Genomic DNA, 60,948 nt, shown 5'->3' on the forward strand with positions numbered 1-60,948 from the left:
AATGTACTGACCTCACAGGGCAACCCGATAGTTGAGCGGTTCGGGTGTGTAATGGCACGGATGTTAATGTTCTGAGCAGCGAGGCTCTGGAATGAAACCGAGCAGCGTGTCATTTTCCTGTTATTTTCATCCATTTTTTCTGTGTCTCTCCACTATCTCTTTCAATAAAGGCACAAAACAAATATATACGTGTGAAAATATATATTTACACCGCTCTCTCTGCTGTGCTTTTATTACAGCAAGTTACAAATGGAAACAAATACGTTCACTGAATAAAAAGATGCGCTGGGGAGCGACTGGATGTTTGCACTGTGGGAGATCCAGCGGCAGAATTATTCAGTTTAATTCAGTTTTGTTTCATTTAAAGAAATGCCCTGGTTTTCATCTAGTGTTACATGAGAAGCAAAAGTACGAGTTAAAAAAAAGCACTAACAAATGGAGAAAATGATGAGCCAGGTTCTTTATCTGGCAGATATTTCATCCATGGGTGAGTCTCAATAAGGTGATTATCATTATTACTCTGTGCAATTCTGCTCAGTGATACCAGAGTAAAAACTGTTTTATAGAGAAAGGAAATCTCTTAAGGAGCAGCGAGTTGTTTAACTCTCTGAAACTTAAAACCCACCAGCAGATTTGTAAGGAATGCGTCTTTAAAAAATATATTCAAGAATTACACAATTTATCAGAGCTAGAAACTGTAAAAACAAAAAGAACTTTTAACTTCCAATTTGGTCCTTGAATTAATCATGTGTGACATGCAGGTCTGCCAAGAAAATTAACCAAATCTGCACCCTAAAATTGTGTTATCTAAATAAAATTATTTTAGTTGACATGTTTCATTTCAAAATCAAAATGAACGGTTTCCACCAATTCTGAAAAGACCAAAACCAAATAAAAACAGCTCAGCTGTCACCAAAAGCAATGTGACTGAAATGCAGAGATTCTTCAGCTGAACTGCAGGCTGTGCCTCCTCAGAGAAGAGAGGAAACAACAAGAGGAAAATAAAACATACTGGATTTATAAAATAAATAGAGCACGGGTCAAAAACGGCATACGCATGAGCAAGTTGTTGGAAGAGACATTCAGCATGATGAAATATCCGATGAAAAATGCACAGTAGAGGTTGTAAAAATGTAAGTAGTCAAGTATCTGCAGTATGTAGAGTCATCACTTTATCCCACAGTATTGGTAACACCTGTGGGCACTTGGAAATATTTTGCACATGCTGATTCCAGGTTTTTTCAATTTTTGTCCAGCAATATCTACAGAAATTCAACCTTCGTTTTTTTTTTTTTTGGCATTACAACTTCTACATAGCTCAAAATAAATTCTTGAGTTCTCTTTGCTTCTCGTCACGGTCGTGCTGCTCCCACAGAGGTGCCGGACGTTAGATTGCAGCGAAAAATGAGCCCACAGTGTAAAAACAGAGTACAAATGTGACAGGAGCAAAAAGACGCCCACATTTTCAAACACAAATCAGCTAAGTGGCAAATTTGTGGCTGTATTCAAGCAAACGGTTCCTGCAAACCTTCTGCTTTCTGCTCATTTCTCCATGTCCGCCTGCATTCTGCTGCTCCCTGTAATTACTGTACAGTAGGAAAAGGATGGCATTTCTAAAACGTTTTAACTAAATTCTAAGTGGGAGGCCTCAGCTTCTGCTTCAGTTATTTTCAGATACAGTTTTAGTCGAAGAATTTTTGCCCAAGCTGTCATTTTTTTTATAGTTCGAAACCCTGTTGGCCAACATGCAGCGCTGGCCAAGCAGCGCAGGAGGAGCTTTCAGTCATTAATATTGAAATTATAGCTGTACTAACACTAATGTGCTCAATCACAGACTGAGCAGTTAATCAAGACAATAAACAGCAATGATTGACAATTTGTTGAGGCTCTTCTACACGAATGATAAGATTTAAATGTATATTTTATTTTCTTCTTCAGAAGTGGTGGCATTGAAGCAGATATTTAAGTCCTGCTTCAATTTGGATGTTTCATGAGCAAGTTTCCTGTAAATTCTCACTGAATTCATGAGAAAATAGACAATCTAAAGTCAGAAATGAGCTTTATGTGGCCCTCTGGACACCATCTACCACCAATGCATTTACTCACTGAATGAAATGAATTTGTAGCTTAGACTGAGACATCAAGGAACATGATGCTGCACCTGAGTGATTGTGGATAAGCTGTTTGCTTTTTAATGCAACTGTTCATAAAGCAGCATATTGGATAATTACACTACTACCAAAAAAAACTTAAGAATCTACTGGCTGCACACCACAGCAGTAAAACCACCAAGTGCTTCATCTGCAGGGAAGGAGAAATGAAGAGGCTTTCTGTAGGCGCTCTGACCTCACTTAAAAAACAAACAAGATGAGAAGATTGCACGGTTCTGTAGATCTGCCGAGTCTACCGATGACAGATCTTGTCCTTGTCATCATTAAATGTCAAGATGTGAAAGGAAAATCATCCAGACGAAAGGTTTCAAGCACTTTACCAATGAGAGACACAGGTTGATAAATTAATAACCAACATTTGACTTTTATGCAAATCCATGACATTTTAAAATATTAGAAATAGTGGCGATTCAAGCAGCAAGGCTTTTACAAACTAATCTGTGTATCAGTTTTAGTCCCCAGTCAAAAGTCTTAATAAAACGCAGATACATTTAAAAAAAACTTTTGCTTATTTCATTATTAACATTTAATCATGTACACAAGAACTTAAAATCTCTTAGTGGCTTTATGCAGCATTTTATCACTGAAAACGAGGCTGTCAGGATGACAACAGGTTAACTTATAATATTTCTATTCTGCTTTAGGAGTCGCGATTACTTGTCATAATTAATGACGTCCATGCTCAGAATAAGTCAATGTTTCAAACTAAAACATGGTTTTTCAGCGTTGTCTCGAAAACATTTAATTTTTTAAAAAATCAATTTCATTCGCAATTTTACACAAAAATACAACAAAAATAAACATTTAAATTTATTATTGTTTTTCTTTATTATCATGATGTAATTGTTGGATCATGACATCATTTAAGGCTCAAGTCATTGGTCGACTGCATTCAGTGAAACCTTTTAACTGCTACAGTCTGATGGAGGCAATTTGTGTCCAAATTCACATCCTTTCTTTTCAACTGAACTGCTCTTTTTTTTTTTTTTTTGCATCAAGGTGTAACGAATCAAATAAAACCACATGAGGTGGTCGTTTTAGCAATGGCAGTTGAAGAATCAGGGGAAACAACAGTTTTGAATTTACATCAGATGGACTTTATAATGATAAGAGCTTAAAAGTAATACAATCCCAGAATTTGAAAGCAGGGGATTACTTTGAATTCTTACAAAACAAGACATTATGCAAAGTCTTATGGCATACTACAGCAGCACAGCTGCAACACAAGAGCACCTGAAGAGAAAGAGAAACCACACAGGTGCTATTCTAGAAGATACATCGCCAGAAAAGACAAAGCAGCTGCAGCATTTATTATATTTTGTCCTTGGAGCTGCTAAATGAGCTCATAATGCTCAAAAGTAAAAAAATATTAATTGAAATGGTTGATTTGGGATTTTTTAGGAAAATGAATTGTTTAGATTCATCAATAGAAAAATTGTCTTTGGTGGCAACCTTACAGCCTTATAATTTTTTAAAGATTTGGTTTTAAAAGAGGGAAAGAGACTAATCATGGTAAGAAAAACAACAACAACAAAGGAGCAGTGAAAGATTGATAAACAGTTATTAATTGTTTGTTGCATCATTTTGACAGCATATATTTATTCTATCACAGACTGAAAACTGTGTACAACAGCAGGCTGTCATTACTTTACACACAGGTGCAGCATAGATTGTAGGTTATCGATGTTTTGTACCTGTAGTCATATCATTATTTGTCACATGTGCCGTATTTTTAGATCAACATTGTTTATCTCAGCCTCGTCTAATCCATAAAGTACGTGTACAAGCACAGGAGCACATAATGTCTAATGGAGGTGTAGCACCGGTAGTTGCAACCCATCACTTTATCACCAAGCCGCTCTTTGACACCACAAACACGACACAAATGCGTCCGGGATCATCCCCGACCTCCATATACAAGAGTGTGAAAATGACAGACTGGATCAATACTTTGTTTAGCCTGACAGCAGCTGCTGACGGGGAGCCGAGATCACAAGAGCTCGGTTTCAACGACCACACTAGCAGCTGCACCGAGATGCTCAATGCAGGGAAGGGACCTGAGTTGGGCGGATGCCTCGTGTGGCGAAAAAGCTCCATCTGCTCCCTCGAGTCTTGGACCGTTCTTCAGCATCAGACTAATTTTTGAAAAGTTGCCCGGGTGTTTGTTATTTAAGCGCGCGGCCACAGATCACCTCAGAGCTCAAACTGTCCGGACTGCTCGAGGTGCCAGTCATATGTGAATAAACACGGTCGCGTGGCGGAAATCAAATGACTTGTGTGACCGTTACTTAAACGCATCAAATCACATGAAACAGCAACAGGCGAGAGGAAAAGATGGAGGCAAACTGCAGAGCTCACTGTGAGGGTGGGGGAAAGAGTTTGCTGCGGAGTCTTTATGCTTCCAAAAAAAAAAAAAAATCACATGCAGAGCCCCGGTCTCATTTCTATGGCAACCTGAATGCTATTATCGTACCTTGCCATTCATTATGAAAGGAGCTGGGAAACAGGGAGGAAAAGTAATGAATGGGCAAAAAGGAAGAAAAAAAACCCTCAAATATGCAGCATAGCACAGGAAAGTTCACTGACACTTCCAGCATTAAGAGTTTATTGATGCAAAGGATTTTCTGTGGCCTGACCATGACTAAGTGTCAAGAAAACATGACACCAGAAACTAAAAAAACAAGTCAAGTGAAGATGAAAGAGGTCAGACATGTCAACAACATGATGCTAAACATGTACATCAAGGCTGTAGAGGTGGCAATAGGTGCTGATAACGTGTGGTTGGTGTTGCTTCTAGCTGCATCATGTGTGTTCAACAGTTATTGGATTTAGAGGGTGTAGGGTTTGGAAAAGGTGTTTTTTTTTGTCTGTTTGGTCAAAAAAGGCAAATGTCTTCTGAATTAGTGACCACAAAAGCAAAAACAACCTGATTTTACACAACATATTTACAAGAGAGTCTGCAAGACATTTTAAAAGAAGCTTGATGCCATTTAACATAGCAAAACAATTATCTCTACTTAATATGAGACACATTATGGGTGGAACCAGAAATCTATCTTTAGAAACTGTATTTGTTACATTCTACAATCCTGCTGTCGTCTTCATTCATGCTCATTCGTTAGAGAGACCAGCACCGTCCGGCACTGAATTAAGTCTGACACGCATGCACCATACAGACAGAAGTAGTCAAAACCCAAAGAGCAATTGTTGCTTTTTTCCTGAAGCGCTGATGCATGTTGATGCAGGCTGACACGAAAAATTAAGACAATGGTGGATCCAGCTGAAGAAGACTGTGTGATGGAGTTCCACAGCAAAAGTGAACTAATAGGACCTGGGTCTGAGCTGAGTTCTTTTTTTTTTGTTCTCAATCTAAGAGCATTATCCCTGAATAGAAAAAAAAAATATGCAAAGGATCATTTAAATGCAAAACAGTCAGTGGGGAAAGTACTGTTACATTACTGAAATATTCCCCAACTACAAGTGAAACTACTGGTGTTAAAAATACTTGAGTAAAAGTGCAAAGTATTAGTTACTTCCTGGCTGTTCATGATTAATGCTTTATCAGTAGCATTTATTAAATCAAAAAGCTAGATGCACTTACAAAATGTCTGCTTTCAATAAATCACATTTCTCTGGTAATAAAAGGTATGACATTTGCTTTCTAAACAATTACAGAGACAAAGAAGGGATTTAGTCTGTTAAAATAAAAATGAAAGTTATTTTTTAAACATGCATACAAGAGTACAAACTTCTCCCAGTGCACGGAAACTAACAGAACTCTTGGACATCCTTGCATGTCTCGCACAGTTGACTTTCTTAACCTTTTGTTCAGTTTCAGCAGGAGCTGATGAGTCTCTCTGGCTTCGTTTGGATGTGCAACAGTCAGTCTTCAATCACCTTTACAAAATCTGAGCCAGCTGTAGCTGTTCTTTGGCCTTTTTTCATCCATAGGTGATGGTTTCCATTGGCTCATTTGCAATCAGATAAGCTGACTGGTAACAAAAATGCAGAAATGTAGGTTTGGATATTGGTCCAAAATGTAGGCCTGAACAGGAATAAAGCTGCAACAACTAATCAATTAATGGATTAGTTGTCAACTATTACATTAATCAGCAGCTATTTGGTAATCAGTTTATGCGTTACAATTTTTATTGTAAGAAAAACTGTATTTAATTTGAATATTTTGTGGTTTCTTTACTCCTCTATGACACTAAACTGAAAATCTTTGGGTTGTGGACAAATCAACGCCTTTGAGGATGTCATCTTGGGTACACTGATCAACATTTTATTGACCAAGAAATGCATCAAATAATCAAGAAAACAATCAAGAGATTAATAGACAGTTAAAATAATTGAGCCCTACTGAGTAGCAAATCGAGATTTTAAAATCAACAGAGCAGATCACACAGTGTAATGTACAATAAAGAGCGACTCGTTGGGAAAATACCACAAAAATAGAAGTTTCCCCCCAAAAAAACGACTACATAATTGCAACAGAAGCAGCTGCAATTCGTTTTTTCCACCTTGAATATCCCATGTTAAACAGTTGTTACTGAATGACTGGTTCTAGTGTAAGAAAGCTGAACGGCCAGCTCTGAGTATCTTCAAAGTGCTCAGCTTCAACTTATGTTCAAAAGGTACACAGAGAAGACAGCAAAACCTGTATGAAATAAAATTTAAAAAGTCCTATTTTATTTCCCAATTTTTGATACTCTCAAAAGGAAAAGAAATAAAGGAAATCTTTGACTCTTTTTTCATTTGGTGCTCTGAAAGAAATAACTGAATAAACGGATAATACACAAACCACTTTGGCTTTCTAAGTACATTTTCCTTCCACTCTGCTGACCACAGTTAAAGTAGGATAATTTCACTGAACCACAAGCAAAATATCTCCTATGTCCAAATTGAAAAGAGTTGCTTAAATCGCACTGAGACTAAACTGCACAAAGATATTTGGACTTGGCTAAACCTTATATGTATGTTTGTTGTGACGCTGTAAAAATAATCCATTAGCTTTATATCACAGCGGAGGAACAAACGGCTTGTAATGAGTCCTCGTAAATAAAGTGGTACAGAAAATGAAACATACACACAACCTGATATAACATTTTACAGACATAGAAGTATGTGGTCCTGGTAGCCGCTTTACATAGATGATTAAAATCAGCTCTTAAATACTCAGTAAGTTGTGAGTGTAGTTAAATACATTTCAGTGCTGCTGCTGCTAACATGTGTGAGAGGAGGTAGTGGGGTTAGTGTGACAGTGCATTAGCAGCCACAGTCCATTCTCTGCGTCCCCAGAGAGACCAGAGCAGGCATATTAACATTCTCCTCAGAAGGGCCACAGGATCTGCCTTCAATGCCGTCTGACTCCAAACAAAAGACGGTGTGTTTTTGTACGTGTGCGCGCATGTGTGTGTGCGACGCCAACAGGCTGAGAGTGTGTGTTACTGTGTACAGGACGAGGAGGAAAAGGGAACAAGGGAAACGCTCCACAGCAGAAGGAGGAGGAGGAGGAGGAGGAGAGGAGTTTCAGAATATGTGCACCGTTCCTGTATAGGTTTACATCCCTCCTCGGGCATACAGCAACCACCAGAATCCAAAACTGCTCAAGAATTCAGTCGTCGGTTGATTTTCTTTTCAGTGTTGTGGGGTAAAATCTTCAAAACATCTTCAGCGGATGAGCCTCTGTTTGTGAGGCAGGAAAGGAGCTTTAAAAACACAACAGCCGCTGACCGATTTCATTTCATGGACAAACATTTACTCCAAAAATCCAAACCTGAAATGTGACATATTACAGCAGCTTACTTTTACTTCAGTCATTAGAATCAACATGCTCGTCTACCTCTCTGTCTCTGTCAAGGTTTATTGCTTCATGAGAAAATGGATTAGTTGCTATGCAAACTGTAACCAGGTGATTCATGAGAAACTCGTCTTACTTACTCACTCATATGCTGCTTCTGTTTATGCTCTTCGGTTTATTTGATGTTCTTTGATGACTGTTCTTCAAGCCTGGTACATGTATTGGTTATACACAAGCAGTAATAAGTGAGAGGGCTTTCTTAAATTTGATTATACAGTAGGTACCAGTGCTGGTGCTGGGCTGCATCACTGTCATACAGTACCCAGTAGCAACTGTAGACAACTGACTTCCTATGCATAACTGACACATCTGGCCTTCATCACCGAGTGGCTGAAATCTTTCTACATTCCATGTGCAAACTGCACCATGTCATGCAATCTATGTCTACTCTGCTGCTGTGAAGATAATTCACCACAGTCTACCAGGAAAGGCAAGGCTCTTCTCCGATTCGTGACTACAATATGAAAGTAATGCAGCAAGTCACCAGCTCTGCAGATATTTAAGCTAAAGCACTGCACGAACTGAACCCAGTGTTGTTCTTATATGGAATGGTGGGATATAAATTTCTGCATCAAATGTAATGACAATCTAGGCAGTAGTTGTTTAGATGTTACCTAGGGGACAAATTAAAGGCTCACTTAAGTCATAAGGATACAATAAATGTCTAATGTTAATGTGCCATTCTATTTTTGTGATATTTCACTGGGTAAGTAGAACATTTCATGTCCTGGTGATGGAAAGTTGGTTCATTTTTGAGGCCTGAATTGCTGTATTAGCCTGCTGTACTGTATGTTGTCCAACACTCCTGTTGTTTTGGTATATCTTTGTCAAAGCAAAGTATGCTTTATTGTCACATGCACTGCTTTAAAAGTTTGTCCTGTTAAGAAAAACGTCATTACTCATTCAAGGACTGACTGCTTCAAAAACCTGTCTCACATGAAATATTTATTATCCGGCCACTTAATTAGATACGCCTGTGAAATCTGATGCAATCCAATACAACAGTTCTGCCATAAATTCCATGTTTGCGAAGCTTTTGTTTTGTCGCATTTTGCTGATGCTGTCAGAAAGGGAATAATTCCACTTTGTGTTGTGCGACTGGATTGCATTTAAAGGTGTTCCTACATTTTTGTCCATCATGTTAACATGCATGATGGGGAAACAATATTAAGAACACCATCCCCTGTGACATGACAAAACTGCCTTTTTGACAACTTCTGCAGCAACTGAACATGCAGAAGCTTTGTGAAAGTACAATTTATGGCAGAGATGTCGTATTCGACTACAGCAGTACTGTGAGTGTATATTCTAGCCACAGGACTGAAATTCTGACTATTTTTTCTGCTTTGCCTTGAACCATCACACATGCGTACTAAATATTGTTGTTAGCTGCATACTTCTATACATCTGTCACACTGTTGGGAGAGAAGGTTGTCTGCGCTGATCTGAAAAGGTGAACATCAGACAACATTTTAACCCTGACGCAAAGCAGCCTTTGAACCTTGAAAACGCAATCACTGCAAACCTACAGCGCATGTATATCCAGAGACACCAGCGAAAAAGTAAAAGTGGCAACCTCCGATGCACGGATGTATTCTCGAGGGACAGCTTGTTTTCTTCGTGGTGTTTAAGATTTCATTAGTATGTTGTCTTCTTGGCAGAGTGTCTGAGAGGATCGAAGCCCTTCTGAACTCACTGCTGTATCACTCTGGCCTCCACCTACTCACATCCACTTGTTTTTCACGGTTCAATGCAGCAATAACATTTCCATAAAGCTGAAATATAATTTCTGAGTTTGTCTTCTTCCCTTCAACACCCTATGTGCCCACTGCATGAAACCTATATCATCACAATATCTTAATCTGTGCGTTGGCCGTGCCACAAAAGCACTTAAAAGGGAGAATTACAGATATTTTTAAATAATTTATGACACTGGAACATTATTTATCCATGCAAGCTAATTGTGTTCAGACATCTTCTGTGAAAACAGTGCGTTTGGAGTCAATGTGAGCATGTGCGAAGCAGTCATTTTATGATGGAAGCCTGCTCTGCGCACATATGGTCAAACAACGCAGTTTCTGCCAAACAGAATTAGGAGGACTTTCTTACCACTGCTCAGTTTCTCTACCCCGCCCTCCCTCTTTCTCTCTCTCACCCTCTCTTTAAGGCACACACATTCGCAAAGATAGCTCATATATGGGCTCATATATACGGGCTCAACGGACTCAACGCCTGCACAGTCAGGGACAGATTGTGCTTCATATTCTTCTGTGAGAGGTGGAAATGTTTTTTCATATCCTGCAAAGAAGAGATATCACTTTTTCGTAACATAATTCAAAATAGTAAAAAAGCTGAGTTTACTAGGTTTTACTTCTTTTAATGGTTTGGTATGATGTGTTATGTTATAGTAAGCTATTCAGGTTAAGTAAAACTAAGTTATTCTGGTGACATACGTGGAAATTATTTGCTAATTCAGTCTGGTTGTAACTTAGAGTGCATTTGAATTGTATGAACTATACCCGACTGTATTAGTGATGTCCTTCTTGAACAAACAAACGTGTTGTGAGACGTTGAAAGAGTCTGCAGCGTCCACTCTGTGACAGCCAATAACACCTCTCTAAAAGTTCCAGGTGTGTCTGCCTCAGTGCAGTGATAAAATATGTGCATTAGCAGGGGTGCAGCAGAGTGTTGCGATAAAGCTACGCAAAGGCAGGACTGGCATGGAACAAAACAACAGGGGCAGGAGTGAGACGATAGCAAACAGTTGAGAACGGGTTAGACAATTTGGTTTGAGTGCAGCAGAGGCGGGCAGACTGGCAGCACAGGCAGAAACAAGATGGCGGCGGTCTGCAGCAGAGAGTGTAGAAAGCTCTGTCCAGGGAGAGAAGAGACAGAAAGCCATACGTGTAACCTGCTCAGGGCACCTAAGTGCCAAGGATCACAGTGATTTGGAGCCAGTCCCTTCCACCGGGTGGGGCGGGCAGAGCGGCGCCAGCGCCCACAGGAGCACCGATAGGTGAAGGGGGTGCGAGAACAATGGAATGGCTGCCTCCCAGGCAGAGCTGCCGTACTGCAGTGATAAGGGAACAGGAAGGAGGGGGGGCAGCACAGGAGGTAGACACACCTGCTCCTGCCGCTGGAGCAACAGCAGCTACTGTAACAAGCAGCAGGCAGACACAGAGTGAGCTGGATTCAAACGTGAGTCCAGCCTCTCATCCAGCGACCAGAGGGCATCTCAGGACTCTGTGAGAGCGTAGACAAGGTCACAGCACAGAGGAAGAGCTGGAAATGACAGGCGGAGGAAAGCTGACAGAACCACACTCACTGACATATCCTATGCAATCACATAACATACGTGTTTATTCATGCACTAAGACATAAATAATTAAACAGAAGCTGCATCTAAAATGTTCTCCCAGGGGACGTGATACAGTAGGTGTTTTTAGGGGACTTACACTACATCCTCTTCACTTAGTGTGTTCAAATGTATTTTTATTTCAAGATGTGTTATCTGATCAAAAACGGAAATATAACCTTTTATTAAGCCTGTTTTAACTAAATGACAATTATATATACAAGCCTGGTTAAACCATGCAGCATGCTGTCCTCACATTACCTCTTCACTTGGTGAGTGACTGACAGCAATCAAGCTGTGTACGTAAGCTGCTCGGTTGTGAGTTAAATTTATCTACACAACATAAACCGCTGCCAAAAAATAATAACAATTATGTAACGCAGTCTATTTTTTCCTTCATCCCTAAAAATGGAAGCATAAGATCTTCTTACTTTCTGCCAGTCATAAACCTCATAGTAACATATGCTTTGTTTCCTTGTCAGTCATTTTCCCTCTTTGCAGATCCAGCTTTGTTCATTATACCTGCCTGAGCAGTGTAATAACATTAAAAACAACTTTCACATCAACTAAGCTGTCACTGAAAGACCTGTAGTCCTGTCAGTGGACAGCCATTTTACAAGTTGGAGGAAAGAAAACGTAGCAGAGGCCTGGGGACAAGTCTGTGATGGGAGGTCTTAATGATGTGTCATGTGCATGTGTATATGCACACACAGTGATGGGAGTACAAATGTGAATAGTTGCATTAAACATAAGGAATTTAACTGCTTCCATTTTGGTCAAAGTCATTACTTTTCAGTCCGACATTTCAAATCAATAATTAATCATATGTGTGATGAGCTCACAAATATCCAGTATGTTTCTTATTGCTTTCCTCCTCCTGATTAGCTGTCTGGATGTTCTCCTTCTCTGTATGTTTGTGCTGAACAAGGGCAACGCTGACACCATGACCTACTGCTGCAGACCTGCTGCTCCATGTTAGAAACCCCACTGAACTAGGACGCCATTTACATTTTAATCCAAACATCTGAATGTACACTACATTTTGCAGTCTGAATATAGGTGCATATTCAATGAGAAATGTTCAGTTGACGTACTTCTACTGGTTTTGTTACTGATGCAAATCTCAAAGGGATTTTTAAGGCGTAATTACAAGAACCGACTTAAACTTCCACAGGTAAAACTTCTCAAAATGCATATGTTCAGCAGCAGTGAAGTATTTGTAACAAAGTGATGAAAGATCTAAGTGGATTTAGCTTGTTAACACAGATTAGACATCTTGCAGGAATCAGCAGTCAGATGTGCACTGATTTGTCTATAAACAGGCTCTGTTATCATATACTTGCTTAGTGTTAAAGAAATTTGGGTAACTTGCACTACATGCTTCATCCTCACACAGTAAACTAAAGCCAGGCTGGGCAGACAAACTGTCAGTAAGAAATGAAGTGTGTGACAATGTGAATGAGTTGAACATTTACAGAAATCATTGCTCATTTAGAATGTTTGACCACATAGTAAAAAATGCTAATTTAGTGAATCTCCAAGTTCCTTGAGAATGTCGGATTGTACCAAAAATGGCAGCTGTTTGAGTCTGATATGGCTAAAAATGCCTTCAAATCAAAACTAAAAAAAGAATCTGAGCACAAAGCTACCTATCCCTCAACCACATAATCACATCCAATCCATACTAATGAAAGAATGAGGACAAAACATCAAACAGTATCCCTGTTCAAATGCTGCTGAAGCTCCCTGAACGACTAAGAACAAATTCAAAGCGACTGAAGAAGGAGGACGCATGCAAAGGGTTACATACAGTAAATGTGGATGAAGGGAGGGGAGAGCTGGAAATGAAGCTCCTACTGTGATCACAGATCAGCAGCCAATTATACAAACACATGATTGCCTCCATACACATTTCAACACACTGAATGGTAGTTTTGGGAGAACTGTGTGCACGGCAGTCCAAATCCTCAGCAGGTGAAGACCTGAAGTGGCCCCACATACAGTACCGCATCACAAACCTGGACCATGCTGTCACGCTGATCCTTCCCTCCAAAAACACCCATTAAGACACACTATTACAGCTTTTTAATCCATAGTTGATGAGGGTGGCACCCTGCTGCACACATGCACAAGTATCTTACAATTCCCACTCAGTCGTGCATTGAGTTCTCCTATTCATTCTCTTTATTCACATGTAGCAAACAAGAAACGCGGATTATATAGCATAGATAAACACGACGATATATACAAAAAGAAAGATGAGAATTTTCATGAGGTCAAACACAAGTGTACTGAGCTGTCAGTATCACGCTCTCAACAGTACTTTGTGCTGCTCTCAAGATAAGGCATGAAGAGCCTGTGGACAGAGTAGCTGAAATAGGAGGAGTCGTGATGTTTTGTGTCTTTTTTCCATCTTTTATAAGGGAAACGCAGTCTAGTAAAGCACTGACTGTCATTCTATTCATAAAGGAATTTGCACTTCGCAGCCAAAGTGTGTTAAAGCATTTCTTCTGCTACGTATAGATTAATGTATATTTTGCTGTCAGCATCTATCTGTAAATGTAGGGCTACAGCCTATGCAGTTCAGTGTATTTGCCGCTCTCACAGTCTGAGTGAGGTCTTTGTGTGGTTTTCTATGTTAGCATGTGTAACATTAGTCACTGTGGGTGTAACCTTAGTCACAAATTCCTCATTCATTCATTGTACCTGCCCAAAAATACAGGAATACGATTAACGTGACAGCGTGTCGCCATGTCACCCCACCTCGTCTGGACATCCCTCCATCCCAGTCACATGTCCTTCATGCCCACATTCCTCTATCCATCTCCCCTTCTCCCCCACCCATCGCCACACACGCTGTGCCTGCCTCTGGGTCTAAACCCCTTCATATCCTGAAAAGAACCCGACGTTCTTCCCTTTCGTTCCCCTCTATCTCTATTTTTGTTTTGGGGGTGGATCAAATGAACATCCTTTGTCACGTGCTTAGCTAAAAAAGCCAAGCTGCCCCTTTTTCGCTGCGTTTTGTGTCTTTCCACCGTGATAAGTCTTTTCGTGTTTTTTTGTTTTAGGCTACAAAGATGTGTGAGTGCCCCTCGCAGCTCCCAAGAACCCAACCCGTGCACATCACAGCAAAACGTCACAAGTTAGGGTCTCAGGGAATGAGAGAGGTACAAATTGCTTTTTGTCTGGCCTTTCCTATGCAACACGCAGTAGATCATCTGCTGCACGAGCACTGTGGCTGAGACTGGAGCAGACAATGGCAGCTTCCTCTGTTCCTGGCTTTGTGCTGTGCTCTACCCTAACTCTCAGTTTTGTCACAAGGTTCAGTCTGGTCTGGGTAAGACAGTCCCTCGCAGGTCTCGGTAAGGTGCACAACCCGACCATATTAGCATTAGTTCATCCATTAACACTTTCGTACAGTATAAGACGATACGTCTCTTGGTATTCTGCGCGTGACTCTAATACCAATCACATCGTAAATCACAAACATATTACATCACTCATGAGGACTCCAATGCACTACTGACCATGTATAATCTTATTGTATGTGAATATACATATGCTGTACACACTGTACTGTAGTCATCACTGAATGGCCATACACACCCAGGCAGACAGCACTTTACTATCACATGATGTTCCTAAGAATGACTCTGCCTCAGCATATTTTGGCCTCCCTGTCACTGCTACAGCCTGGCTCGGCCAGACCTGGTATGATAATCAGTGGCAAAACATCTTTAATTTTTCACTTAAAATTTCAAAATCCCACACCGTGCACACACACGCAGCAGGAGAAGTCAGACGACAAGGACAGCAGCAGAGACTGCCGGGGTCTCATGCCGATAAAAATCCATCCCTAACACTAAAAATACCAAAGCTCCTTACCACTTACTGCCTCTGTCTCAGTGAGATTTCCTGACACACCAGGCTTGTCAGTCTTCTGAGATCGCACTTGCCAATCATGCGGCTTCGACTTTATGGAGGGAAAGCTCATTCGTCAGGTGGACAGAATAAAATCTGACTGCCCGCGAGACGAAGAGGAGGAGAAATAGGAGGCTGGGAGGAGTGGTGAGATGAGATGCGAGGAAGGAGAAAAGGAAAAGAAGAAAACTCACCCAGCTGACCGAGGTGGCGAAGGCTGCCGCAGTCCTCTCTGTGTGTCTGTGCCGGTCAGCCTAGCACAGGAAGAGAGGCTGTGGCCAGACAAAATGGAAAAAGAGAGAGATCTGCGGGAAAAAGAGAACGCTGGAGAGAAAAGCAGAGGAAGATTTTAGTGCTGCAAGCTAGGGCTTTGTTGAATGGATCGGTGGGACCAGCACACGAGGCTGCTCTAGCAGATTGCTGCCGTCTAGCCGTCTGCTGCTCAGACATGCAAGACTGTACCATGTGCAGCCAGAGAGAGAGAGAGAGCGAGAGGCAGAAACAGAGAGGGAGATGAAAGGGAGGGCAGGTGTGAGGTTAAAGGGTTAAAGTAGGTGAACAAGAAACATAGCAGAGCTGGGCTTAAATAGGAAAGTGTTAAGAATGACAGTGAATTTGGAAGCTATGGTGTCAAGAAACCAATTTTTTTTAGACCACTAGCATCAACAGAAAAGGCAGATAATTAAAGAAAAATCTATTTTGGAATGGCTTTACAAAATAAGAATGCAGGAGGATGCATTGCAGTGGGGTTTAGCAGAAAAATGGCATGCACAAGGGAAAAAAGAGCAGATCAATGGGCCTGTACCGCTACTACACATGCATGATGACTAGTACAAGGAGCAAGAGCAAAAATACACAGGCCGAGCAAAAACAGAAAATAAGCAAGGAAAGAGCAGAAAAAAGCGACGTTAAAATACAATTATAACAGGTAACTGTTTCTTTGACCAATAAAAAATTCAAATTTACCAAAAAAAAATACACACATCCATGCCACATTTATCCAATCGTGTACAATCGCAGCACTACCTAAAGTTGTCCGTAAGAATCACAGCTTTACATCAGACCTTAAAAACAAAACAAACAAATGGAAGTTCTTGTTATCATCTGATTTTTGCAGATAAGGTTAAAAGCTACGTAACAGGCTCAGACACCGAGCGCCAAAACAGCCACAAGAGTGAATAATAGGAAAAAATGTGTAACGCCTGTTGCTGTAGTCCCTCTGCCTGCTGCTACTCACCCCTTTTTCTCCATGTGACACTACCACCCATCTTTTCTTCCTCAGTCTATCTATCTGTCTGTCTGTCTGCCTCCCAGTTCCATCTGTCTCACATTTTCTTTCTGCTCTTGCTCGGCACTTTAGTCTCGCTATATCACACCTCTCAGTCTGTGTCTCTGTATTTTCTTTCCCTCCTCTGCCTTGCATGCTTCATGGATTGCAGGCTCAAGTCCCCAGGGCAGGCAAAATGTAGAGCCTCTGCTTGCCCCTCTGCCTGTTACGTACAGCATCAAAACAGCAGCAGCAGAGTGGGGAATGAGAAATAAATATCATCCATTCATTTCCTCCCACAGCTGAAATCACTTAGACTCTAAAGGCCTGCAATATGCAGAGAAGGAGAGATAAGGAAAGGTAGAGGCATGAGGGAGAAAGTGCTAAAGAGAACAAGAGCATACAGCAGCAGAGGAGAGAAAGAACGAAGGCAAACATAGGCAAATAGGCAGTCACGCTTTTTGTCTTACAATGTTAGTTTTCACGCTCCTTTTCATTTAAGAAAAAAAAATCCTTCTCCAGTCGGCAAGTCCAGTATTCTGTTCCTGTCTCTCTCGCCCTCTGTGTCTGAGAGAGTGACTGGGTATTACAGCGTGCGTTTCATGGAGAAAAGGAGGGTGGGAACAAGGGAAAAGGAGGGAGCAAGGAAGAGAAAATGCACCAGTTCAGAGAGCGGTAAAGGAAATGTAACTGGAAGCCTGGTGGTGTGCTAGCCTTAAAGTTTATCAGTATTAGTTACTGCAAAGCTCTGGAAAAGGCTAGTGAAAAAGGACGAGAGACGAGATGGTTCGAAAGCGAGACAAATGGGGAGAAGAGGGAATTACCGGAACAGGGTTCCTCTGACGGACAGCACACAATAGGCTGAGATCAGTGACAGCAGAAAAATGGCCTGTGTGGTCTTACATTATCAGCCTCTTTCCTTCTGCTAGGAATATAGATTTATTACTAGCAAGCAAAGTTTATTCTCTACATTTTAACAGTTTTCATTGCTCTTTATATCTCATTTCACTATAATTAGAGACTCTCTTTTTTTACTCTACCTTAGCACTATTTTTTTTTAAGCAAATGCATCTGTCTGGACAGCAGAGATCACACTTTGTGATATCTAAACACAACACGTGCTCTACAGTGCAGTGGTGGGTCTCTTCATATAATCTCAATTTTACAAAGTGCCTTTCTTTACCCCACTTTCTCTCCACACACAGAACTAACATTAGAACAGCTAAACGGGACTATTTATAGAAATTTTCAATGAAGGCAAAAACCTACACTTAGCTTCCACAAGGAGGGTGGGCTGTGTGTGCTGGAGGGGGTCACTAGGGAGAGCTCCTGTATGCCTCCTGCTGCATACTGTAACACACTACCCCCATGGCCACAACAAAGCACCTCGCACAGAAAGGGATGCAAACACAAAAACATTTTGCTTGCACTGTGACAAAAACATACGAAGCAGGGTAATTACGCACTGAGAAAATAAACACAGTAGATTCATGTCGTATCTACTGTAACCGAACGCTCGCACTCTCGCAAAAGCTGCCCCGTACCCAGGGCCCCTTCTTTATTCTGGCCCAAAGAGCTCCTTACCCCACCTCTATCGAACCCGGTGGCCTTGGGACAGAGAGCAAAGAGTTTAAGTGGAAACAGTCTTTCATCACCATGACACTCCCTTCTCTACACATCTGCACACAGCAGCATACCGCACTACTGGGATACCATCTCACTCTAGCGGCCCTGCATCCAGTGCCTTGTCGTATTTATTGGACTTGTTCAGAGCAAAAACTGTGTAAGAAAAATGCTGACATGGCAACACAAAAAAAGATGAATAACAAATCATTTTTACAACTATGTTACTAGCTTGTATATTAATTTTACAGCTAGCCTGTACAAACAATACAATCTATTTTTTTAATTAAAGCCACACTTTCTAAATGCTTATTTCATTTTTATCATTTTATATTTGGCAGAACTATCTCCTAATTGGTGGCCATAACTGAAATTCCAGCACCTTAAAGTGGGAGTTTAAAAAATGTGGAGTCCAACAGAGATCAGAACAATGCAGTTAAAGTGCTTCTGTAAGGAGCAGCTAACACTCAAATGGCTTGAGACAAAAGACAGGAATTTTATTTGAATACACCCCAAATTAAGAAATATATCAGTGAATTTTACATTGCTGTTAGGAGCCGAGTTGATTTCAGGGTTCTGTGGTTTTCTTGGTTTGCAGCAGTGAAAGTTGTTATTGGCTGTTTTGATCACAGCAGTGTCTTCACCACATAGCTGCACAGAGGAAATTTATCGTTTTGGTTAAGTGAAACTGAACTTTGTACATAATTGGCAACCAAGACCGTGTTCTTCCCCCTGCGGCTGTATGGTGTTTCCCTTCAGTGGCATCTCTTTCATTAGTGTGTCCCACAGACCTCACTGCAGCAGCATGTTGGTGCTTTTCACCCTCATTGTCCTCTGCTTTGTGATTGTTCGAATTTTATATTCCGTCCTGCCACAAATAATGTCAAACGAAAGGCAATGTTTGTCGTGATAATCCATGCGACATAACTTTTTTTTTATCTAATCGGAACCCTATACAAAATGTTGTATGAAACGAAAGAAATAGTAAGAATTCAAAAATCAATATTTTAGGGACAGATAGAAAAAACACCTGATATAAAAAGCATTCAATTTACAACCAAGCGATGAACTCGGTGCTCAGACAAACGTAGACAAAAGTTGGTGTTTAGTCAAACAACCCATCGGTGTACAGAGTGGGTAGTGTTTCCTCAGGGAAAGCTAGGAGGCTGTACAGTTATCTCCTGTGGTGTCACTCTGAACTATACAACCTACTACCTCAGCCTGCGGAACACTGGAGGAAAATGCAGGAATGCTGCTTTGTAGGGCGGGAGAGCAGATTGAATCTGCTCTGTAAATGTGATTTTACAGCATATGAAGATAATGAACTAACATCATGACAAAGGCTGATACTACGATATCTATAAAATTCAAAAGGACCTTGAAAAGCAGTCTATAACATAAAAAACCCGAATATCTGTTTGTTGATTCATCAAATTAAAAACCTGACCAGTCAAATTCATACAAACATTCAGAAAAATCCAATTTTGCTTACAACACTGACCCAATGGCCACAGATATTATGTCACATCACACCGTCATATGGCCCAACCCTCCTTCTTTGGGTGGGGTCACTGCATGACGGCACACGTGGGATTAGTTTGGTTGAGAATATCCTGTATCCCAGGATTCAGGGTCAGACGGGGTCAGCGGTGTTTAATCGTGGGAACGCAGACAATGAGAGTGTTTATGACTATCCAGTCAAAACCTGCTTGAAAAATAATTCCACTGATTTTTCTTGCAGGCATCGGGTAGGTGCTGTGTTTGCCAGGAAGACACATACCTATAGATACGAGCTTGTGCAGCCAGTCACCACAAGTTCGGATCTACGGGTTTGTGGCAGCTGGCGTTACCCCTTTAAGAGCAGATAAGAAAGACAAAACCCACAAAAGCTTCAAACAAACGAGTCATTCTACTAACTGAACCTTTTAGCTCCACTCATTCAACATACCCCTCCTCTCATTGGGCTTTCAAGCAAATGTGACACAATGGACAACACTGTAATGTTGATAGCTTTCTACATGACACAGCTTTCATTATGTCCATACGACTAAAACGAGATTTAAGAGTTCAGTGTACTTAACTTCTACTTGTAGAATATATAAGGAATAAATCCGTGCTTTGCAGTAAAACACAACACAGATCCTTTCATGTATTTTACATTTTTTGCACAAATTTAGTCTTGTTCAATGTAGCTATGGGACATGTGTCTTATTTATGCATCCAATAGAGGCGAGCCTTGAAAATGAAGCCATGGTACGGAGAGCAGGCCAGAGCACATGACTGTGAGATGGACGTAGTGTTTGTGTAACCTACTGATCACATTCTTTAGAGGTCAGCATTTATTTTTGAAATGTCAGACAGAATAATGTACCACAAGTTGTTCTCAAAAAAAATGCAAAAAGCATGTTACTAATGAATAATCTCAATGCTGAAAACAAATTTGTGCAGTGTAAAATCATAAGCATGAGTTTTTATGAAATACTAATATACGAATAAAATGTCCCTAGGTATTTTATAATATGAGCAAAAAGAACAAATGCAAACCCCAATGGAGATGCAAAAGCTTATTCTACAACAAATCTATCAGTTCAGGATAAAAAATTCTAAACTAAGAATAAATGAGACTATAAAATCACATTAAATCACACCAGTGCAGAATACAAAACACAGAGACAATTTAAACGTAAAGACAAAATCGATCTTTAGAAATACCTTTTGTGCGATAATCTGATAAATTTAGAATTTTTCATAATATGTTTATCGGGACTTTATGTTCGCTTACAAACTCAACAAAATAATTGTGAGAAAACACATAGCGAACATCATCAAAAAAGCATGCAGAGTGAAAAAAAAACATCATGTACGCTTCACAGGTTGTGAATTAGAAACTAGTCTGAGCCACTCTAACAGAAAGAAAACTGTTAGTATTATAAATCGCCAACATACCAGCAGGGCACAGGCTGTACCTGATGGTCAAACGTCCTCTGGAATCAGATGTAGTCAGGCTTGAGGAGTAGTGTAGGCCAATGCTTCAGCATAAAACAGGTTACCTATAAAACACACATTCAAGTCATCACAAACTGACTCCTAACAGATCAGCAAGTCTAACATTCACAGATAAGACACCCGTAGACACACATTCCCAAAGCCACACACTTACAAACACGTGGTGATCCAAGCACACCCTTGAAACAAATAAACGACTAAAAGCTACCGGCTGCACAACATCAATTCAATAATAGTAACAGTTGAAAAATAATGCTAAAGAGTAACCAAAAGTAAAAAGATAACATTCCCTCGTTGTCTCCCTGTTACGCCCTCATAACCCGCTGTCCCCATTTTCCGGGGTACAAAAACCTCAAATCGGCTTTAAAAAAAGGTACGGCAAGAGAGAAATGGCAAAAGGTTGAATGCGGTAAGATGTGGATGAGGAGGAGTCGCAGCGCAGGGCTGGCTACTGAGAAAGTGGAATTTGTGACAGAGCAAAGGAAAGGGTGGTGTTTTCTTTTTTTTTTGGTGCTTCATTCTGCTTGGCTTTTTTGGATCCCAGCAGGATCCTTGGCTGCAGCTCTGTCTCTTCTTAGAGCTGCCAAAATTTGGACATATCCCTTTGTCTTAAACTCTGCTACACAAAATCAAATTGAGAGATAAGAAAAGATATAGCCTAAAAGAGACAGGAGGCAAAGGACCGGCCAACTAAACTACAGCGCAAGTTATTAAAGAAAACGAAACAGCATGAGTGAAAGTGCACAGCAAAGAGGAGAGAAGCTTAGCAGCTGAATGCAAGGGAAACAAAAATTCTTAAAAAAAAAAAAAAAAAAAGAAGAAAAAAGCGGAAGAAGGTTTTTTTCGCGTCAGATTTTTTTCTCTGCAAACATATTATCTCCAAGATGCAAAGTGTGTCTTCTCTGCTGCTTCAACACAGCAGGCGAAGCCTTTCCAAAGCTATGCCACGTAGTGAGAGAGGGAGAGAGAAAGTAGCCACTTTTCCTCTCTCCAAAATGGCTGAGGGCCGGGAGAAAGCAGCTATGAGCAGAGAGGAAGAGAGGTGCTCCCCGTCCTGCTCAGGGGAGGGCTGGGCGATTCAGCGAGCATCTCTCCCTCGTTTCCCTCTCCTCGCTCATGCCCTTTGTCCCATTAGCCGTCTTTCAGACCGGACGAATGGCGTACAGCTGTGTTGTCAGTCCACCAGAAACTCTGCTTGGCCCACCATGCAGGCGAAGGCTACAACTGTAAACGAGTAAGGCTCATATGGCTTATTGTGCGTCTCCCACATGCTCACATCCTGATGCTCTGCACTGCTGTTTGTGTTAATGTGCTTTCCTCCTGGTGCTCTACGTTTCGTGTTCTTATTCAGCGTCTCATGAATGCCTCACAGGCGCTTGTTTGATCACTGTATATTTTGCATTTATAAGCAGAAAAAATAATACTTTCAATATCAGTGGCATGATATGTAAATTATTTGATGGTATACAGTATTTTATCTTTGTGTGGCTATGAGGCTTATTTTTACCATATTTTTGTCATATTGTTGTTCTAGTTTTTCAGTAAATAATGTCCTCACATTTCGTCTTTTGTCTTTACATATAGTCCTCAATTACAAAAGTCCCTATAAAACATTTATGAAGAAAACTGGAGTACTTGGTCTCCTCTTTCTAGTGTCTTTCTTTCTGTTCTTACCTTGAGCTCTGCTTTTGACGTCACAGTAATGCTGCACGTAGTTCAGTAGCTACGTTGCTGCAGCTCGTTGTACTATAGTCTCATTAGTGGATTTCTAGTGGAGTGTCTCAAGGCTCTACCCATGGGCTGATTATGACTCTTTGCTGCCACGATGCTTAAAAAGTCACACAGATTCCAGCTATTGCCAAATACTGCCTGCAATTGAAATTAGAGCTCATAATATAAAGAAAACATTATTGATTATAAACACTGCCTGTGATACTGTGCAGGGAAACGTGCAGCGTTTCAGCTCGAACACTGAATCCACTCATGATAATGGTAAAATTCTACAGGCAACATTCAAACGAGCAAGAGATATTATTTTCAAAACTCCCTGTTTGATAAGGAAACGGAAGTAGCTGTGGCAAATATTGTATCAAAATCCATCCAATTTTTTTTTTATTTTAAAAAAAATGAAACGAAAATCCACTATTATGCACTTGACTCTGTTGTTCTACATTACCAGCAATAAGCTTTTTATTTCATACAGTGCAGCACTTATTCCTGATAGAATATACAGATGTGGATTTCCACTGTTTTCACACAAAACACGACTGATTTACAAAAATATTTCCACCCTGCAACTGAGAAATTAAACCTACCAGTGAGGCAACTTGCACCAACATAGGAGGCACTGTTTCGGATTTTGAAATAGCTGCTCTACACTCTTGTGCAAACTGTCTTCACTGAGGCTCCACGCCAGTAAGTAGCCGCCCTGCTAAAATGTCCTTAAGCAAGACATGAAAACCCCCAACAGGACGCTGCTCTTCCTGACCCTGACACCTGACCTCTGATAAAAAATCTAGGTGAAAAACAACATCTAAGCAGTTACGAAATCCACAATAAGCGTCAGTGTATGCCATAATTAAGAAAAACAAGAATCACCTTCACGCATATGTTCATCCACAGCTTGCTAGTTTTGTGAAAAAGGACAAATGCTGGGTTCAGGATATTTAGTGCCCTGGATACTAGTTTTGCCACGGCATGCCAATGGGCTGCTGTCTGCTCCATGGTCACCACTTGAATCTAAATGAACAGATTTGACTTTCAGGATATTGCCAAGAACCCTGTCACAGTGCCGACACAGAGAAGGGCCTCTCCAAAAACAGAAGGTTGAGGAAAACAGAGCGACCAACATGGGCATAACCCCAAACCTCTAACAAGGTAACCCCTTAAAGCCACTCTCAGAGCCTGGGAAAATAGAGAAGAGGAAAAGGGCTGCCAACAATAGGCAAAAAATCATTACTGCAGTTTTTCATACTGTAACATTATGTCAGTGAATGCAGTGACAAGTGAGCTGAGGAATCCAGGCTTAACAATCACAGATTAACGTTGAGTGTGTTAGTTAGATTTTGTGATTTCTTTACTGTCTTCTTACAGCGTGTGTCCTCATTTTTGTCCAACTTGGGCCTAAAACTCAAAGCATTGTGCTCACAGCAGAGTTGTACATCTATAGACCTTTAAAAATATATCATGCTCCTATTTTGCGTGTTAGGAATTGTCTTTTATTAGTACAGGATGACCTTTAAAAGTCACATGATGACAGCCTTGTTTTACTTCTTGTTAGTCACTGGTCTTAAAACTCTGCTCAACATTATTAATGGGGTGTCACTACAGCATGTCCAGGACAACTCAGACAAAATGTCACCTTGGCCGTCTTTTTGTAAAGCAGTCCCTATTTTCTGGTTGTGCTCTGTGCCCTCATGAGGGTCTCTGCTATAGAAAGACGCTTAACAGGCTGCAGGAATTTAATCTGGTCACTAGTCTATCGTACAGTGTAAACCAAATGAGCTAACTAAACATGCTCTTACATTTCTGTATCCTAAAGTGTATTTATTACTCAGCTCTTCTATAGCACACAGGACCATGACTTCAGATGCTTTTATGCCCATTTTTACACTCTCGCTATGAAAAAGTAACATTTTAATTTGAGCTGTTATTTTTATATTTGAAACGGCAGGTAAACTTGAGCTTGTACAATACTGCTACCAGTTTTAAACTTTCATTACAACAGTGAATGAAAATGTGAACGCACATCTATTGAGGGCAATGAATCACATTATTTATAATAATATGTTTAGGCAATTTAAACGACTAAAGGAAGAATTACACACTGTACAGTATTTTAAATTTGATACATAAAAGATTCACGGAACGATTGCTACACCAGAAATTTACAGTTGAGTCAGACTTGGGTCTGCATTGCAGGATGATTCCACAAAAACCTATACATGCCTCCATTCACTGTATTCATTTGAACCAGGGGACTTCTCGACAGCTGGTGCTTCCCAAAACACAAAAACATGCTCCAGTGATGTCAGACATGATTCTTGTCTATTGACATTTTAAAGAAAATCACAATTCTTTTTTTCTTTTTACTAGCTTCTGCAAAATCTGGCATCCCAGGGGGCAGACACTGCAAATGGCTGATTTTAATCATTTGAATAAGGCAGTCAAAACATGCAGTAACCACCTACAGTCCAGTCTGCCGGGGGAATTTGCATAAGTAACTTAAACCAGCAGCAACATCTGGGAAATCCACCAGTGCTGGGATTTTAGAAGCATAAATTAAAAAAAAATAGATAAAAATAAATACATACTGTAGATATATATTGTACATGCTGAGTAGAATTTGTAATTTGGATAGAGAGTGAGGGGCAGGCTCATGTGGAATTGTGTACTATAATATCATAGTGCGTAATCTGCTTATTCACAGCTCATAATTACATACCGTCATGATCATGAAAGTATTACGTTCAAAGCCTCTGGAACATTTTGTCTACTGAAATGCTTTTTGCCTACCAAAATATTACGGCTCACTACAAGCAAAGTAGACATAAGGACATTAGATGTAGCCATCTGTCTGACGGAGACTTTGAGAGAAAAACCAAAAGAAGCTCGTAAAATAACACAATAAAAATATCTCAATGGTTGCAGGTGTGCAGACTTTTTACAATATGTCTGACACAGACTTAAAGTAGTAATTTTAATAGAATAATAGTCTGACTGTGCTTCATTTATTAGTTGTAAATGTAATACACATGTGATAAAACAGCTGATTGCCTCGGCGAGTACGATCAAAAGCATTTACTTTGTTTTGTTCATTCTCTCCCTTGTCTGTTTCCTTCATGTGCTGCATTTAGTGACATCTATCTATTGAACATGACTTTAGCTGTCTGTGAAGGAGGCCTTCATGCACATTTCATCCCCATATTCAGCACAGTGCAACAGAGGGAATGTGTAAAAGCTATGTGCAATCAGACAAGAGAGCAGGATAAAGCACCAGAGGGAAACACGAGATAGCAGCAGTATTTATCACTGTACATTTTCATTCACACTCATACATCTTTGCTTCTTGATGTTTCAGTCCATTTTTATCTCTTTTCCCTCTTTCATCTCACCCATCTCTTGCAGTTGCTTGTCCCTCACTGTTCCCTCCTCTCGCTTTCCCCATCAAATATTCTGCTCACGCACAACTGCGGCACCCTTTCTCCAGTCCTCCCCATTAATCCACACCACAGACATCTTGGCCCACTGTCTCGTCTCTCTGTCAACGTGCATTCAGAAGTCTCAAAGTCTGGGCCGTTTCAGCAGAGAGCATCCGAGTGTTTTTCACAGGCCACGAAGCCGAATGCTGAACATGCTTTTTACTGTACAGACAGCCTGTACTGTACAGACAGTAGTGCATCACGCGCTCCCTCCCTCTAAATACCGCTCATTAGAAAACATAAGATGGGATTCCAGGCAAAGCAAAGGTCATATCAAGGTAAAAGCAGCGCTGCAACTCTAACACACACAGCATCTAACCTGTATGTTCAGCCATGCTTAACATTTACTTCCACCTCCGCAGAAAAATCACCACAAAACAAACTAAAAGCTTGCTGCAGCTGGGCCGGGCCAGCCTTGAGTATGTGGCTGGATCTGCCCTGTTTCAACCAGGTTTGGCCAGTTTCTAAAGATACTGAAGACGTTGGCTTTGAGTCAGAAGACAATAAAATCTTTGCCACTGGAGTTTATCCTGAGCATGCTGTGCTTATTTGACAAATGTTTCATTACTAAGGAATAGCTTCTGGAGAAAAAAAATATCCCTGTGTTTCTTCAAAAAAAAAAGTTTTCTTTCATTTATTTGATTTTATTGCTGACCATACTGTAAAAAACAAAAGACACACAGCTACCAACAACTGCATTTTCCACATTTATTCATCTCAATTAAGCCAATTAATTAAACATTTCAGTTACTACTTGCTTTCCTTTTGTTGTATTTAATTAAATTATTTATTTTGTAATTGCAAATCATTAACTTCTAACAACTTCTGAAATACTACATTTTCTCATTCAACATTAGTGTAATCTAAATGTAAGGTTTTTGTAAAACTTAAGGTAAACTTAAAAGTGTAAAACTTAAGGTAAACTTAAAAGTATTAGTAACCGTGTTTGTGGTGTACTGCACTGTTGGACAACATACCAGTACCCTGCATTCATCAGACAAAGTACAAATGAAAAACTATCCATTATGTCTTACTGTTTCTTTGCAGAAGGAGTTAAAAAAGGAGCAAGCACAATGACATAGCAGGGGTAACGCTGTATGAAGGAGAAAAAGATCTAATTACTGTATTAATTACTTAATTTCTATTCATCTGCAGGATCCACTGACTTGTACTAATCACTTTAAGAATGCAGCCAAATGCTCAATATTAACACATCTTCCATGACAGGAGGAAGAGTGCGGGGTCTAGGAGGGGGTAAAGAAATGCAGAGATTTACAGGGAAAATAAAGCAACCAGTGACATCAGACTTGCAAAGAAAGCAGCTCAACATGGACATCAAGGAAGAAAACTCAAGGAGTCCAATTTTTCTTTCTGTCACAAGAGCACTTGTTCTTTCCTTAAATGCTAACTTTTATCTGGCAGCACTCAGAGCCCAACTGCAGATGGATAGAAACAGTATTTTCAGATATTCCAGAGTATAAAAACCCTGGGTGGATCTTGAGTTTACCCCCTCCATCTTCCTTTACTCAAATAAGGGCTCAAGTTAGATTTTACAGCAGAGCTTAGAAATAGTCCACAGTGCCTCATCAGCCACCCTCCTCTTTTGCCATTTCTTTCTTTCTCTCACCCTCCACTCCTGCCGTTTCAGACCCTTATTCCTCTGCCCTCCTTACCCCTCCCTCCTCTCTCTCTCATTCATTCAGTTTAATTTTGAACTCTGCACTGGTAGACAGGCAAAGAGGGTAGCTCCATGGTTACCTGGCACCAGGCCATCTCATTACACTGCCAATTGATTCTGGCCTGCCGCCATGTCCGCTGCCTACCTCCCCCACACCCCGCACCATCTCTGCACCCCAGACTGTCTGCAGCAAAGGAGATTTCAGAACACACAGGACGGAAAGAGGCAAACAGCTTCACTTACATTTATCAAACTTAATTCGCATGCATGCACCGCTGCACACAAGAAGACCATAAACAAATAAATCCAATACAGCGTACATGGAAGGCTTTGTTCACAAGTAAAACGTGTGTGCTTAACTACTCTTATAACCTTAGTCTTATACTGTGTCCAATCAGTCACTGGAGCTACAACTGTAGAATTGTGTTAAAAAGTGAAAATTACAGGAAAACTAATTAAACAGTAATTTCTTCTCTCTAATTCTTTTTTAATCATGAATCCAAATTTCCCAACCAGACCAAAATCGTCTAAATACTAGGAGGAGTGGATGTCATTACGGAGAAATACGAGATCTGTAAGCAAGAAGAAGCCAAATAATTAACAGTGAAGTGAAAATTCTCATTAGTGATATAATAGTAATAATAGTACATTATCACAACCTTTGGGGGAAAAAAACTACAAAACATTTATAAAACACAAAGTTAAAAAGTCTACACTATATCTGCTTGTATAACAAAGAATAAAAGATAAATACCAGCCTTATAACTTGCTTAACAAAATATTTGAGGGCTGCAAAAGTTTGTCTGACATACTGAGGTGGCTGACTTACCTTAGCAACAACTTATACTAACACAAGAATGTATGTCTCATGCATGTGTTAAGATACAACACAGCAACTAAAATAAATTACAATTAAAGCTATTTATTGATAAAATTTATTCCATTAATTCAAGTGGATGCAAAGCTACCTTCACCAACAAGATACCCCTATAGATTGGAAAAACATGGACATGAAGGGCCTAATATAGATCGGAACAGATTTCTGAGAGGCCTTTTTTAGGACTTTGCACAGTGCAACATGAAGTCCTCATCTTTTCAAGTATGATGCTTATTTGTTCTGATATTTCCATTTGTGACACATATGATATCAGCTACACTGGACTTTCTTGCTCAAAATCACATCTGGAATCACAATGTTGTGTTGACAGGCCTCACAGAGGGAGTGACCATGTTCCTTTGAGATATCTCCAAGCTCTTGTTTAGTCTCAGTAACAGAATTTTGATACCAGTGCAAGTTCTCACACAACAATGTCAAATATTGCTGGCAGCGACTTTTAAATGGCATCCCTTATTAGGCTACACTTAGCAAACACTGTGAGACTGAGAAATTTTACTGTACACTCAAACATTCATATTTTACACCGAGACACACATTTCATATTTTCAGACCAAACAGAATCCTTATAGGGTGATCCTAATATGTAAAGTATCTGCTTCAAATAATTTGTGTAGCCTGGAGCCAGAGAAGTCAGGATCGATGTTTAATGACTCATCTTGCCCTGTGAGACTTTCAGTGGCAGTGAGTGTCGGGGCGGTTTCACTGCTGAGACTTCATCTTACAGAGCATCTGTCTAGGTGTGACTCAGTCATAGCTTGTGCCACTGCTGGCAGATGCTAGGGTCATGCACTCCAGCTCACCGGGGATTTGAGGGGATCAGGAGTCAAAGGGATCATAAAGCCATATGACAGTGTGTCTACTGTCCCTCCAGGATCACCATATTCAATGACCATTCATATTCCAGTTAAAAGTATAAAATGCAGACTGTAGTATGTTTTGTACTGTGATGACATTTTTTTGTACACCCAGAATAGCTAATCTACAGTTGACAAGGTCAGGGATGGATTAGGGATTTGGAATAGTTGTTTCTGGCTTTACTGAATGAATTCTGTATTTACTTGCATCACTTAGTAAGAGCTGTAGCTATAGCAATGTAAGCCAGCTGAGACAGACACTCCCACTAGTTGCCCTACATACATCCAAGATACCCTTCCCTCATGTGCTGGTGCACTGCTGAGCCCTTTCTTCACCCCAACATCCACCTGTGGGATCACTTCCAGTCTTCTTTGTTGCCTAGCTTTGTGAATAAATACATTTTATGTGATTTTACTGTGTTATGGTAAGAATAAAGACAGAGCTGTAGCATGTCTGAGCTTCATCTACAGATTTGTATATCAAGGGAAATACTATATTATTACTCCGCCAAGGAAAGCGGCAGAATGATGTGATGACTGGCATTGGATTGTCTGTCTGTCTGTCTGTTTGTTCGTTTGAAACATTGCTCAAAAATGGACGGATTTGGATGAAACTTTCAATGAAGATCAGAAATGACACAAGGACCACCTGATTCGATTTTGGCAGTGATGGTGCTATTAGTCTGGATAAATGGATTTGTTTAAGGTTTCTGTATCATTGCCAGATAGCGGCACAGTGTCGCTGCAACTATGGCAACAAGTGAACACTACGTCAGCTGCCTGCTGAAAATCACATGATTGCTCCCATTACAAATTGACCGCTGCAGATTATGAATTGTTTGAACATTTCATCCATCAGAAATCATACAACAACTGAGCAGCCTTGGCGGAGTACTGCACTGAGTGCTTTTCTTCTTATATACTGTAGATATAGAGGAAAAGTGATGTATCCTACTTATGAGAGGGATTCAGCTAGAATCCCAATTTAACACAATTGTATGAACGATTATACTGTATTATTAAGTAATTATGCACAAATCACTCTCTAAAAAATAGACTAAATCTAATCAGTGCAAGTGCGCCCCAAAACATCTGCAAATCAAACCCAATCAAAAAGTGCTCTTTTCTCAATTTTAGTAGGTTCAAACACTTAATTTGCAATCCAGTCTTGAGGAGTGCTTCTAGCTGCTATCTTGCAGAATGAAAACTGAACAGTTTCTGTACATATCTACAGGTAAATTAAAAGCATGTGGGCCACAGTTATTGCCATTCAGTCTCTCAGGACAAATGTGCTAAACCAGTGACAGGGTAAACATGAAATGCACCATTACTTGGCAGAAAATGAATTGTACAAAGCAATCAGATGTCAAATAACACATTTAACATCTTTCCGCATTCTACCTTCTATTGTTAATTGAACTTTGTTTTTCTCTCTTGAATGACTAAAGTGACAGGATTCCTCCTCCTAAGCAATGTGAACACTAACACCCCTTTTCACTGTTTAAAAAAATCATTCAAATCTGCCCAATATGCAGTTTTATTTCCTGTCCCAAAACCTCTATTGTATCACCACACACCACTTAATCTGACTTTTAGGGTGTGAACATACTGTTGTAAGTGTGTGTTGGTGGAATCAGTGAGTATGGAAGGAGCAGCTGCAACGGTTAACAGGAGATTGTAAGTCTTAATTTTATGCCAGTGCAGTGACCTTGGCAATTTTTTTCTTATTCCAGCCTCCAACAGTTTGGTAATTTCATGGCTCACAGAGACATTACTTGTGTGGAAATGGATGGAGAACCTCCACTAGCACGGAATTCTGGCAAATCAGGTGCACTGTGCACTTCAGCAGAAAATATGAAGCCTGCGCCTCCACTTATTTAGACCAGGTCTGACTGCAAGTATCCACATTACCACCAGCTTTGGTTGGCAAACATTCACACAGACTACCGTAACATAGAAAATCTATTATATAAAATATTAACTTTCACTTTTCAACTGTTTTAACTGATGACAGTCTGGACACTTTATGGCTATGTAGACAAAAGAAATACTACTGTCAAAAATATAAATAAGTCTAAAATATAATCTGTTTCTGAACTGTTGTCTTCCATCATCTGTCATAAAACCAGTGATGCATATCACTGACTAAATCATTCATTCAACTTCAAACAGACCATCATCAGTCTTCTGTCCACTTCTTGGCTGTTGCATACTCATAACTTGTGACTCTGCACCTTCAGGACAAGGCCATCAATTTCATGCTAGCAGGTGTCACCCATTTATCCAGTTCAACACAGAAGTGCTCCTTGTTGGGAGCAGAGTGTCTACAGTTCAATACAGATAATATGCCTTAGAAATATATGTGCCAGAAAAGTGCTCCTGCTGCTGACATCAAATACATTTCCAACATGTAACATTAAAATTATTGTTACTGTTAATATTGTTATTGTTAATTTGATTTCATAATTAAGTCATCTTCAAAGTCCAAATTCAATACAAAAGAGAGTGTGCCACACATATATTTCACTAAACCATCCATACCTTTTGTAAATGCTTCCTGTTTATTGCTATACACTTGTGAAATACTCATCATATATATACACAGATGACACTAATACTGTCGTCAGTGATGACTGCGGTAATTATGACACCTTGTTAACAAAAATATAAGACAGTGTAGAGACTTTCCAGTGCAAGTCTGTCTCTTCAAAAACTAAGGATTAGAGATGGGCCTCCCCACTTTGGGGCCCCTTTCCTGTACATGCACATGGGTTGTTTAAGGACACAGTGAACCAGGCTACCCGATCTAGAGAAGGGGCCATGCAGGGGGAACAGTGACGGGACGGCCAAGTGGAATAAACTCTCATGGAATCCTAAGAGCTCATGCTGCAGGCTTAATGCTAGAGGGAGTAGAGAGGGCTGGAAGAGAGAGGATTAGCTGATGTAAAAAGAGAGGGAGGAGCCCGTTCCCCAGGAGGAGAGCGTAGGATAGATTTATGGACTCCGCCGGCAGTAAGGAGGAAAAAAGGAACAAAGGTGGTGATGAGTACGAAGTGTGCAAGTGTCTTCCAGTGTGACATTTTCTTAAAGCAAAGTTACAATATAGATGACAGGCGCTGTAAAACAACTCTCTTACAACTCCAACATCTGGAATATTCAAAAAGATAAGCATCACTTCAGATCAATCCCACCTTCTAAAAAAACTCCAGATTGCAGCTCAGAGCAGGTCTGGGTTGGTCCAGTTATAGATGACAACCCATCACACCTGCATTCTTGGGAGGGTGGGAGCCGCCACACAGACATTCTCCCTTTGCCCCCACCCGCCCCTTCTCCATTTTCTCTCCCCTTGTTACCTTGTCTCCCCCTCTCCTGCGTTCCTCTCCTTCTGTTGCTCCCCTTTCTGTGTGAGTGTGTCTGGGTCCTGCTGGAGAGGCTTTGTCTGTGAACACTGGAGCCCGGACCAGCCCACGGGGGCCCGATCCATGAATACCCACACTGTGAGAGCCGCTCTTTCACTTCACACCACTTTCTCTACTGGAATGCCTGAGCAGTGAGGTAAGAAAGACACGCACGCGCTGTCATGTACGCACACATACACGCGAACAGCGCCAGCACACACGCATACACACATTTTCTCACTTTCTCTACTTTACACACACACACGCGCACGCATCCACGCAGACACCGTACTTTACACACAAACTGAGTGAGTCATGCAGTGATGAAAAGCTAGTGTTTTGTGTGTGAACCCTCTCACCCTGGACTAACATCCTGAGAGCCTTTCTCCTCCATCAGTCCCTGCCAAGCTCTCCCTCTAATTAAAGACCACTGGGTCCAACAGCATTGGCCCAGCTTCCCCCAGACCATGTCCCTTCCCCAGCTCATATAGGTCCTGAGCAGAGTAGAGTCTATGAGGAATGTGAATGACTGTGGTGGTGATTAATAACTTCTCAGGATTTCTAATTCCCCACTTAATGGTGTGCTTGGCCTCAAGACTCACGCTAGCTTTACAGAGGGGCTGGCCTGATAGATATACTTCAGCTGACAAGGAAGTATTTCAAAAGCATTTCAAAAGATGTTTAAGTTGTTTGAGATGCTTGTTTTTAAATGCACAATGTACAGAAAGATCAAATGTTACCCAGGAAAATCAGAGGCTCGTGAGAACATAAACATTTTATCCAACTTCGACATCTTGTTTCCAATACATAAAGTTAAAATCTCTAATTTGAATAAATCTAAATTGATTTTAACATAAATATAGTGACACTATGAATTCACCTGCATCTAATGACACTGAAAGGGGTGCTATGGAGGTCACATGTGATATCCATTTCTGCAATACCGTCTGCTCTGTCAATTATAGAAACAGAAAAAATGTGTTTGAAACGGGTCATTCAAAAGATTGTGCAGCTTGCTCCATTTGGCTGTAATTATTGCTGCAGGACCTCAGCGAGCGAAGCAGCCAACAAGCGAAGCATGCGAGGGAGAGACCATTCCATCTGTGAGCAAATGCTTCAAATGTGATTGAATTTCGATTGGTCTGTTCAAATACTATTTTGGGGTGCATATTTGTGCCACAACTTGATTTGCATTGAATGTCTCAGTGAATCATCCAGAAAGCTTGTGCAACCGAGCAGCAAAACAATTTAGGGCCATTTGGGAAACTACTACACATGATAATAGCAAAACATAGCAAAGAGAGAATGTAAAAGATAACAAAACATTAGAATGCTACAGGCCAGTATTATGTGACATCAAATCACTCTGTGGAGCTGCAATTTTAATTTTTTTTTTTTTTACTCAGTGTTGCTCGAAGAAAACAAAGATTTTCTTAGGAAATATAAAAAATAAAATATTTTACACAAAATGTTAAATATTAAAAAATGACAGTGGCTAAATAGGTGACATTGTGGCAACTGTTTGTTCACATTGGAGGTGAACAGAGATTAAATGAATCCAGTTTAAATTATCTCACCACAACAGAACCACACAAACTCTCCTAAAAAACTAAATTAAAAAATTACAGTAAATTACACAAGACACAATCCATTCTATTCTATCACCAAAGGTTATATTATTGGAATACAAGCTGTTAAGTTGTAGGCCATTGAAAAAGCTTTGCTAATTTAGATAAAGGTTAGTATTGTAGGCTACAATACATATATGCAGTATACACAGCTGTCTTCATAATCATTCTCATTATACAGGTGGAAGGAACTGATGTCATCACATACTCAGTATTAAAAGAGTCAGCACAAAATTAGTGGAAAAAAAAAATTGGCCAAGGCTTCCCTAATTATAGAATGTCTTTGTTGACCAACAGGCTTCACAGTCACAGTCATGATACTCTTGCTTGTCACAGCAGGCCACCTCCCCTTTGCCCAAATTTGGGTTGGCAAAATCCGATCCTGGCTTGAAAACCTCCCCTCAGAAACCTGTGGGTGATGTCACACACACTGCATCCTTGTAGCGTCCACAGTTTGCGGTCGCGCCTTTCACCTCTAACAACTTTCTCTTTTTCATTTTGGACATCACTCGCTGGAAGCTGAGTCACTGAGTCATTTTAATAAACAACTAGCGGAGAGCTCTAGTTTGGAAAATGCCAAACATTACACAGACATTACCAGACTGTTACACATGTCTGCTGTGGAGGAGGAATAAGACAGCCAAAGATGTGAATCTATGAGATGGCAGCACTTGGTCAGAAAGAATAAGAGCCAGAGTCAGTGTCAGACAGAAAACAAGTAGCAATTAACTTTTGCAATGAACATTTCCCAGACGATAACAGTACACTGACTGCAAAATCATTTCACAAAGATGTGGCCTTGGCTACTGCGGCATGGCAAACTGTCAGGATCAGATTCTAAATTATCCCTCACTTTAATGAATGGGAATTACTCTTTAGTTTTCAAGTTTTTAAAAATACACAGACCAATCAGCCACAAACTTTTATTCTGCCTAATATTGTGAAGGTCCCCTCATCCTTCCAACAGCTTTGTCTGAACTGAATGTTCATCGTTAATAAATGAATAAATTATTAATTGGCAATGCTGCATTTATTAAGAAAACTATACAAATTTACAAAGCCTGTGTGACAGCAGACATGGACAAAGGATGAGGCTTACGGCTGTGTCGATGCTGATTTGTTAAAATTTGTCTTGATCCTGATCCTATTGGCATCAGAACATCCGTAGTTTTGTGTCCTTTCTGAATTTCAGGTCACAAAGGTGAGAGGTTTAGCTTCAATGAATCTGACTTGTTTTTTCAACACATCCGACATTCACTTAATCAGATTTACATCTGGTGAGTTTGGATCCTCCCAAGTCAACACCCTAAATTCTTAGTCATGTTCTTTAAAACACTCCTTAACAGTGTGGCATGATGTATTATCCTGATTAAAAAGGCTACAGCCTACTGTTGTCATAAAGGGGTTTATGTGGTTTGTAGCAATGTTTAGGTGGTAAAAGTAGCATCCACATGAAAGCCAGAACCCAAACAGAACATTTCTCAAAGCATCACACTACCTCCACCGGCTTGCTTTCTTCCCATAGTGCAAACTGCTGCTATCTCTCTTTCCCAGACAAATGACACATATACACCCCACCATCCACCTGATGTAAAAGAAACCATAATTCCTCAGATCAGGTCTCCTTCTTCCATTGTTCCTTGGTCCAGCTGATGCTCACATGCCCACAGTAGGTGCTTTTAGTGGGGGACAGGGGTCAGCATGGACACTCAGACCAGCTCTCAGCTACACAGCCCCATAATGTTCTGACACCTTTCTATCATAAGCAGCATTAAGGCTTTTTAGCTATTTGTGCTACAGTGGCTCCTCTGTGGGATCCAGCCGCACAAGCCAGCCTTCGCAACCCACCTGCTATTGTAGAGGTGCTTCTCACCAGTCATCTGGCCATCTCAATCTGGCCCTTGTCAGAGTCATTCAGATACTGACGCTGCCCAGGTTTCCTCCTTCCAGCACATCAGCTTCAAGAACTGACTGTTCACTTGCTGTCTAATGTATCTCGCCTCTTTACAGGTATGTGTCCAATGATTATCTGAGCTTCTGAATTTTGAGGCAAAGACCTTAAAAGTAATAACTGAAGGAGATTTAGAATGACCAAAGAGGGCTGCAACTTTCCAGCAAAAATCTCTATTACATTTTTTACTCTTAGGAGTTTGTAACACTGTTAAGATTGTGGTCATATTTTGTTGTGTGTTTCATGTAAGGTCTACTTCACTAGTCATCGTGCGTGCGTGTGTCAATAGGCGTGTTAACAGACCACAGAGGCAACTGGTCACAGACGAAAGACCAACTTTATAAAAAGCCTAAATAGCAGCAGTGCTTTTATTCATTCACTCCACATTAAGGAGAAACGACTCATCATCACTGAAACCTTTTCTATTGCATACATGAAGCGTGACATACAGTACTACATAAGCCTGCATCTGTGTTGTTTGCCTATATCAGTCACATTCTCTCACTCTCTCCTGTCAGACTTTTGCAAGTGGTCAAATCATTTTCTCTGACAGTATTTTTTGAGCTCATCATCCATGACGGCTGTAATTATTGGCTGTCTGACAGATTCTCCTTCCTGTTTCACTTCTGCAGTGAAGACATCAGAAGAAGCTATAAACTCATTTTCAGTCATCATACTTTTTTTTTCTTTGTGGCAGCAAAACACATTGCTTGAGCTTTCAGAGAAACTCCCGTAGGTCACACTGGACTAACGAAACACTTCTAGGGGCTGACTGACTCTGGAAGATTCAGATACTGGTCTAACAAGAAGTTACAAGTACGCATAATTCAACATAATCATAACGTAAACCCATGGCTGTCTAGTCCAAGAATGTACAACTGTATTCCTTTATCAAATCTAATTTCTAGTAAAAAAAAAAAATTCTTATTTGCAGGTGATTATAGTATTACAAATTCAGTTGGAAAATGTTTGCTTGGTTACATGCATTCCTTCCCAGTTAACACTACTAAAGGGAGCATAGTTTGTGTCACTGTACTCTCATTGAATTGTGGGTCAGTAGGTCAGCTGAATGATTCAACACTGTCTGTGTCTCCACAGAACAATTGCTTTTGTTTCAAAGGCATAAATCAGACAAATTTGTTGGGTGTGTCTTTCCAATATCACTTGAGACATGATTCAGAACAGCGGGAATCATTATGAACAAGCAAAAGTTTTCATTTTCACCAATCAAGGAACTGAAGTAAGTGTGTGTGTGTGTGCGTGTGTGTGTGTGTCTGTGTGCGTGTGTGTGTGCGTGTCTGTGTGCGTGTGTGTGTGTGTGTGTGTGTGTGTATTCTTACAGCACGAGGGTGTGTAGACACCACTGTGGTTTCCTGTACCATTGTGTCTGTGTTTGTCTGATGACTCAGTTGCACTTTCACTTGTGGTGAGCAAATAAAGCAAACTGGTCATTCAACCACATTTCCACTACCAAACCTCACCATGAATCATATCCTCGACCACACATGTGCACGCACACAAGTACGATTCACAATCTGGAACAATCAGCCATGTATCCTTTTCAGATGGTGGTAAGTGTGAGGCAGAGATCCACCCAAGTCCATACTGTACTGTGTCCTCCTCAGTCTTTCCAGCACACACAGACACACACATACGCACAAACACGTAGAAAACACGCACAATACCTTGTGAGTCATGAACTATGGCTGTGAGGCTGGGAGGGACGGAGGGAGGGAAACGATACAGACACTGGGTAGAGCTACTATGGTCTGCAATCTCTCTCCTCAATGCAGCTCCAGTGGATTTTCACACACGACCTGCATGGTGATGCAGTCATTGGACTCAGCGACAGAGCAAGCAATATTGTAGCAAAAGCAAGTCTGATTGGAATTGTAATCCATCCCTAAAGCGTGACACGGTGAACAAGGTCGGCTCGACAAAGGTTGATCAGCCGACGGGGATTTATCCTGGTATGCCCAATGGCATGTTTAAGTAATGTCTCAGTTAAACTTTATTGAGAGGAAATACGTGGTTAGTTTTCTTATTTGTGTCTTTCATGTCTTTCTGGATTGATGTTGTGAAACGAGAATGCAGAAACATTCCTATCCCAGTAAAAAAACACAGTAAGAATCGGGAGTTAGACGCAGCCATGCCCGCAGGTGTTTAACAGCATGTTACACCCAGACAGAAAGCACAGCATCATGATTCACATTTCAAAGGCAGAAGGTTATTATAAGTTTACCAGGTAATGCATAAAGCAGACATGGCATTGCTGTAATAAAAAAGTAGAGAAATATGCTTTATTATTGTTGTTAAATGTTAATGAATGTCACCAAATACGAACATATTCTGTCAGACAATAATTATGAAGTCAAACTTGTATAATTTGTTTTTAACATAAAAAAATTCTTTGTTTAGCTAAATATGAGCCAAAATGACATCATTCAAGACATCAATTTTAATTTTTTTAGAATCTTTCATTTTGAAATAATCACATAAATTCTGTGAAAGAGAAGTGCAAACATACAGAATAATGCATAGTGATGAATTCTTGCTGCTTTGCAATATTTACAGAGAGATATAGGCAATGTGAATCAATGGTCTTTTTCATCAACAGGCTAAGAGACCTGTGCATAGTATACCATATCGTTCACTGTGTGGATTTAAACTTCTAATTCTTCAAACACAAATGAGTAAATTATGTGTCAGCTTAACGGTAAATCTAGTACTATATAAACCTCTAAGTGCACTGGCATTGGACAGTGTCTGGATTAAACTGCAGTCTCTTTAAACTACACATTAACTCACTGAAAATGTTGTCTAGAAGTTGAAGAACTATATAATATATTAAAGTAGAAATGGCCATGTACCCACGTAAGATAATCAAACAAGTCCAAGAATTTTTTAATCAAACAAAGCAGTTCATGAGGCAGCAAATTTGCTTTAAAAAATGTCACATTTCAATTTAATCTCACACTTGAACCTTCAACAAAAGTTTGCCGAATTTATCAGTAAGTTTTGGAAATACCCTGCTAAAAGACTAATCAGACTGAAAATATAACCTCTTTTCAGAGGTAATGACTAAGTTATGCTGATGAAGTCACTGATTAAACTGCTTACCATGATGATTGTGCTAGTGCATAGTAATGTGACCACTGTAATTTAAGACATTAAGAAGCTTCAGAAATTCTTTATTTTCTCATTAAGGTGCACATTTCTAAAGCACGCCCTAAAGCTCTAGAATCTGCTGAGCGCAGTAACCCGTACTAGCTTACATATTTCTAAATACTGCATTGTTTATGAGTTATCAATTTTTTTTTTAAAAGTTCTCTCTCTACAAACTGACAGAAAAAAGATGCCAGCTAAAGAATTTCCAACTAATACATATCATGGTGGCAAAAACACAAACACGTATCTGTCTCGTTAAAAAACAAAAATGATTTTATCACAATCAACAACAGCCACTGCAAGGTAAACACACCCACCTCTCATCAAAGCTCACAAGGAACTTCGTCTCATCATTCACTCATTGCCTCAATAACGCCACTAAAGGGAAGTTAACGTGTACAGTAAAAACTAGCTAATCGAAAGGTCCTCTGCTCACCAGCCACTGGTATCTGGCATGTGTCTGCAGCCGTTTAGACAGGACTGCCACGCTGTGTCAGACGAGGTAATGAGCTTTTTTCCTGCTGTGACTGACTTGACAAACAAGCTACATTCTAGGTTGATTCTTTAAGAATTGACAGATGCAGAGTTTCAAGAGCAGCAGTATCAACGAGACATTGTATATGTATAGTGAGTATATGTACCTAATAAGATGCGTGGAGGCTTACAGGTCTAGCATATAAGCAGGAAAAGATCTACCCTTTTCACAATGCCCCCGACTCTGCTCTCCATCTACTCAACAAAATGCACTGATTGCGGTTTCCTTGACCCTATATGAATGCCTTACTGTCATCCATATTTATTATGCTAGACAATTACATGATTCCGTTTTAGATCAAGGTGATCTCGATGAAGGGCAATCCAGGCTGAAATTCAAACGAGAAGTGAAAGAGTGGATGATAAAAAATGAGTGTTATTTAGACAGGGATCAAACATTCCCTCTTGTATTTGTCTTTTTATGTCTATTTTGAACAGTAAAGAGAAGAATATGTCATTTCAAGGGAACAGGGTCAGGCATCCTATTAACCACTGTTGTCAAGAGTAACGGTGTACTGGGAAGTGGCTGGTGAAATACTGCTGATTAGAAGTTGCACTTTCAGTCTGCAGTTATGAGATATTTAGTGCAGAACCAGTAATGTAAATTTTGACCATATACTGTGAAATATTGTATTCATCCTGAATGATTACCTGGAGAAAATTAAATTACTTGTGTTAGTTAACAACGTCGCAACATGGTTTCCTTTGAGTTTTACGTTGTCATTGTGCTATTTTGCTGTGATTTGCAAAATGCATGAAAGCACAGGACAGCAAAGACATCCCCTTTGAATAAATTCTCACTGTATTTACTCTTGCTTTTTTTTTTCTTTTTTTTTTACTACTGCTGCTTTCTTTGCTGCAGTGTTCTGTGATTGGCTGAATACATGTGTCAAGTCACTTCAGTGTTGTCAGAAAAAGGAGTGTTATTGGCTGGTGCTCCAACCCCACTCCACCCCCACCAACCACCCACCTCCCCAGGCCAAGGCGTAGATGAGTAGGCAAGCAGATGAGTGCATCAGGTGGGGCTGCACTCCAAAAGAGGTGGATCCGGCACACCGGGCCACCTGAGGTAACAGAGCGCCAGCATGGGGACAGCGGAGCAACCGAGTGCTCTTCACTACCCTTGATATGTCTTCATTCATAGAGGAACAAGTGCAGAGATGCAGCGGGAAACTAATGCACCTGTGCTTCATTTTACAGGGCTGTAGATATGTGGTGTGGTGATATTTAACATGTAAATTCATCCTGGAAGTAGCATAAAAAAGGTGAAACCGGGTCATATAAGGATAAAGTACTATAAGGAAAAAAGTACTTCTAAAAAAAGCTGTTCATCTGGACTTACTTGAGGGTTACTTGCTTTATGATGATTACTGACTAGCTGTCGTACCACTCCAAAATAGGACAGGAGACATGTTCATCTTAATCTATAATCCACTTTTTCACAGAAGTCAAAGTCATGGCCTCTCTCAAGTCTCATTCAACCTCCTCTGACTGTACAGACCCACTGACAAGCTCCAAGCTCACTTTAGGGCAGCACATCAAAGCTCAACAGTATTAGCAAAGCTGGCTGGCATCGCACATAGACATCACAATGACACTGCGGTAAAAAAAGATTTAGGTCATGTCAGCGCTGTGAGTCACTTCATGTGGTCTTCTGCCATACACCACTGACATAAATAGCAGCAACACCACACAGACAAAACAAAGGCACACAGAGGCACGCACAGACTCTCACTCACATAAGGTGATGGTGAAGAGGCCATCAAGGATCTGTCCCTTTTGTCACATCACACAAAACCTGACAGCTAGGAATAGTGAAATGGGGGTGGAGATTTTTCCAACAGTGATGTGGGTGCTAATATTGCACTGTGTGTGGAGCACACAGCAGAGGGTGTGATTCCATCTGCAGGCCAGCCCAGGAAGTGAGGCTCAGTGAGGATTCAACTTACCGGGGGGAACGTGGTCGTTGCTCGCCATCCAATACCGAAGTTTCTACAGCCACCTAAAGAAGAGAAAAATAACAATTAATCATATGTAGAGCAAGTACTTGTCCAAATCATCAAACATCGGATAATAAGCAGGCTGTAAAGTACTGAATATTTTCTGTTCTGGTGCTCCACATACATCAGTGCTGATGTGGAGTGTAACATTTTGATCAGAGCAAGAGTGGCTGTTGTGCAGATTGAGGTCAGGAATTGGCTTGGAGTGTTATGTAACCTGGTATATGGGCCAGAATAATAGTATTACATATAAGACTGCAGTTCAAACGAGAGTCACGGTGGTGAAAAGCAGCCTGATGCAGACTGCGGCAGTGTCTGTGTTTTTAGGCAATGGCTCTGTGCTCACAACAGACAGATGTGCCCCAGAGAGCAGTCTGAGCCTTTTTCTTCTTGCCTCGTTTCATTTCTCTTCTTCCACGTCAGTTTATGTTCTCCCCTTTTCTCACCCAAGCTCTGCTGTTCTGTGTCTTACATTTTGTTTTCTCAAATTCCTCGATGTTGCCATAGCCACACGTTAATGGTTTCACTTTCCCATTTAGGGTCACTGTGACACAGACAGACAGACAGACAGACAGACAGACAGACAGACAGACAGACAGACAGACAGACAGACAGACAGATAGACAGATAGACAGATAGATAGATAGATAGATAGATAGATAGATAGATAGATAGATAGATAGATACTCTGTAGCAAGGATCTCATTAGGGTCTTGTCAATCTGTGATTGCCACTTCTGCTTTTTTTCTCTCTCTCTTGCTCTAGAAGGGTGGGATATCCGCATTGGTTGCTATGGCACCAGACAGCTCCTCACTTCCTCAGACAACGGCTAACTGTGATTGTGTGCATGTGTGTTTGTGCGTGTACTTTGATGTCTATGTGTGTGCGTGCATCTACATGTCCAATTGTGTGCACAAGCAATGCATACATGTTTAGGGCCCCTTGTGTCTAACGTGATGAGTTCCAGCAAAGTGATAATCATCAGTGTCTGGTTCTGCAATCAATGATAAAATCCACTTAAGATTCATAATCCATGACAAGTAAACAGCTGCAACTCAACTTCATGCTAGGTTTTAAATAGGTCTTCCATCTGATGACTAACTTAATTTATTCATAAGACGTTAGTGGGGTTACAGCTGGCATTAAAGTGTTTGAGAAGTAGATTGAATTTCTATCGCTTACAGATTTCAGTGTCTCTCTCTTGCTTTTAATATATTTCTCAGTACTTTCTCACATGTAAGTCTGTGTGAGTTCACAAACCCAGATCGTAGGGCACTTATTCTTGTTGACCTACTCCATCTCCAGAATTTGCATTCCAGCAGATGGCAGTGTCTGCTTGACACTACGCTATGCCTCTTCCAAACTGCATCCACTGAATGTTTATTTAAAGCAGTAAAAGTGAAAACACACTCTGACCATCCTTTTGTTCTAACTAAAAAGCAATGAAAAACTCACGTGCTTTTATTTTCTACCAACAATTAAGCTCAGTACACTCGCACATCCAGAGTTTAGCAAATGTAAAATACTGACGAGAGAAAGGAAAGAGTGTGAGTGTAGACGCTTCTTGGTGCCAGACACATTTATTTAAAATGGATTAAAATTCTGCTTTAACTAAAAAATAATAATAATTTTTAAAAAAAAAAAACGAAGAGCAACAAAATTTTCATCTACGATGCATTTCACTTTTTACTGAACAAGACAGAATCAGTGAGGGAAGGACACGTACATACAACTGATTTGCTAAACATCTTTCAAACAAAGATGCTATGAAACTGCTGAAACAAAAACTTGTGGCCCTGACAGCTAAAGGTGGTAAAGAAAGGGAGCACTTGTCTGTCTGTCTGTTCATGTATGTGAAGAGGCTGGGGTGTTGGGTGAAAGAGGTGTGTTTTTTTTCCACCCTGAGGGGCCTCAGACTGGGGTAGGGTGAGGCGGAGCTCTGGGGAGGCGCAGCATGAGGCGGGCTGTTTTAGCTGAACTCAGTGCACTGTAAAAGCACTCGGGGCGAGGGGTCATAGAGTCCAGCATTCCTCTAGAGCGCTGTCTGTTTACACGACTGCTGTTGTGCCTGGGGGAGGTGGCAGCTCTGCATAACTACACCATCAGATAACACTCATTGCTTGCATTTATGTTCATCATCTACCAGGAAGATAAGAATCCTATTCATTGTTTCAAATGTTTAAAATGGTTCAGGCTTCATACTTCACTTCACCCCTTCATTCTTACTGTACATATCTCCACGCAGTCACAATGGCTTTGGAGTAGACTAAACCCTTTTGTTTATCTAGTAATAGAGGCATGGTGATATACTGTATACTTCCTCCTTTCTATTTTGTGTTTTACATGCACGGCGATACTGAGGAAACACGTGACATTACTGTATGAACTCAGTATGACCTAAACATAGCATAAAGTACCTGTAATGCAAACAAGCCAGCTGTATTGTTGTAAGATTCACTTGACATAAGTTTTTCTTGCGAAGCCTATGAACCTATTTCAGATCTCCAGTTATTCATTAATAGTTCATTGTTTTTAAAAAAAATATGATTCACACTTTTGTCATTGAGAGATTTTACACATTGTCTCTACGTGAATTTGACATTGTACTGTGCATTTACAAAAAAAACTATCAAAGTCAATGTCAAATACATCTCTGAGCAGGACCAGGAGCCAGACCAAAGCTGAGATTATTTGGGGTGGGTTAGACTAAAAAGGACCAGTTCAACCTGCTCTCAAGTGGCCAAGCTTATCAGGTTATTCATGCAGGAACAGCTTAGACTTGGTTGGGCTGAGTTGCTGCTGGCCTCTCTGCTGGGCTAATCTGGGTTGAACTTTGACTGTAGCTCCTCTGTGCTGCTGCTTCGACGTCCCAGAGCCTAGAAGCCAGCTGGTCGGCTCCAGGGGAGCACAACAGAGATGGGGAGTGACACCCAAGCCCTAGAGAGACAGTGCTCTGACTGTACTGTGGACTAGGGAGGGGGGTATGGCTGTCAAAGGCTCCATTGTTTGTAAGGCCAGCATGGTTTCACGTGCAGCGCATGATTCTCACTGTGGGTCTGAACTATAGCCCAGTCTGATTTAAACTGTCCGAGAGGATGTAGCTGTGGCCTCCGCGGGCAGGTTAAAGTGTAACTGTGTCCGTGTTTTCTCAGGAAAGTGTGTTTATCTAGAGGACCAACATGGAGGCCCTTTTGTTTAACTAAGTAGCCAGGCTCGCCCTAAAAGTAAAGCTCTCTGGAACACACAGGAACCAGGTGGACCTTCTGTGTTCCATTTACTGCGAGTTAGGAACAACTTTCATGGCTGTGTGTGTACTCAAGTGTTTGTTTACATGTGTGGGGAAAAAAGCAGAATGCAGATATACAGACAATGACATGTAAAACAAATCTGTAAGACACACAAAGAAACGTAAGCTCCGATCATTCATCCACTCCAGTGCAAACAACAAACAGTGAAAGTGCACATAATTCAGAGGCACACATCTCCTAAGGAAAGCAAAACAGCTGCAGCCAATTAAATGCAAATAATACAGCAGTGTTAAAAGGGAAATTCTGGTACTTTTCAAACGTGTTCTCAAGATTGCGGCCATTCTGACTGTGGGTCATAACAACTTTGCTCTCTTAACCAAACTAGCCACACCATGTAGGAGGCTGTGGGTCGCTGTTGATTTAGTATGAATGTTACAGAAAAAACAATAAACAACAGAAGATCTTCTACAGTAACCTCCTTTCGCGAAATTCAAGAAAACTATCCAGGTAACCATTATGAAAATGATTATCAGTCACTTAATAACAGCCACTGGGCTGCCAGCAACTCATTTAGGTTATCTTTAGCCACATGTTAAAGAAGCACATTTTCAGAAACTAAGACATGTTCTCTTTCAAATGAAGTCTCCCACACACATTTCAGCCCTGCAGTTCTGCTGTTATAAGGTTTTCCATTTGGGTGCGCCAATTACAACAACGACATGAAAAGAGGTGGATGGTAAGCGGATAGCATTGATGATCATCTGCATTTGTACACGGCCAAGGAGCCTAATTATAATGTAAGAGAAAAGACAAACACAGAGGCAGAGGCAGAAAGGCAGCAAGCAACAGTCCCACAAGTCTGCACATCTGTGTTAAATGTTAAAGTCAGCAACAATGCGGATTGTGGGCAGGTGGATTTTGACATGTTCACCATCTTACTTCATGCAAACATTTGCTAATTGGCTCAAAACACAAATTAAAGCTGAGACTGATGGGACAGTCATCAGTTTGGAGCTGATGACGGCATTATGTGAAAAATTAAGGGATCAGCAAAGTGACTGTTGGTCGTTATGAACCAATGACAAAATGTCCATATAATAAATTTCATGACTCTCCATCTGATATTTGTTGAGATATTTCAGTGCAAACCAATCATTTCAACCCAATGGTGGCACAAGAAAAGTCTGGGGAGAGCCCAAGTTATTATGATTGATACTTTAAATGCACAAACTTCTGGACGGCTTTTCAAGCTAATCTATCCAATAGTTGTCGAGAGAGTTGACTAAATCTGTAGACAAACAGAGCTGTCAACAAAAACTACAAATTTTCTTCTGTTTGCTTGAAGCTGTATGGTCTTTCATTATTAATACAATTGTAAGCACAACAACTAACTACACATGGTAATGGATTATTGGCTACTTCCCAGGACAAGTTTACTCTGGCTATTCCTGCAGCTGCTGTCTGTCAAACAACAATAATACAATAAGGCACGCTAACAATTAACAAAAAATACTGTGATGGTACTTTTGCCAGCGTCATGTGTCTCAATGTAATTTCAGCTGACCTTTTAAAATTATATTTCCCAGAATTTAAAGCAGGTTAAAGTAGTTTGTTTTTACAATTCTTGGAAAAACAGGACAAAGTGGCAGAGAGCAAATGTGAAATATGTTCTTCAGGGTCATGTAGTATCTGGTTTTCAGCAAATATGTGTGAAACACTGCCCTGAGGCAGAAACTGTAGAAAGCATTGGAAAATTTCAGTGGGATTTCACTTTGGAATGCATCTTTTGAAGACTGGCAGAAAAGGAGTCTTTCAGTTGTTAGACATAAAAGCTACCATTTTCTGAATTTTGAATATCATTATTTGGAATTTCCACATTAAATAGATTAAGTAAAACCTAATTTCATGGCAAACTAGGGGACTCATGTCATTGGAACCCCTGAGGAAGAAAAACAAACTAGAAAATCGTCAACTAATTCAAATTTGAACCACAGTCTACAGACAAATGGATACATTAACTAACGATCCATTTTGACTATCTTTGATCCATGTAAACATAGTGAAAGCATAAAGACAGAGCGTGTTAGTAAAACAGCATAGAACTTGTTTTTTCAAATTTCAGATCCAGCTTGTAAAATAATGTCTGTGCAAATTCTCAGTCCTCGAGGTCATGGCAAATCGAACTGTTTCGATAGAAGACCACTGGACTTCTGTTTTTGGTCTTTGAAAATGTTTCACCTCTGAGGAAGCCAAAAAAGAGAAGTCCAGTTACCATGTAGTAAGGCACTCAGGCTTACAAAATAATCTTCAGCTTCTGTACAAGGGCTATCATTATGACGTTTTTAAAATTAAAAATAAGTTGTTTCATTTATATTAACCATAACAGCTTTGTTTAAAATAACACCTAATAACTATTCAAGTCCATTTTTCTTTCCGTTGTTAGAAGGCTTTTAAAGCTGTGTGAATCATTTTTGGGGTGTGAACCAAAATATGGTCATCAGATTACTAGCCCTCCGGTGACACTGACACATTCATGATAAAATTCAGAGTTGGGTGTTGACTGCAAAACTAAACGCTTCATGGCAGCTATAGACTCCATGCACCAACACTGAATGATCACCCTGGAGCAATGACGAGGTCTACTTCATTAAAGGTCTCACTGATACGGAAGTCTTGTGGTAACTACAGATGCCACACAAATTACCCTTGTCAGACCAAGTACGCACAGTGAAAATACCTGTGTTTGCCATAGGTGTAATCAGTTAGGTCAACAATGCTTACTGATCTCAGTTTGTGACCCTGCAGTTGACCTGGGTTTCATGCAGGTCTGACATCACACAGCTTTTGAATGCACGACTGAACATGGGTATTGTAACGACAGGTTAGAGGGTATCCTGATTGGCACGACTTCAAACACACTGCTCTGCCCTGAAATTTATCGATGTTCATTTCTACAAGTTCTAAAAGGAGACAGACGAAACTTGTGAGAGAGCACACTGCGAGAAAGACGGATGTCAAGCAGAGCCTATTTCAATTGTGGACTGTAGTCTCTGCTTTGATGCTGATAACATGAAATCAACCTGTAATGGAAAGCAGACGCTGACATTTCACTACTGCAATGAGCTGGCAGACATCTGATTATTCTCTATTTTTAATGCTGCTCCACTGCTTGATTCTAGCTGCAAATATCAAACTATCAAGCTACAACTTCCAAAGCAGCCAATATCCATGGGTGCTCTAAAAGGTTAAGATAAACTTTGAGAATGTACACTTTTGTCTTTTTTCTCCCACATAAAATGCACCCTCAGCAACGATGTCTCACATAGTGTAAGCAGATATGATGCTTTATTTTCTCTGGCCAAGAGTCTGTATTTCCACTCATGATGCTGATTCAGCCCACGATCCAGAACCCAACTATGGGGACTGGATAGTAAGGAGGATGCTGGACACTGTTGGCATTAAACTGAAGAAGGCAAGAGGAAAACTTTTATTTTCTAACACTGCACTGAAATATAAGGTTTATGGCAAAATGGTTGACTCCAAAGGGCAGTATGACTTAACAGAGATTGACAGTTAGTTTAGCTCATGATAAATCAGCTTAACCTACAGTTTCAGACAGGAATGAAAGCTCCACTGTACAGTCTCGAGAAATTTTGAGACGGTATTGAGAGGAATGTCTTGGTTATAATATTCCCTGTGCAGTGTTAAATAAAATTGTGCTTAATATTCTCTGTGTGGGGTTTTCAGCATACAAATGTTTAAATACAGGAATGCAAGTCATATTTAACCAATAACTGATTTCAATGCACTGAAAAAGAATTTTACATATTTTGTCAGAAAAATAAATCTGGTTGTCCAAAATTTGTCATTCACTTGAGAAAATACACACACACACACACACACACACACACACACACACACACACACACACACACACACACACACACACACACACACACACACACACACACACACACACGTCAAAGTAGCAACTATCAATATTTGGTTTGGACCAAAGACTTTAATCTATCCTGCATGTGAACACTGCAAACAATGTTTGATCTACGCAGGTACACCTTATTGGCAAATTTGATTATGCACTTAGTGTAGAGCTGTGCTTTGAGCCACTGCTGGAAGTGAGGCAAATTTGTTGTATGAATGTATTAACTCTGATATATAAGTGCTTGGACAATAAATGAGTTTAGGATGGGAAGTACCAATTCATTTTCACTCTCAAGGTATCATCTACTTCAAAGCGTCTGGCATCATAGAGATATGGACTTGTGTCCCCCTGCCCCGGTAACAATATTTTGACCTTGATGGACAAATACAGTGTAAAAGACCCTCATTTTGAGCCTGATTATAGATGCCTAAATTATCGAGAAAAAAACAATTGGTTGGGGTGAAAATACAAGTTTTGTCAACATTAGTCTCATGTTAGATTGCAAACTTCTCGCTACGTGAAAAAGACCGACACTAGCTCAAAAAAAATGGCTACAGTCTTACGGTATCTCTTTGTGGAATTCACTGATTTTCATAGGTCTATCAAACTAACCTGCTCATTGAAAAATGGCCGTAAAGGGTACCTGATTTGTTCAAATGTTGTGCAAAGGGGTCGTTGTGACAAAGCAGCAGTAAGTAATGAGTTAGGGGTGAGAGGTTCATGTATGTGCAGAGGATGCATGGTGTGACTGCTGTGGAAACAGTGGAAACGTCACGGTGGTCACACTGAAAAAAAGCTGGTTATCTGTCAGGAAACATGCTGGGTAGTTTCCCTTAGGAATCAATGTTGTGGGACTCACTCTGAATCTGATTTATCTTTTAGTTAATTGGGGTCATAACTGAGTATTACACATGTAAATGTTATTTCAAGAATATATATTCTGTCATCTTTGTTTCCATACTACATTGTTTTACAGTTTAGGGCTAAACCAATACATTTTGTGGGTCAGTATTTGGTCTAATATGAACTTACCACTGAAATACTGCAAATGCAGCATATGTTGGATAATAGTAATTCCAAAATAAATGCATATGCGATGCATCGTATATTACATATTTAGCCCACTAGAATGTCAACTGCAAAATGTCCTGCTCAGTGCACATTTTGATCTACAATAATATTTCAGAAGCAAGAGGGCAAACAATAGAATATACTGCAGATGTTCCAAGCATGGAACGATGTGAACAGATATTCAGAAAAAATAAAGCCTTTTTTTCCCCACCTATGTACACTGTGCATGCCCACTGCAGCCTGCCAGTGCTGCACTTTACAACAGCCTACAATGCATATATGCAAGTGAAAATTAGAGTGTGTAAATGTGAAAAACAATTTGGATGTATTATGTTATGACTAATAAAAGGTGCTTATGTTGCTCTGTTGTTTATTGCATGTGTACGAAGGCAAATGATTTCTACTACAAAAGCTCTTTTTAACAAGATGATGACATTTCACAGCAGGAAAAGCACAACTGTGAATGATGAATTTAATCCCATTTAACTACTGCAGTTTTGGGTTTAAGTATTGTAATTCTTCTCAGTCATGGCTTACTGGGACAGGTGATCAGAATGGAGACATCAAAAAAAGAAAAAAACATCGGCTGTAAAAAAAAAAAAAAAAAAAAGGCCAGCAGCCAAAAAGCATTCATATGCTCCATTATGCTGATATTATACACACACACACACACACACACACACACACATATATATATATATATATATAATCTTCATCATTGCCAACTTTTAGTCATCAGAGGATTTTGTTGGCATGAGTCAGTCCACAAAGAAAGCATGCTCTCCTAAACTGTATGAACCCAGCTCCTTCACCAGTATTAGATATAAATTACTCAACTATAGCCCAAAAATAAACATAAACAGCAGATTGGTTGCGGGTGAATGTTGCCGAGTTACTGTATCTCAAGCCTGACCTCCACTGTCTGCCACAGTAAGAGGGAGACTGATGATCTGACAACTGCTGCTTGTATGTATTCTGTATCTATGCCTGGGTCCTAGTTTGTTCTTCATGTAATCGAGTTCTCTTCCTGACAGGATACTGTTTAATATTTACACTACATAAACAAAATTTTCCCAGAACGTCTGCTGATCTCAGTCAGACAGGCTAATTATGCTAAAGCCTGATGAATGGAGGGTCAATTAAAAATACATTTTAAAAAAGAAACTGTGTTTCTATACATCAACTCTACCAGTTAGATAACGAGACATGATATAATAGTAACCAGAAAGCTATAATAGTATTAATCAACTTCACTTTTATTTTCCACAAGATTTAGATTTGACTCTTCTTGATTCAGATTCATGTAGCTGGTTCAATGATAAAGTACTGTAAGAAATTACACAAAAACAAAGAAAAACATTCACTAGTGTCTTTTTCTTGAACAATAGAGCTCACTGTGACTTTGAAGACGAAATACAGTCTAAAGATGACATTTTAACATTTCTTTACACAAAGGTTCACACCTCTTCAGTTATCCTGCTGGCTGAGCATAGATCAGCAGCAGACAGAGGCTGCTCCATACTGCAATGCCCTCTGCCTGTCTAGCAGGTTGATCACACCAGCTGGAGTCCAGGACAGCAAAAAAATGTTAAGAGGGGTGCTCTCCATGAACCACTCTCGCTACTCTTAGCTCCTTTGTACACTATAGCTCTGTCACGTGTGCTACCTGAGGAGGATCAGGAAGGCAACATCTGGATATGTTCTGAGGGCTGTAATTTTAGAAGCTCTCCAACACCCTTAATCCCCTCACAGTATGTTGTTTATTTTGGTCCTGTTCTCTGGTCAATAGCCAGATTTCTTAGAAGCAGCCATCAGCTTACTGGGACTGACACAGTGAGGCCCTGCATAGCAGAAAAAGATCTGGCTGCTTTGGAAGCACTCAAGTGCAGTGAGCACAGCCATCTTTCCAGTTAATGATAACAACCAATCAATAGGTATATTTGTCAAGGCTACATATGTGTATGTAATGCAACATCATGAGCTGACATTTTTTCTAGGAGCTCTTGTATTTGTATTCCAGGAAAATGAGTTGAGCTCAGTACAACATCCCGATGTATCTGTGTTGCTACTGATCCAAATGTGAAACTGACAAGAAACTTACTAAAAACAGAGTAACAACACAGAAATAAAATTCATACCGACTCTGTATGGTCTTCTCTAGCTTGAATACACATGAACTGTAAAGACTAAAATACAGTAGTTTTGTCTGAAGCAGCCCAAAGATCATTAGCAAAGTCCAAAAACAGCTGACTTCTTTAAAATCATTAATACATTCATATGAAGTTAAAACAAACATTTAGCTGTGCTCGTAAAGGAGGACTTTCAATTCTGTTACACATTGGGGGACTGAAGAATGACTGATGGACAGGAACAGGAAGGAAGAAAAAAAACAGACTTCTGGCACAAAAGTCACTCACAGATCTACTGGTAGTCGGTCATCATGTTCATTGAACAAACTCAATATATTAAATGCATTATTAGAGACATTAAAGCACTGACATATTACTATATCACTTACTCAATGTGTCAAAAAAATCATGTCGATTTTGCTAATGTTTGAACAATTTATATGTGGTTTTGGCTAATCTCTGCTCTCAATTATAACAGAAATGTTGCTTTAAAGCTCAAATGTGACCTAACACAGGATAAAGTGTAATTTCGGGTGTAAACAATAACAACCACATGCTGAAATCAGACAAAGGGTGAGACAACAGAGCCAGCCAATACGTAGTTGGCAAGAGCAGAAAGAAGCCCAAAAGGAATAGGCAGAAAAGGAAGAGAAAGGCAGAAGATAAAGGAGACGGAGAAAGAGAGATGAGAAGAGGTCAAGAGGGCAGCGTGAGGAGAGAGAAAAGAAGCAGCATAGTCATATTTTGTTGCTGACGGCAAGCGTGCGGTCTGGCAGGCGCACCAGGAGTCCGTTTATTAGATTCGTTCTTTCACGAGGGGCTGTCTTACGTAAAAAAAAATAAAAAAAATTAGCAGGTTCATACCAGTCGTCTCTGCCTAATGTCTTGGCATGGGAATTTGGCTCCATTAGGTACTCTACAGATTCTTTCCTCGTATAACCAACCACTGATTTACAAAACATTATATACACAGACGTTTTCATTCTTAAATATAACACACAGTATTGTTGCAAGACTGCCAACCTGTGAAGTGTCAGGGCTAAATAAAAAAATCAGTCCTTAATGAACAAGCAATCAACAGAAATGTGTTTAGAATGGGTTCAGGAGAGTGCAATTTCTAAAACTCATTAACCCTATGAAGTTCTGAAGACACTTAAGTATCGTTGGTTTATGTGATAAATAATCTTATAAGCTTTTTGTTTCTTGCATCCAAACAGTTCAGAGTTCAGTTACACTGATTAACTAACACATTAGACCACTGACAGGTGAAGTAAATAACATGGATTCTTTCAATACAGTGGCACCTGTCAAGAAGTAGGATATTTTAGATAGCAAGTAGACAGTTTACCACTGATCAGACTGGTCAGAGTGCTGACCCATGTCCACCTCTAAAAGCACACAGAGTGGGCATGTGAGCACCAGAAATGGAGCCATGGAAGAAGACAGACTTGTCTGATGAATCATGTTTTCATTTACATCACGTGAATGGCTTGATCCATGTACATTGTTTACTTTGGGAAGAAAGCAGTGTGCACTATGGGAAAAAAAGCAAGTCAGCAGAGACAGTGTGATGATCTGGGCAGTGCTCTGCTAACAGGGTTCAAGGTGTTGACATCAAATTCCCCAGATCTCAGTCCAATCAGGGATCTGTGGGATGTGCTGCAAAAACAAGTCCGACCCATGGAGGCCCCACCTCACACCTTCCAGTACTTAAAGGATCTGCTGCTAACATCTTGGTGCCTGATACCACAGGACACCTTCAGAGGCCTGTGGAGTCCAAATTTCCTGTAGGGTCAGGGTTGTTTTGACAGCACAAGGGTGACCCACACAATATTAGGCAGGTGGTTTTAATCCTGTGGCTGATCAGTGTATTAACTGCTTTTAATAAAGACTTATTGTATCTAAGATTTTCTAGAACTTGATCTTACCCTGCCACACTAAGGCAGCAGCATGCATAGTATAGTAGCTCATCTAAGCTTATTAACTGTAAATATGCATACACTTACATAATAGACTGTGGTATTTCTATACAATTATGGCTACACATTTATTACTGAATGGGTTGAATAACTGAACTGTGCAATTAGACCAAAAAAACATGATTTTGAAGGTAAAAGATGTTATGTTGTTATAAAATAACAATAGCTCTTGCAATCTCTCTGTTTAAATAAACCACCAAAACCTAATGAGAGTGACTACGATTCTACAAAAACAAAAATGTTGGATGTTAAATTACTGCAATTCTTTAGCAAAATTGTACATTACATTAGCAGACATCAGTTTGCTTTTGTCAACTATTAATACAATATATTATAAAAGTGTAATTTTTCCAAATATAAATATCAAGCCAACACATATTAAAACACATATAAGAACATGTATATTTGGACTATATTTTACGACAAGGCTGCCCTATCATGACAACAGTATCACTGCAAAAACATTCTGTCCAAGAAGAACAGGGATTTTATCATTACTGTTAAGAGATGTTTCCTTTCTATGCAATCAGCCAAGCAGAGGTTTTCACTGCCACCACTGGTCTTTGATTTGTTTAGGGATTAGTCTAAACCATTTAGTGAAATGATGTGTGATCACTGCACTGATACTGCCAATTACTGCAGGGAAACAGGTTTTCTGTCACATCCTTTCACCTGCTACCTAAGCTTTACTTTGGCCTATGACAGAAACCAAGACAAAGAAATCTGGCCTATATTTCCTCCATGTCCTGAACTGATAGCACCTCATAACCAGACATACAGTACATACATAAAAGACGTTGTTCTGTTCCCTGAATAGACAAGTACTGTATTGATAAACAGATGCCTTCAGCACTTTATACCGGTTTTGTGCCGAAAAAATAATTGAAAATAATTTTAATCCTATTGTAAAAGCCCTCTTCCCTCACGCATAACATAATCACAGAGTAAAACAGCACTAAGCTGACAAACATCAAGTTTGGTACCAGTAACGAGGCAGCCTCAGCCACTGGCCATGGCAGTTTGACCTTCAAGCCCGGCTGTTGTTATTTTCCATAGAGGTCAGCAGCAAAGAATGTGAAGCATGCACAGCCCGAAACATGTCTTTCTCTTCCGAACAACCCCCAACACTTTTTTGCTTATATTTTATTGTGACTACTCTTATACGGTACCTTAATTTCTGTTTGTTCAGAATATAGATTTACACTTCAAAGCATATCACAGGGTAACTCCATCATCCTGTATGTCCTGTCTTCTCTTTTGCTGTTCTTGTCCCACACAGTTACCTTCCCTAGGTTTGTGGCAAACAGAATTGTGGGCATTAAATAGGATGCTAAAGTGACGTTGGTCAGTATTTCCAAGAGCAGTAATCATTGGAGAGATCTGAGAAAAATAGGAGAGCTATTTTAATCTGTTTCCCTGTAGGATATCCTGGGACAGCGTGTAGATTTTCAAACAGAATAAATCACAACAGACACTAACTCTGAGTGTGCTCGGTCTCATGGGCATTCGCTTTAGAAAACTGTACACAATATGAAACTATAGACTGCAGTTAGACATTATCTATAATTCATTATTCTTTTAATTTTCATGAAAACTAATTTCAGTCGCTTTCTTTAGGAAAACAGCTAGAAGTGTGTAGTGATACAAATGTTAAACATAATGATGCTTTGAAGCACTTAAAAGCGAGCTCTGTATTCGTCAAGTGTCCAAATGTCAGACAGTGTAATGTATCTATAAACAATGAAGAAACTATACTTGAAAATGAAATCCATCTGCATGTGCCAAATATGAATATGGACTGATCATTATAGAGCTACTGCAGCAGCATTGCTAAGTGTTACCTTTTTACACAATGAGCTGCGACACAAATTGATCAATTTAATAATTTCATTCAGACCCAAACAGCAGACGGTAGAACTGACTGATTGGTGCAGAAAAACATCTCATTAGCTAAAGACCCAGATATTTTTTTTCTCACAAAAACGTTCTACACCCAGCAAGACATGACTCTGAATGAATGCTAATGATGCTCCATGTCTGCAGGATGTTTTTTTTTTTTTAAAAAAAAGCAAATCCTGTCAAAGCTTGTGTCACTGTCAGCTTATTTTCAGTTTTGCTGTCCAGTAGTTGCTAAAAATGGATCAGTGCAGTTTAAAGGTTGTTCAGTTAAAAGGTTATTATGGCAAAGTTAATAATTCGAGGTTAAAGGTTGTTTTTAACGTTTCTCTACCGTAATGTACAGGAAATGTTTACCATTTGGCTCCTAGTAGTTGAGACTTGACTGAGAACCCAAGTTGGGCTAAGTCTAAATACAGTCAGATTGGTTGGTGTAGAATGATGTTCTATATTGGGTTTCAGATCTGTGTCAATATTTCTACAGATGGATCCAAGAGTACCTAATATTGACTGTGGTGTATAGCACTCATTATAATTCTTTCTTTTGTTTTTATCAAACTTACAAAAGCATTTTCAAAAGGCAAGAAGAACTGACAAGTCTAGGATAAAATAACAATATGTACTGTACTCTTCGTAAGATATTGTGAGCTTGTTGAGTTGAGGTCATTTTAAGTCTGACTGGTGTGACTGTCATCAGGTCTCTTCTGGGTTCTGTTTTTTTTAAACATTCATACAACTAATACATGAAAAACCCATGATGTGAGCATCATGGGTTTTTCATAACTATTAATAAGTGCCACCTTCTTTTGTCAGTACAGTCAGATTGATTAATGCTGCCTTTGCCTGTCACTGTCCATTTAAGATGAGCGATGTTTTTCAGTACTGTCCCCAAACAGACTATTTTAATGGTCAGCAGGCAAACTATTAACCACAAAGTAGTTTTTATTACATTCATGATGCACAGCAGAATAGATACAAGTATGAAAAATATTGTTTAGGTTCCTGGTCATTGTCACACATTCCTGAATATCACATATTTATCATGACATATTTTTGTTACAAATATAAGTGTACTAAATAGGGTCGTTTTAACAACACAAAGTTACCCACAGTGTTAAATAATCCAGGCCAAGTTGTTTATGTTAATATAGTCTGAGTTAGAGTACAAGAGATTATTGGTTCTCAAGTCTACTGCTGTCACTTGAACCAGCAGGGGTAAATCCTGTCTGCTGTGGAGTGAAGACATCACTCTGTCCTGCTGCTTCCTGTGTGTGAAAGTGCCCGTGTGTGTGTGTGTGTGTGTGTGTGTGTGTGTGTGTGTGTGTGTGTGTGTGTGTGTGTGTGTGTGTGTGTGTGTGTGTGTGTGTGTGTGTGTGTGTGTGTGTGTGTGTGTGCTTATTTCTGGACATGTGAGATGTCTAAAGAAATGAACAAGAAAAAACAAGACATACCCTGAGAGAAGCAGAGCAGCTGAGTCTACACCAGAGATACACCACAGACCAGGCAGCACATCATAAAATTCAACAAACACAACACACCCCCACACATGCATGTGCACACACATACAGAGATGAACAACAGCTCATGTAAAGAAAACCTATGTCAGTGCTACAGTGCTGTGCAGGTTAGTGAAGTTTAAATCAGAAAGTAAAACTTTTATATTGATCCTGACTGAAACTTAACAACCTAAAGTAACTTCAGGTGTTTGTGAGTAACTCACCCTTTTCCACACAAGTCTGCTTGTTGTCAGTCCTTCATTCCAGCTAGGCAAGTTTGTTCCTCAGATTTCTTTCGTCTCAAGATGGAGGCAGAAACTCTCCAAACACAATTCCTTTGCCCAGAGTTTTTGTTATTGAGAATCTATCAGGTCCAGTTCTGCTCCTCTCCAGCTGACTGCAGCACGAGCTGTTAACATGACAACATTGATAAACAACCAGTTGGAATGAGACCAGAAGAGCAGTGAGTGCTGAAACACACAGGTGCATGCAGTCTCCTAGCGAATACAAACAGAGAGAGGCAGACAGCTCAGAGGAGCACAGTATGAAACGGCTCCTTTGCCAGTGGTTCCCCTTGTGTGGGACTCCAACCTTACTCCACCTACCTCCTCCTCCCTGCCCTCCCCTCCCTCTCTCCCAAACAGCTCCAAGACATAACAGAAAAGCACTCAGAAGTTGCTGTTTCTTCAACTTTTTCTTGTGAACTGTTGTAAGTGCGATACAGAGCTGCAGCAGTACAGAGGCTAGAAGGGAGATGGAAGCACTAATGTTGTTAATGTCTTTAAGTTATGCAACATTAAAAAAGTATATGCTTTCATTGCACGAAACCACGTTTATCCATTGCTATTTAGAAAAGCATACATTTTTCTTCCTTTGACTAATAAAGAGTCAAATCTATACAAAGTTGAATCACCACAGTAATACACTTAAATCAAAAATGTAGTCTGTGTAAAAAAAGTCACTCAGCAGAGCAATTTCTTATCTTTTGCTTATAATATCCTGACAAACAGTATTTCAAAGAATGCATTACATTAACAGTCCCTTCATGAGAATTTTTAAAACGACTGAATGCAGTGATTACATGCATTAGTGATAAGCGTGATGTGAACCCAGAAAAGCAGATGAGAATGCTTTTGTGATGATGTTGAAATTACAGTTTTATAAAAGAAGCAAAAGGAGGACTTTTGGAAACATCAATCAATGCCTCCCCTGGACAAATTGCCTAATTTCAGAAAGAACCAGTAGTGCTTACATGACTCAAAGCAATGTTTTACAGTAAACAAAAGGTCAGTTTTCTATTTGGTAACGCTTTTTTTGCACTGAAGTCCATAGTCTGTGCCCTACTCAGTTTTATTCAGTCTACACTTTAGTAACTGAGGAACACTGTACTACAGGTTGCATCTCTGTTAACATGCTTGACTATTTGGTGATTTTTTTGCTGCAGTATATTCATATTGCCCTGTTCTTGTACTCTGCAGGCACTACAGCCCAAGTTGATAACATGTAGTCGCCTCACTAACTCGTGACAGCTGTGTCCAACCTTATTATTGGTCAGGATGACTAGCTCTGTTGTTTAAAGGCAAAAAGCCACATCTGTAATTATAAAACCCCTTCACTGTAAAAATCCTTTAAATCATATCCAGATATATTTACATTTCACTCTGTTATTAAAAACTTTGTTAAACTGGAATGGTTCCATTACTTGAGTGACAAACTAATAGGTGACTTCAAACTTGCTGCCATAGTACTGCACAGCAATGTCTTTTTTATTATTATTAAATCAGCAAACTGCCTTGCCTTTACCCTGTTCTTGATGTGTCCATCCCTGGCATTGAATCCAAAATGCTTTTGCACACTTAGGATGATGTAACGACAGCTATGTGGTTCAGCAACAGAAGCAACTTAACCTGTTACTTTGATCTGTTACGTGGTAACTAAACGAATGACAACAGTCTGTTTTAATGACAGAGAAAGCAGGCATGAATTGGATCAGAGAGACAGCTCATTGTACATGGTATACAAGCAGGTCCAGTCCTACACATAGCATTAATAATGCCAAATTAAGAGAATTTTCTCTAAAAACCAATAGGAAATTGATATAAATTATTACATGGCAGAATCTCCTTCAACAACAAGGTCACATCGCATACCCATCTTCTAAAAAGCAGCATATAGCTACTGTTATGTTCTACTATGATATCTGGGTCACACTTTTTACGTTATGATCCATCTGAAATTTTTAGATTTGCCATTAACTCACCGTAGCACTGCCCAAAGCAAGGTCAGACCTCTGACTCTTCTTACTGACTTAAAGGCACCAAGATTTCAGTTCCCCTGGTGTCCCAGCTGATGTTATTGCCGACAAGAGGCCTGGCAGACATATATGACAGCCACTTTAGACACTTCCTACTTACAGACTGTCACAGCTGCTCTGCAAAGTGTCTGAAGACCCTGAATGGGTCCAACAAAGAGACAGGAACCTAATTCCATTGTCAGAACGTGCCAAGAGAATTGTTTACATTGGTGACAGAATGGGTAAAGGTCCCACAACCTCATTTCAGCACTCCAAGTAAAGTAATGCTAGGTATACATCAATTTCAGGAGCATTCACAGAGAGCAAACTATGCTGACAGTCAGGACTGGTCAGACAACAATATTCATGTCATATAT

At 40.0% G+C, this 60,948-nt stretch overlaps 1 long non-coding RNA gene across 1 annotated transcript; it reads right to left on the reverse strand.

Annotated features, from left to right (window-relative positions):
- Positions 1 to 20,923: 20,923 nt before the first annotated feature.
- On the reverse strand, positions 20,924 to 58,826 carry LOC127530519 (uncharacterized). Its single transcript, XR_007937099.1, has 3 exons — positions 58,503 to 58,826; positions 42,466 to 42,518; positions 20,924 to 21,250 (listed from the first exon to the last, which is right to left on the reverse strand). It is a non-coding gene; the product is annotated as an uncharacterized LOC127530519 (long non-coding RNA).
- Between the last annotated feature and the right edge of the window lie 2,122 nt (positions 58,827 to 60,948).

The sequence above is a fragment of the Acanthochromis polyacanthus genome, chromosome 17 (genome assembly GCF_021347895.1).
Source record: "Acanthochromis polyacanthus isolate Apoly-LR-REF ecotype Palm Island chromosome 17, KAUST_Apoly_ChrSc, whole genome shotgun sequence".
NCBI lineage: Eukaryota > Metazoa > Chordata > Actinopteri > Pomacentridae > Acanthochromis > Acanthochromis polyacanthus.